This window comes from Sorghum bicolor, chromosome 2, assembly GCF_000003195.3.
Source record: "Sorghum bicolor cultivar BTx623 chromosome 2, Sorghum_bicolor_NCBIv3, whole genome shotgun sequence".
Classification (NCBI taxonomy): Eukaryota; Viridiplantae; Streptophyta; class Magnoliopsida; order Poales; family Poaceae; genus Sorghum; species Sorghum bicolor.
In genome coordinates this window covers 57,238,041-57,310,129 of record NC_012871.2, presented here as the reverse complement: position 1 = coordinate 57,310,129, position 72,089 = coordinate 57,238,041, and the positions used below count along the sequence as shown (strand labels likewise).

Here is a 72,089-nt window from a genome sequence, read left to right as displayed (position 1 = left end):
AAGTGGTAGAGCTTGAAGTGAGATCTTATAACATGTAGCAGTACCAATCTTAAGTGGATTTAATATTTACGCCTCATATGATTGATTGTTTACTCTAAAGAAATCTTAAAGGACAAGAAAATATAGCTAAGTCTGGCCTTCCCCACTTCTCAAGATGATTAAATTTTCTTAATAAGGAATTATTAGTGTAGTAATGATTGTACTCAACATTGACGTGTCAAATGTTTTTGCTAGAATGTATAAATATATCTAAAATAACAACCCATATAAGCTATATGACATGGTTACTAATAATATGGGTTTAAACAACTTATTAGTATCATTAGTAATATGAGTTGTTAAGGAAATATGGAACATAACGTTTCTATTTGTAGCTCATTAAAAAAATCTATGGATGGCTATAGAGGGGTGATTAGCCAATTAAAAAAAAATTACAAACACAAAGACACTAGACAAAGATGATGAGTAAACAAGTAGTCCTAATAGCCTCTACTTTGCCTAACCTAATCAAAGCAACACAAGCGCCCCCCCCCATTCTAGTTGTTGATTAAACTAGAAAGCACTCAAGCACAATAATAACTAGGGGCGCTACTACTACACTAGTGAGCTAACAGGATAGCAACTAAACTACTCACTAGAGAACTAGCAACTAAACAAATTAGAGAGCTTGAGTTTGTAGCCAACAACACAAGCACAATATATGAAATATAATTGTAGGTGTACGTTGAGAGAGCGAACCAACGAGGACAAGTGACGCAATAGGTTTATCTCAAGGGTCGGTTGCTTGCTGATAACCTACGATCCCATTGAGGTGGATCATAAGATCACTCCTTTACTTTGCTTAGCGAGCACACAAGCTCGATCCCTACGACAAAGGGCATTTAACAAAGGGCACCACTAGAAGTCGGTAGATCAACAAGACTTTCATCATAGTAGACTATCTAGGGTACTACATATGTCAAGTATGCAAGTATACTTAGAATATATTGTTATACTTATTTTATATGCTACTGACATAGTATTAAATTAAAAAATATGGACTCCTGGAATTTATCACATAGTAAAAGTCAAAGTATCTTAATATGAGTATATCAATATACTCAAATGGATAAATGAATAGTACATATACACAACATGATTTATTGATTGTGGGAGTAACTACCACAATTGAGGAACTCAACTTCAAATCATCCAAAACATCTACTACACCATTCTACCCTCCCCTCTCTCTATCCTGTTGTTCATTACATTGATCTCCTAAAGAGATTTCAGGGCGTCCTAGGTGGTCTTGCTGACCCTAGGACACCCTCTACGTGCTCCTCCTTGACGGGTCTTCCTAGGAGGTGTTTGGGAGTTTACCAGATGAATAACGGGCTTAACATCAGCCAAACTAGTCTCAAGCTCAGTTTTGTCAATTCGCTATATTTTTTATGCAATCAAGGTCATTTGTTGACCGCGGGCGTGCTAGCCCTTGCTGGTCTATGATCACGATACTATTCAGCATCAACACATATTGAATATTTAAGTACATAGAGGAAAAGCTATGAATCTAAAAAAGCCAAAAAAATCTTATAATGCGAAAAGGAGGGAATAGTTATTGTTTATCAATAGTAATTAGATTCTACCAACTGATGGTTACCTATTTACAATTTTATGAGAAATTTTTGGATCTTTCATAGTGAGGATTAACATAGAGGCTTTGTTAGGTACCTCTTGTTAGAATTTCTAGTATTTATCATTTTTTCTCTGTTGTGATGTATTTTTTCTTAAAAAACTTAGGCTTGAGATGTATAAACTCTTGTTCCATCATTTTATGTGGCATCATGAATCTATAGTTTAGATTTTAACTTCTAATCTTGTTGTTTTCAATTTTTTAATGCATGTTAAGTTGAAATTATAGTATATTATTAGCTTTTTATTGAAAATTTACTTCTTTATTTTATAAAGAAATTAGGTCCTAATAGTATTATTTTCCGTGTATTAAGTTGGAAGTCTTGTCGATGTTTTACCACGGATAGCCTACCGTGGGGGTACCAGGGACAGTTGTTTAGGTTTTGGCGTATGTTGGAACTCCATAGTTAACGCAAGAGACAGTCGATTTATCCCGGCTTGTCGAGCACGACGCACCTTGAGCAAGGTTAGAAGCTCGACTTATTGGTGTCTCCTCTCTAGTTGTATCTGCGGGATCAAAGTCTCCTAACCTAAGGCTTGGTTCTAGGATCATTCGGCAATTCAACTTCTAATACTAGTAAGTTTATTGTTCTTATTGTTCTTTGGTTTACGGGTTTACTTTATTCGCTTCACGTAGGGAATAGAGTAATCGTTCCTAGCATAAGTATGGTGCTTAGGCTAGGAATACTCGAAGATACTCCATATCTGGCCGGATTTGTGGTAACATTGGGGAGAAGTGACAGTCTCCTTGTGTCTCCGTAATCCATGTCCCGTCAGGAGGTAAGGTATGAATTATTATGCCGGGGTTAAGTATTCTCTGTGGTGTATCTTTTCCTTAGATACCCCCTTAGAACAATAACCACATAGCTTACCACAGGTTAGAAGAAGACTGACGAAGGAGTCCTCTCTATATCGTTTAATTCTCACTATCTTGTCTTGTAGCCCAGGGGTTAAGTATAGACTTAGGTTAGTCATATGCACGTTTTCTCCTAGCGGATAAATAAATAATAATACTCTAGAATATCTCTCAGATGAAGTGCTCATCGATATCCGTGCGCTTGAGGATTATTTTTCTATGTGTGTATCTAGTATCAACAAGCATTTTTGACACCATTGCCAGGGAGAAAAACGGTTTGCTAAGATAACTTTAAGTCATGCTTAACCTTGTATTATACTTTTATCTTTTTCTCTTATCTCATATTTTATTTTTTCTTTTCTTTTCTATCCTTATGAATAACCCAAATTCCACGCCTATCTATCAATGTCTTGCACCCATCAACGCAAGCTTAGAGCCACTAGAGCCCATGATTGTCACATCTAGCTATGAGCTACACCCATGTTTGGTTGTAATAGGTTGTTGACGCATGTTAACCCACAATATTTATTAGCAATTATCTCTCCACCATATATGAATATCTACTAGAATAGGGTTATAACTGACAATTTCCACGAGTTTTGGTGATTTGTGTATTCTTCAGGGAAATATCCAGAAAAAGCCTAAAAGAGGGATTTAAGTGCGAATCTACCATGAAACTTATCCACGATGAAAGGGCGTCACCAGAGGGATCAGGAAGGCTCCAGAAGACACCCAAAGCAGCGGGACCGGTAGAGGCCACCAGATGGGGCCGGCCGGCCCCACCCCTACGTCGGCTGGCCCCCTATGGCTAGGGTTTGCCTCTCCCTTCCAGAAGCTTCCTCCACCACCTCTCCTGATGCATCTCCGCCCTTGGTTAAGTCGATTTGATCCAATAGCACGTATCCATCCCACTGGGCTATAAATAGAGGGCTAGACCCCCTAGAAGAGGCCAGATCAAGAGATGAAGAGTCAGAGCATTAGATAGAGATCAACTAGATCTAGGCTAGCAATCAAAATAGACATTAGAGAGATAGAGTAGAGGAGTAGAGATTTGGAGGAGTCCCGGCCTATCAGAGCTTCCTCAGGAGCTGTATTCGTCTGTATTTGGCTCCCTCGCCTAGAGCTGCGTTCTAAGGTACTTTTATATTTACCATTCTGATTCAAGTAAACAACTTATTTTTATTCGTTCTTTGGTTTGCAACTCATATTATATTGAGTACTTCGATTTGGGTAGCTCCTAGGTCGGAGTAGTGATTCGTAGCATAGACGTGGTGTCTGAGCTATGGTTGCTTGTGAATGTTCCCTAATCAGGCAGACTGTGGTAGCTCGTGTAGGTGACTTTATAGCTACTTTGAATTCTCTATAGTCCACTTTCTGTTGATAGGACGGATAGGCTTATAGGTGCCTGGTAGAAAATTACTCTGTTTCTTCTCCTATTCGGGTTACTTGTCCGATAAGACGATATTATACAAAGTTTACCGGTTATTAGAACCAAAGTACATTAGCTATTTTCTCATTCTCAATAGTTTTCTAGATTGATTATATCTCTTAGATTAAGAGTTATAGGCTAGGTCATAGATCACCTACTGTTTCTTTGGGTTCCATATTAAAACCGGGTTGATCTTGGTGAAGTGTTGATCAGTATATATCTGTGCACTTGCGGATAATCTGATTATAACTATTATTTAGGGTGCAGTTAATTTATACCAACAAGCATTTCTGGCGCCGTTGCCGGGGAACGATTTGTTGATTTTGACATTAGTCTATCTTAGTCTATAGTTATCCTTTTATTTTAAAAAATAAAATAAATAAAATAATATGAAAATGTATAATATGAAAATTGAATCTCAACTTTTATATCAATATGGAGCACCATCGGGATCGTACCTCCAGCCAAAGAAATCTTCTAAACCTATCACATCATCTGGCTATGAGTGTAACACCCGGCCCAAGGCTTAATAGGATTAATAGGAGACTCATATCAACAAGTTGCAGCGTCTTTTTTAGAGCCCATCTCCAAAGAACTCTAAAGTTAAGCGTGCTTGGCCTTGAGAAATTTAGGGATGGGTGACCGACCGGAAAGTACTTCCCGGGTGCGCACGAGTGAGGACAAAGTGTGTAGAAAAGACTAGTGTTGATCTGTGGGGACTGATTATATCCTAGAAAAGCTGCCAGATGTAAGCGGGGCCGACCTCATGGAGGCGGGACGTTACAGAATGGTATCAGAGCCGACTCTCGCGGTTTCACGGGCGCGTGTGTCGCAGTTGTGCAGGCATGGTGTGCATGGCTGGTGTGGACCCAGAGTGGTCACACAGCATGGCACATGCGCTGGCACTGGATGCACGGACGTGGCCAAGAGGGAACGTTCCTGGCTTGGGGTGGATCGACGAGGACGTCGATCTCTTAAGGGGGTGAGGATGTAACACCCAGCCCAACGCTTAATAGGATTAATAGGAGACTCATATCAACAAGTTACAACTTCTTTTTCGGGAGCCCATCTCCAAAGAACTCTAAAGTTAAGCGTGCTTGGCCTTGAGAAATTTAGGAATGGGTGACCGACCGGAAAGTACTTCCCGGGTGCGCACGAGTGAGGACAAAGTGTGCAGAAAAGACTAGTGTTGATCTATGAGGACTGATTATATCCTAGAAAAGCTGCTAGATATAAGCGGGCCCGGCCTCGTGGAGACGGGACATTACAATGAGCTACACCCGGGATTAATCAAACTAGTTCAAGAAGATATTTTTCTGGTAATTCTAGTGAAAACCCCTATTCCCACTTAATCGATTTTGAGCAGGCATGTTCATGTCTGAATATTAAGGGCATGGCCCATGAGACTTTAAGATGGAAACTCTTTCCGTTTTCATTAAAGGGCCAAGCTAAGAAATGGTATAATCGCCATGTTAGGAATAGTCAAGGAGATTGGGATATATTATGAAAAGACTTTTGCCTTAAATTCTTCCCAGTACAAAAGGTTGTTAAACTTCGATTCGAAATTATAGGATTTAAACAATTAGATAATGAATCGTTAGGCAACGCTTGGGATCATTTTGATGGTTTTGTAAATTCTAGACCTAATCTTGCTTTATCAGAACCCATGCTTTTACAACATTTTTAGGCCTAAATGATAGAAATAAAGAATACCTTAATTTAGCCTTGGAGCATTTATGCATATTACCGTTGAGCATGCTAAAACTATTCTTACCAATATTTTAAATGATCTCCCCAAAGAAAAAGAAGAGTTGTTAGAAGAAGAATCTTTGTTAGCTAAAAATAAACTTTTACCTGATTCATCTCAATCTATAGTTGAATTAAACCCTGAACTAGCTAATGAGAAGGAGACAACTCCAATTTCTCAATGCATGTTTGAAATTGAGGATGATTTCTTTGATGATTATGGTAATACTACATTTTAGCGTAAGATTATTCAACCCCGATAATCTAGGGATTTTAATCCTAATTTGTCACATCCTGATAATTTAAAATTTCTTAGAGAAATTACAAGAGAATTAGTTTTTATTTTTGGTGATGATTTGTTAATAGAATCTGAGCAATCCCCTAAAGTAATTCGTTTTAATTCACCCTCTATTACTATAAAGTTGCAAATAGATTCATATCCTTTTGAAGTTTTATACAATCCAGTTTTAGGTGTCAACATTATGTTATATACTTTTACAAAAAAAATCTTGAGAGACATACCATTAATTCCTACAAATAAATTATTAAAGAATTGTTCAAGACACATTATTCCTAGCTTAGGAATTTTAAGTGCACTTCCTATTGTTATTAATGATTTCCGCATTTTGCTAAATTTCTATATATTTGATGTGTGGGATTTTGATGTAATGATTGGAGTACTCATAATAAAACTTCTTCAAGAAGGTCGTAATGGTAAATTAAATATTAAATTTGGGAAAAGATTTATTTTTCAGTACCTATAACTCATGGAGTAAAAGTTAAAGCAGAACCCCTTCCTGAATTAGATCCAATAGAAGAGGTTAAGACAACTGAATTCGATAATTTTATTTAGCCTGATTTAGAAGATGATACCCAATTCTTCATCGATGAAGAGGAAGAGGACCCTATTGATCCTGAACCTCTTGATGAATTATTAAAGCCACTTAAACCTCCTATTGAGCTTAAACCACTACCTTCTAGACTTAAATATGTTTTTCTAAATAATGATAAAAAATATCCTGTGATTATAAGTGATAAACTCTCAGACGAAGAGTCTTATAAACTAATAACTATTTTAGAAAAACATTGTGCTGCTTTTGGTTATTCACTCCAAGACCTAAAATGGATTAGCCCTATCCTTTGTACTCATCTTATACCAATCGATACAGAAATTACACCTTCAAGAGAGCCCCAGCGTAGACTCCAAAATATGATGAGAGAGGTAGTAAAGAAAGAGGTCTTAAAGTATTGCATGCAGGGATTATATATCCTTTACCGCATAGTGAGTGGGTAAGTCCTGTGCAAGTTGTACCTAAAAAGAGAAGAATGATAGTTGTCCAAAATGATAAAAATGAATTAATACCCCCAAAGAACTATCACTGGATGGCGAATGTGCATAGATTATAGAAACTCAACATGGCAACAAAGAAATATCATTTTCCTCTACCTTTCATTGATGAGATGCTAGAGCGTTTAGTCAATCATTCTTTCTTTTGTTTCCTTGATGGTTATTTAGGATATCACCAAATCCCTATCCTCCCTGATGGTCAAAGCAAAACCATATTTACATGTCCCTATGGAACTTATGCTTATCGTAGAGTGTCTTTTGGATTATGTAATGCACGTGCTTCTTTTCAAAGATGCATGATGTCTATATTTTCTGATATGATAGAAGAAATCATAGAAGCTTTTATAGATGATTTTTCAGTTTATGGAAAAACTTTTGATGATTGTTTAGAAAATTTAGATAAGATTTTGCAAAGATGTGAAGAAAACACTTAGTCCTCAATTAAGAAAAATGTTATTTTATGGTTAGAGAAGGAATAGTGTTAGGACTCAGAAAGAGGTATAGAGGTACATAAAGCTAAAATTGAAGTAAGACCTTGTTTAGATGTGAAAAAATTTCGGATTTCGCTACTGTAGCACTTTCGTTTGTTTGTGGTAAATATTGTCCAATCATAGACAGACTAGGGTCAAAAGATTTATCTCGCGATTTACAGTCAAACTATGTGATTAGTTTTTATTTTTGTCTATATTTAATGCTTTATATATATACGGCAAGATTCGATGTGACAGATAATCTTGAAAACTTTTTGGTTTTCATGTTGAACTAAAGCAGCCCTGATCCAAACGCCACGTGAGAGCGAGTCGGGCCGGTGTTAAACGGGTCGACCCAACTCCAGGTCTCCCGAGTCCCGAGGCCGAGCCCTAGCGGACGGGCAGTGGCGCCCATTAAAGGGCATGCATGGCTTCGAGTAGCTCGACCCCTCCCTCTCCAAGAAAGAAGAAAGAATCCAGACGAACGCAAGCCCTAGCCGCCGCTTACCGCCGTACGTCTCCTCTCCCACGCGCCCATTCCTCAGATCCAGACTGTCCGTTGGTGCTATGGCGTTGCGCGCTTTGGTCGGCAAGCTGAGGGTCCTCCCTGAGCGGGCGGCGGCCTCTCGCACCTTCGCCTCCAAGCTGGTTCGTTCGCCGCCTCCCTACCTCCCTATCGATTGTAGTCAGGACGCGTGATTATCTGGATGCAATTCTTTATTGATGTGTGGTAATTAGGTTTGTTTGGAGCAACTGCTTCTAGTTTTTTTTTTTCTTGCGGCCTATAATGATAATTGGGAATTCGGGCTTAATCATTCCTACGGGCTGGGGAAAAAATGACTAATTTCTTTTCCAATCCCTGTTCTATCCAGATCCTTTCTTTTTCCAACAGTTTAATCTTATTCTGTTACGAATTTGGCAATGAACCTGTCGAACCCTATAATTATTTGTTAAGTAGCACAAGCTAATTAAAGATGATGATTGTTATGTAAGCCCCCTTTCAGTGCTTATTTATTTGATATATTTTTGCGTATTTTTTCTGGTGGTATTTTGTCGCGTTCTTTATTATCTGTTTTCTTTTTTCTGTTAAACTCAAGCTGGTTTTTAATTCAAATTTATATTTAGAAGAGGCTACCACTTGAACGCACAGATGCAGAGAGTGCTTTCTCTGTTCTATTCATTTCTTTGGAATGTTATGCTACACCACTTAAAATGTGTCTTTTCCTGACAAAAATGTTGATTGACACTACAAATTTTTGTATATAGGCTTCTAAACCCGATTTTGTGTCTTGCAGCAATGGTAAGAAAAAAAAAGTTGAACCTTTGCTAAAAGATACTAAATGGTGTACTAGTGCATATACAAAATTTTCTAGTGTTGCATCAGAGATCAGGTTTTTGGGTATTTTTCAGCAAAAGCTGCTAATGTTCATATGACAAAGATTATCCTTTTTCACCACATTCTGGATGTGATATACATATTGTTTATACATAAACATTTAATTCCATCCAATTGCTTGCTTACATACCTCAAGGAACACAAGCCTGCAAATCTCTAAATACGATTCTTGCAACAAAAGCGGGCAAACCATTATGCCACGTCGCCCACTAAGCTGCAAGCCATCGGATAAGGCGAGCAAGCAATCTGGTCCGTCCGATTACGGCTCGGTCGGATCCCTCACCCGCTTTGTCGTTGACCCGAACCTTCGCGGGCTGATCTTTACCCATTCCCTACGCCCTCACCCCCTTGCATCAGGCTCGGGCATGTGTGCACCCGCTCTCAAACGACGCAGGGCGCGGGAGCGACCTATAGCCGGGCCCCAGTGACGGTCGGCTCCTCCTCTCCCTCACCAGCGGGTCGCGAAAGTGGGCACGGTGGCTGCTGCCCCTGACCGGTGCACCCCGACATGGCGCAGCCGCCGGCCACAGCGTGACACGGGCCGCAACCACCACTGGGTGCTGGCCCCCTCGCTGGCGAGCTGACCCACCAGCCAGATTTGGCGCTGCGAGCTTGTTCTCTCGTGCTTCTCTGTCCGTGAGATTACGGCCTTGTTTATTTCCATCACAAAACCTAAAATTTTTCAAGATTTTCCGTCACATCAAATCTTTAGACACATGCATAGAGTATTAAATATAAATAAAAATAAAAACTAATTGTACAGTTTGTTCGGAATTTAAGAGACGAACTTTTTGAGCCTAGTTAGTCCATTACCATAAACAAACGAAAGTGCTATAGTACGTGAAATTTTTTCCTACCAGTACGGCCTAGGAAGAGGGAGGAAAAGCTGTCAAGCACCTAGCAGCCAGGTCGCGGCAGGGAGGGGGCCCCGGAATTCCAGAATGAGGATGCGTTGTTGTCCCGGGTCGCAGCCCATCCCCTTCTCACGGCCTTTCCTTGCGTGTTACAGCGTCTGCCGTGCTCTGTTCGATGCGCTGCGTCTCCTGCAAGGCTGTAAGTAGCTGCTGTTGCTAAATGAGTAGTGTGAGCAATTGATCGGCGACGCTTGATAGGAGGTGAGATCCGTTGCCTTCCCTTGCTCCCGTATCTCCCGCTGCTATGAAGGCCCCTGCTCCCGTGTCTCCTGTTGGAAGAGTTTCATAAAAGTTTTCCCATGATTAAAGGTACAACAGCCTCAACTCCCCCAGATTTGTTTGCAATTAACTTCCTGCATCCACAATGAAAAATAGCTTGCTGCAATTTTGTGTGGTTGAGATCCGAGAGCACATAAATACTTTCTCCTGATTACTTCTTGAGAATAAATGGATGTGCAAATAGTTGGCTACACAGTGCACACAAGTGCTTGACAAAATGTCCTGCCAATATATGAATGTCAAAGCTCAGCACATGCAAAATTTTAAGGCTACATATACATGTATTTGACTGCATACCTGTGCAAGTGAGCTGTGAGCAAGAGTGCTCAAGTAGCCAGAGTCGACAAGTAGATGGTTGCTGGTGTTTTAAATTCTAACACGCTATTCAACACCTGTATCTTTTCACAGAGCCTGCAAAGGGCAAACCATGTGCTTGACCACACTATTGTGATTACCGACCAACACTCATCCACAATTGTTCCTAATTTATATAAAAAAAACAAACTACAAGAGAGAGGGAGAGAGAAAAACTGAGACTACTACCCTTGTATATATTAGTAGTTTTCACTTGAAAAATCCAAAGATGCCCATGAAGTTATTCTTAAGTAATGCATACCTGTTGTTTGGTATGAGTATGATGCTAAGCCATTTGCAGATTCAAACTCAGTTGTTTCATTAAAGTAAATAGATTAAATTTTAAGGAAAAAGTATAATAATCACCATGTTATCAAGCTGATAATGCAATTTAATTGAATCATTAATATAGAATTAAGATAGTTCGCCAATATTATTTCTCTCTACCATTGTTAAATATATCTTAGTATGTGATTCTGAACTTCCCCTTTTCCCCTTTCTGATGCTTACCCAAACATGTCAAGAAATTTTATGACCAATTAAAATTAGTTTATATAAAATTTACAAACACCTTTGAGACTTATATAAATTCTTAGTTAATGATGACGCTACCTTGAAAAGATGAATAAAGCATGTACCTTTGTCTCTAATTTACATATATGTTATTAAACAACATTGTTGCCTTACCTCTCTGTACTATAATGCAATTCTCACACAATATCACGTTTTAGTATCTTATAAGTTTGACCAATTATAGATAAAATAAGTATTAATATTTATGATACCAAATATATACCATTAGATTTATTATGAAATGTATTTTTATAATAAATTGATTTGGAGCCATAAATTCGAATATCATTCAATAGAAACTTGGTCAAACGTGAACCACTCTATGTGACACGTAACCCATAGTTGTATTCTTTTTGGGACATAGGTAGTACTATGCTGAGAATGTTCCTAGCCCTTCACCCACTCATCCTCTCCATCTTGGTGGCATTTGGATGGCCATTGTGAATGGTATCAGCATATGAGGTGCTACAATCATGCTACTTCTGTGGAAGTATCATCTAGAGATTTTAACAATTTAGATAGTAAAACATCTATTGACACTGAGAAATGCAGGAATTGTTAGGCAAGGAGCATAAACCAATTGTAGTTTAGGGAATAACATGTTAGCATCTGATTCTTAGAAAAGCATTCGTTAGAGGCCTGTTGTTCCTGAAGAAAAAAGATATGGACCTCATAAAACCAATTGCAAAATCCGTGATTCATGTGAATAGTGCTGCATAGTATACAGAGGCTGCGAGTTAATTATTTACAACACCAGGGCCTCCAGTGCAAAAAAAATAGTTTTTCCTTTTTTGTTTCCTTTTCTTTTATACATATGATATAATTAATTTTTTAAAAGGAAAATCCGGTTTTGTTAGACTTCTTATGACTACACCTATACAATAGATACTTATCTGAGATGTTTCACAGATCAGCAGTACCTCTATTTGCTATATTATATGATATTACCATGATAGAAAATCTTTCTCACACTAAATATATTGGTTTTCGCACCTTTGCAAAAACAGTATATTTTAAGGTACCTTATCGAGCCTTTCTTAATGTAAAATGAAAAACGAAAGTTCAAACAAAAATGTAATTTCATTTCTTACTAGATGTTGCTTTGATTCAACTTCACCTTCAGACCTATATACTTACATGTTTTCAATATTACAGCCCAACACTAATAAAACCGTGTAACAACTCAGAGAGGCATTAAAATTGGTTTCCCATACTTAACCCACAATCTTCATATCCTGGCATTGTATTAAAATCTTGTGGTGAGTTACTTGGATTATTTTCAGCATAATTTACTCACAGACACTGCATTATCCAAAATCCGTTCTTATGGAGAGTTGAAGATCACAAGAACTTAGGTGCTACTAAAGCTCTTGTAGCCACTACATTACATGTCCTTTCGCTACATGAGTTAAACTTCACTAGCTTCCATCGTAACATGAAGATGTGAACGTATGTTTGGTCACAACCCAACGAACACGTGGAGGCCAGCGCTCATGTGTTCTTTTGCGGCTCATGTTTTCTCTACATTAACTTTGCTTTCCAAATTTGTGAATCCAGAATTGCATACTGCATTATTTTGTAAACCCAAAATGGTATACATGTCTAGCACTTTAGGCTGACTCGATCTTATATAATTATAAAATATTCAATGCTTATAATCAAAACAAAAAAGCTTGATTGGTCTTCATATACAATCACGCATCGCATGATGGCCAAATACAGGCATGCGCCACTTCATAGAAAAATAGAAATAAAGCGTGCAGTGCACTTACTCCCTCCGTCTTGAAATGAATGCAATTCTAGCATAGTACCGAGTATGATAAGTTTGGCCGTGTTTGTACAAAAAATATTTATATTCCAAGTAAATGACATTATTTTTGTAATGGAAATATATTTTCATAGTGTAACAATTTGGTGTAATATATTGATACTCTTTTCATGTAAACTTAGTCAAACTTTAGATAGTTTGATTAAGGACAGAAATATAATCACATCATTTTCAGGTCGGGTGTAGTAGTTCAACTTGGGGATCATTTGGTCAAATGTAGGACAATGCTGGAACAACCTGGCATATGCATTGCATGTAGTTTTATCTACCACTCGTTCGATGTGGCATATGCATTGCATGTACACTTTCCTCTGTACTTAGTATTTTCAGTTGATCACATTGGGTATAATCAACACTGCAGCATGCTTTTTTTTCCCTGCTACAAACTTTCCTCTGTACTTAGTATTTTGGTTGATCACATTTGGGTATAATCAACACTGCAGCATCCTTCCTTCTTTTTCTGGTTTGCTTGTTTCAATGAAGGGGTTTGTTAAAACTGTTATTTGTTATGAAGCTAGATAACACCTGATGAATGTAATGGCTAAAATTGCACATGCAAGTTCAGTTGAGATTATAATGCATGTTTTTTCGTGCAATTGACTTAATTTCATAGTGAGAATGGAACCTGATAGTGATTTCAATTACCAATTTTTAGGAGAAGCAATGCCCCAAATGTTCTCGTGAAGCGCAGGCTGGATCTTTTGCTGAAATGATGGAAAAAGAAGAACGGTAGAAGTCCTAGCATTCTTCTGAACATATTATGATTCCCCGATTTGAGATAAAGCTAACTTGATCCATATCTTTTTGTTGCCCTTTTTGTCCTGAAGGCGTGAAATGGAGGAAATTGCAAGGATGAAAAGGAACAGCGCCGTGGGTATGGTGCTAGGCACTGTTGCCACCAGTGCTTTGGTATTCTATACAGTATGTGTTATTGAAGCCATATTTGATGATGACGTGTAGGGACGGGAAGCAAAGCAGCAAATACTCCATGCCTATGATGTGTTCTATGGTACGTGATGTGTTATATTTGAGAACCAGTGTGTTCTGTGGTGTGATGTGTATTTGAGAACCAGTGACAATTGTTTAGTGTGTTCTATGGTGTGATGTGGTATTATATTTGAGAACCAGTGAACTATTTATGATGTATTGTGTTGACCTTGTTAGCATGACTTGAACTTTGGAAACGTCTGTCACCATTTGGGTTCTAATTTTCCTGCTAAGTCCATGAAAGTACTGTTTGTGGCCGGTGACACAATGCCTATTTCCATGACAAATGTTACACTATCTTGATTAAGTGTTACACTATCAGGCTCGTGTGTCGTAATGGGGGAAAATAGTGCCATGATAATTGAAGCTTAACATATGGTGTACTATTAAAAAAATCTTCGAACATCGTTTGCTCTTATCAAGACCCTACTATTTAGGGGTGTTTCCTCTTTTTTCTCAATTTTTTTTAGAGTTTTGGTCCATTATTTTGAAAAATGAAACTAAACACCATATAAAATTTTTGACAAAAATGTAGTTATTCTTTATCTTTTATTTTGACTTCAAGAGAAAAAAAACCCAAAAAGAACCATGAGAGCAATAAATTCTATTCTATATTTCAAATGATAACTAAACATGTTGCTAAAAATTTTGACATTTTGCATTCCATTTTTTCAAAATAATTAGTATTTTACATTTTGCATTTTTTTAACTAAACACTTACTTAACAGCAGAGCGCACTCCGCCCTGGACACCAACCTGACAGGTTTGTCCAATTGTCTCGGCGAACATTCATACCTGTTACATGCATGAACTGTCCCATTAAGGCCTTGTTTAGTTTGGATGTCATATGAGATATGTTGACATAGGCCTTGTTTAGTTCCCCAAAAATTCAAAAGTTCTTAAGATTTCTGGTCACATCGAATCTTGCGACACATGTATAGAGCATTTATAGATAAAAAATAACTAATTGCACAACTTATCTGTAATTTGCGAGATGAATCTTTTGAGCCTAGTTAATTTATGATTGGACAATATTTGCCAAATAAAAACGAAAGTGCTACAATAGCGAAATCCAAAAAAAATTTGGATGTAAACAAGGCCATACATTTGAAATATTAAATGTAGACTAATTAAAAAATTAATAACATAGCTTGTCTAATTTATTAAGTCTAATTAATCTATCATTAGCACATGTTGGTTATGTAGCAAATATGACTAATCATGTATTAATTAGGCTTAAAAGATTCGTCTCACGATAAACAACCAAACTATATAATTATTTTTTCGTCTATATTTAATGCTTCATACACGTGTCGAAAGATTTTATGGGATGGGTGAAAAAAATGTAGGTGATGAACTAAACAAAGCCTAATTGACGTTATCATCAGGAATACTCCATCTGTCCTGTAATATAGTGCATTCTATAATTTTTAGGACAAATTAAGAGAGAACACAAAAAACGCATGTGCCCTTTGTTTCCAAATAAAACCCTATCATCAACAAGATTAGTGGTGATTAAAGTTTTAAATACAAAAATGGTTTGTGGCTTCTGGAATGACTTATATTTGAGAACATGTTAAAATGTCTTGTATTATAGGACCGATGGAGTAAATATTACTTTATGTCGTGTTGCATCTTGCATGCAAGACCATGGCCGCTCCTTGAAAGGACAACCTCATTACTTTTAATGGATGCGATACTTTTAGTGGTGGATGATGTCTCTGTCAACAGCGACATGCGTTGGGTGACTTCGGGCCTGTTTGGTTGCCCGCATGAGACCATACATGCATTTCAGGATGTAGCGTGGCTCTGTTTGGTTGCCAACATGCAGCTTTGGGTCAGGCTCTGGGCATGCAAAAAGGAGCTCTCAGCCAGGCTGAGGAGGAACACCCGAATCGACCGTTCGTGGCCAGCCAGGCTGGGCAGATGCAGCCGTTTACATGGCTAACGATGTATTAGTGCGTAATTAGTAAATATCAAGTGATATTAGTGTACTTTAAAGTTGATTAAGATATAATTAGATAAAATAAGACCTGTAAGAATGTATTCGTACACAAATAAAAATTATAATCATAATCTTATAATATTTTTTTATCTTATACAGCTTACCTTCATACACGCAACCAAACAACATCTAATCAGAGCCTGGCTTCACATATGCATACAACCAAACTAGGCTTCCTGCATGCATCCGGTTAGGCCAAAGACAGCCTGGCTCCCTAGAGCTGGCCTGGTTGGGATGAGAAGAGAACCAAACAGGCCCGTGAATCTCTTATGATCTGTCGGCTCAGTCCTTCAAATGTGCTTATAGAGATAGGGTTTGCGTACGTATATTTATAGATATAAGTGTGTGCGTCGTGAATGTCTAAGTTGTACTATGTAAGTCTAAAAAAAAGATGCAATTTCCATTTCCCAGGTGCATGATTAATATCCATACGTACTTTTTATTACTATAATTATCATCTTCTTCCCTAAATAATTTTGGTCCGGCCCGGGCGAATAATTGTGGTTACATGCATATTGATTCCGAAAGTTTTTATCCGGGGGTCCAGTGACTATTATAGAAAATTTTCCTATGCAATGTCTGAGGAATAGTTATTTATATGTACAAATGATACCATTAGTAATAAAAAATACCTTTTCTAAGGCCAGTCTCAATACATGTTTCATAGGAGTGTCATGCACATTAAATAGGGTGCCACATAAGCAAAATTGCTGACTTGATAGGGTCATTAAATCAAGGAGTTTATTTCATCCCCATGAAACTCATGTGGCTCGGTTACCTAGTTTATAATCTTGATAACTATGTCATAAAACTATGCATTGAGACTGATCCGGACTGTCTATGACAATTAATTTTACCGCTCACATGTCACGATGGAATCATTTAAAAAATAAAACGATATTTATAGTAATAAAAATTACGTCATCTGCATACCACACGACACATTTATTATCACATGCAAATTTATTGCTCATAGGTCTAATTGGAATTATTTATAAGCCAAAATGACAATATTAATAATAAAAAACAGCTTGAGCGAAGATAGAGCGCCATAATTGTACTGCTCACAAGTTAGGGTGGAATTATTTATAGACTAAAATGAAACACTTAATAATACAAAAAAGTTTGACCGTATATCGGACATGTCGGTAACTATTACATTAAATGTTACTACACACAGGTCTGGATGGAATTATTTATAGGCCCAACTGATACTATTAGTAATAAAAAAATACCTCATTAAGATACTAGATCTCGCTCCATTGATTATCACAAGTAAAGTTATTGCTCACAAGTCCTCAAGGAATTATTTATCGCCCAAATAATAATATTAGTAATAAAAAATAGACTTCGTGAAGACCAAACACGTCAATGACTATTACAAGCAATTTTACTACGCGTAGGTGTAACACCCAAAATTTGCTTTCTAATTAATAAGATTTAATTTGATTTATTTAAGTATTTTTGAGAGCATTTAAATTAGTAAATAAATATTTTTTGTTGAAATTAAAATCCAACATAAGGGATAGAAACATGTTTTGCATCCATGCTGGGGCATATTTAATTTTGTACTGTGCATTGTTTTATTTTTAACTGAATTCAAACTCTCTTTTGAAAACGGATTTGGAAAAGAAATTTTTTTAAAAAAGAAAAACTTACCTGCTTGGCGAAGGCCCTGATCCCTCCCCAGCCCAGTCTCCCTCGGCTCCCTCGCAGGCCTGCTTCCCTGGCCCAGCAACGGCCCAACCGCGCGCGCCTCCCCCTCTCTCTTGACTGGTGACCGGGTCCCGCACGTCAGCGTCCTTTCTCTTCTTCCACCTCCGTTCTTGAGCCGGACCCGACCCCGACGGCACCAAATCCCGGTTTGCACGGGATTCATTGCTCTCAACGTGCGTAGGGCGTGCTTATAAGAAGTTTGGGTGCTCGTCCGTGATTCCATTTCTATCTCAAGCTGCTTGGCGCCCTAAAACCCGTCCTGCAAGCCTGTCGAATCTTGCGGTCAAGCAGATCCTCTCTGCCGCCGTGGGGCTTGTGGTTCTCTACTGTTAGGCCGAAATTGAGTGGGGGTCGAGCTTCAAAACTAGGTAACGAGACTCCCGAGTCTTTCCCTTGTTCTTTACCGTGCGGCGTCGCGCGATGCCCATCTCCTTTGGGCTCTCTCGGTCCGCGCTGGGTGCCTAGGTGAGTTCGCTTGAGTCCCCGCTTCGCCCCCATGCGCTCGGTTCCGTTTTTGGTGGACCCCAGCGCCTAGTTCGCGAGCTCCGGCGAGGAGTTCGGCCTCACGGCCACGGCGCCGCCGTGGGAGCCCGCCGGCGGCTGACCCCTCTCTCCTAGACCGATCTCGGCCCTTCGTTCATGATCCAATGGTCGCTAGATCCCGATACCCCTTCGCCTGGAAATTTTCTAAAAGAGCCCCTGCTCTTTTTAAGTATCAACCTGCAGTCCAAAACGGGTTTAGGAAATATGTTTTCTCTTTTTCAAAAACGTAAAAACATCGGTTTGACTCCGAAATACGTCTTCCAGTATTTACAAGTTTGCCACTGATTTTAAAATGCTTATAAAATGCTCATTTTAACTCCGATTTGATCCATTCAAATTGCGTTAGATTCGTCTTCTTGAGATCTACATGTTAGTATCATTGTAGTTTCAGTTTCTATCTTTTTAATTTCGTGGTACTAATTAATTAATTATTTTTCTATAGGAAATCTTAGAAAAATCATATCTTCTCCGTTTTAGCTCCGATTTTTGTGATCTTTACGTTTGTGTGATCGTAGTGCTGTATAGAATATTTTTATAAACTTTTATATTTGTTTTACCATTGTTGGTGTATTGTTCTAATTATAGATTGTTTGCTTTGTGTATAATTGTCCCCATTGGAAAGCGTGTTGTTGATTGATGATCGGGGATAGACGGTGAGCAATACGTTGGTGATCAAGGCCAATCTTTTGACGATCAGTAGGAACAACAAGAAAGCTTTGATCAAGGCAAGTATAACTTGGGACTATCCTTGTTGCCTATGCACATTTAATACAATATATCATATGCATGTGTCCACCTTGATAACCTTAGCAAAATCATAGATGCTTGTTATCCTGAATTCCTTGATACCTATTTGGATATGCATTTTGGGTAGTTCTTGCTAGTGCTTGATATAATCCATGATCTTGTAACATGAATATTTGGATACACAATAAACAATAAAATAAGCATTCTAACAACTTGAATAAAAAGGGTGGAAAGAACTCTAGATTTTGCTAGATTGATCTTGACCCTCCATAAGGACTTATCCTTTGGCAAAAGCTGGGACAACTCGTACAACCATGAGGGCTATATGGCTCTGGTTTTATCTCAGTATGAGGATCTTTTTTAACGGTTACCTTAAATGGCGTAAGAATGGCTAGACACGTTGGGTATAGTGCGGCCTCTGTCTGTGTGTATAGGCTGCGTGTTATGTGCCATGGAAGGGGGCTCTATATCTGCCTGCCGAGAGAATCTAATGGCCCTAACTTGTTAGACGAAGCTTTGAAAGGCTTCATAGTGAACTCTGTCGGCTTTCCTTGGAAGTGAGCTAAGAGGTCGACGGGCCTCGGGCGAAAGGGTAAATCATGACTCATGGGTAAAGATGTACAACCTCTACAGAGTGTTAAATCTAGTATACTAGCCGTGCCCACGGATACGGGTGGCATAGAAAACTGACGGAATAGATGGACACTGATGAACATGATTAATGATGATAAATAATGGTTTATTATGTTGTTTATATGTGTTATTCTTAATTCTTGTATACATTGATTATGTGGTTATGAGATTTGATTATGCTACCTTGACATTTGCTATCCAATGATAAATATGCTATCTACATATAAAAGCTAAATGCAGTCAAACTAGTGTTAGCTAATTGAGCCTTATGAACCCCTGGTTATACTTGTTGAGTACGATATGTGCTCACTCTTGCTATTTCACAACACCTCGGGATATTCCAATGAAGATGACTGGAATGAGGACTACCCTTATGAGTACTAGGCTTGGAGTCTACCAGTCGACAATATCCCTGTGTGGTGCTTCCGTCGAGAGTATCTTTATTTGTTTAAGACTATGTAATAATTATTATTCCGCTATGTAATAAACATTGTGATGGTACTATTTGAGATTTGTTAACTTATGTGTGTGACTGATTCTGGGGCGGACATGAGTCTTTTATGCACTCTATTTCGTTCTTGAAATTTGAGTGTGACAGTAGGTCTGGATGTAATTATTATAGGGTAAATGATAATATTAGTAAGAAAAAATTCCGCATGGCCACCTGGAATTATTTATCAAACAAAATATTGCTAATAAGTATAATACACCGCCCCTCAAAAAAAAACATGATGACTTGTGGAAACACGGCCAGATGTATGCCACCCAGGCCGCACCGGGAGTAATAGAAAAGAGAATTCCTCATCTAAAGATCGGATGCATCAGTAAGTAGCACAAGCAAATTTATACGGACGGCCCATCCGAAATTATCGATCTAAGAAATGACCATAGTAGTAATAAAAAAAATCCTCATCTAATAGTAGTAATAAAAAAAATCCTCATCCATGCATCAGACACCTCGGTCAGTAGCATAGTAGCAATAAAATCCTCATTTCGAGATAAATAGCAAAACCAAATTTATTGTATATGGGTATGTTCAGAATTATTTAACATAGCAAATGACAATAGTAGTAATAAAAATATCATCATCCCTGCCTCGGTAACACTGCTACAGTTCAGGCATTTGCACCGGTCGGAACGGGCCAATTGCACCGGTTCTCAAGCCGGTGCTGCCCTTCCGGGACTAAAGGTCCACCTTTCGTCCTGGTCCAGGGCACCAGGGCTAAAGTCCCACCCTTTAACCCTGGTTGGTTATACCAACCGGTGTTAAAGAGTGCTGCCAGAGCTGCCACGCAACAGCACCCTTTAACACCGGTTGGTATAATCAACCGGTGTTAAAGGAGTCCTTTTTTTGTTTTTGGTTCATTTATTCGTTTCTGTTTATTGTTTATATATAATAATAATAATAATAGGTTTGTCAATACGTATTTTATGCTGATATATATATATATATATATATATATTACACGCATATTAAGCATAAATATTTGGATGTTCGATTGAAAAAAGTATTAGTTATCTAAGTTATTCAATATAATTCAGGAGATAATGAAAAGAGATCGACAATAATAAAGAGACATGTAACTTACTCTGAGGATCTCCTTGGGTGTTTGATTGACATATACCATCAAGAATTTGTAGACGTAGTATTCACATAGGTTGTTGTCCCCTTCTTGTCCTAAACACCACTATAGGATATATAAAAAAGATTCACGACCACGATAATAAGAAAGCTAAAAGTTAGCAAAAGTTTGCTAACTAGTACAACTTACTTGTGGATGGAGTATATCTAGTGGCGGTCTACAATCAATGAGATGTTTATGGTCAATAAATCTTTCCCAAACCCTACATACAACCATTGTGGATCGTCAATTTATAATTGCAGAGTCATATCATGATATTCTTGTAGGTGAGATCAACATTACTTACCTTTGAACAATGTTTACCATTTCTTGATAATTTTCTTGCGGTTTTCTCATTGAGTCATAGATTATCGACCGGTTCTTAACAATTTCAATGACCATGAGTATCCAGTGAAAGTTGTTTACACATATATATAGTCAGGCCTATAACTATATAAAACCCAGATCGAATAATAGTAAGTAAAATATAATGTATCGAATAATAATAAGTAAAATATAATGTGCATGCACTTAATAACTATATAACTCACTCAAAGTTGTAGGGGAAGAGTATTTTTGTTTTTTTCCTTTTAGTTCATGAAGAACCTCATAAGATTGGTGCAGACTTCTGTCTCCAAGATGGTGTCCATACTACCTTCGGAGCCTTGAAAATAATATAGGAGTCAACGAACCCAATACTATTGTCATTTTTGCTTCTGAAATCTCTCATTTGGTGCCTGCACATATACATACAAATTATAAGTGTGTAAGGATTATATACATGTAATTAAAGAAGGTAGAGAGTTTAATAAAACAGACAGATTTACTTACAGACAAAAACAGCCGACTAGAGATTTGTTAAGAGCGTCGAGGTGACATAATTGGTGCAATTCGTCGAACTGGACGTATATGAGGTCATCTCCACGGAAGTAGTGATGTTGTCGAATACGAACAGAAATCGGATTATCTCCCTATCAGACGCCTCTATGCACCACTTATTTATTGCATACATTTGTGTGCCGAGCACATGCAAGTGCTAAGGGTTCATTAGACTCCTGCTCGGTTTATATCTTGCCCTCCATTGGTCAACTGTCTAGGCCTTTTCAAACGTGTAACATCCAACAATAGCGGCAATGTCTTCGATATTTAGACCGCTTTGTCCGAAGTAATGCTCAAGCGAATCTAGCTCAGACAAGTTTAAATATTGCTTTGGCATTACGTCCTCATTTGAGCCGTATTAATTTGTCACAATCAACGGGGGCACCGGTTTTGATACTTTCCCGAGCTGTGGGACCCCTTTTCCTACTCTCTTCCTCGGCCGTTGTGCAGACTTGACCAGAGAGCGCTCATAGTCCAATGTGCTGGCTTCTTCTGAGCTTTCCGCTGCTTTTTTTGGTGGTCCGCCACCTTCTTCCTCTGTTCCTCTAGCTTTACATACAAGTACAACTTTTCTGGGTTCCGCCACTCTTTCGCTTCCTGGTCCAGTTTAGCAAACCATTGTTTCACATGTGCTCTGGAAGAAGCATGTACCTCCTCTTCACTTTTTTTATAATTTAATTATTCTGGTATCTTAGCTTTTTTTTGCTGAGGCAACCTTCTTTGGAGGTGGGATCGACGACTTCGGTCATTCTGGGGTGGACCACTTCTGACTGCCTCGCTTTGGAGGCGATGGGACCGACCGTGTACTCTTTGGAGAGGGTGGTGCAGGCGGTGGGGCCGATCTTTTTGGCGTTGGAGAATGTGGTGCAGGCGTTTGAGACCTAGGTGGAGGAGGTGGAGACCGCGGTGGAGGCGGTGGCGGGGTCGGTGCGGCTGTCGTAGGAATTGGAGGAGATGGGCTTGCAGCCGTGTCATCGAATCCAGCATCGTCACCGCCCGCAACACTATGATGCGCTAGGGAATGAAGAACTGGACTTAGGTTGGAGGAGTCCCTGCCGAGAAAACAACGAGTTCTGTGAGCAAACTTTTTTTAAATGCAATACATATATAATATAAGAGTAAAATCACGCACGCACCTATGGTGAAGAAGAGGCAACAGTGACACTCCTGGAATAATTATGAAGCGCTTGCACCAATAAATAAATGTCTTCTCAGCTTCACCTAAGGTCTCCCTGTCTCCCCCTTATATTTCTAGAGGCACGCTGCCACAACCTCTCTCAACCCTATCCACCGAGACGCTAGCATATCCAGCTGGTACTGGTTGACTATGGATTCTTGGCGTTCATGTTCGGTCAATAGGGTTTACAACACTGATAACCACCTTTTTATGGCATTCCCGTCTGTTACGTGCAGCTCATAGGTAGCAAAAGCCTCTGTGATATCATCCACGGAGAAGTATAGCTTCGTGTCATTCTGAATGGTTGGTACTTCCGTGGATGCGCAACTGCTTTTCAACTGGCCTGGGGGGCTAATGTTGACCTCAGGTTGTGATGTACCTTGCCCTTTCACCAATTGACTAAGTGCTTCTTGTACTTGCCTTTTAATCTCCACCTGCATCCATTCTTCACGAGATTTCTTGCGCTCTTGTGATTGCATAACAATAGCTTCCAGCCAGCGGATCTGCTCTGCCTCCTCATCCTTCTTTCTCTGGCTGCTTCTGTAGGTTTCTTAATCAGCTTTGAATGAATGCAGCCACGAAACTGTCCCATAGCCTCTCGTACGCCCACCATGCTCAGGATTTTCAAGCGCGTACGTGAGTTCATACTTCTCCCTGTTGGGCCCGAACTCACCAAACTGAACTGCCTCTTGTGCACGGACTAGTCTCTCTGCTGCTCTAGAGATCTCTTGGCCCCAAACTAGCACCTCGGTGTCTGGGTCCCGCTTCTCCCATGACCGTAGAACCAATGCTTCGAGCGCTCACTCTAATTCTATGCTATTGTCTCAGGTGTGACCCCCCTAGTAAGCATCTCATGTTCCATTTGGTCCCACTTGGGAACGACACTCTTATAACCACCTGATCCCATATGATGGTGGTATGTCTTTTTACTTGCATTCTCTTGGTTTCTAATGGCTCGTTCCTCGCCCTCTTATGATGTTTTTGTACTGTGCGAAGTCATCTCAAAAAGGCCCTCAGCTTGACATATTTCTTGAGGTTGAAATTTGGGGTCTCGTTTTTCTTTACAAATTTGTTGTACAAAGTCTTCTTCCAATTCTGGAACAGTACCACCATCTTCTTCATAGTCTAGTCATAAGTTCGCGCCTTCAACTCTTCATCGTTGGTGTCAAAGGAGAAAACCGCCGTAACGGCTTTGCAAAGTAACTCCTTGTCACGATCAGAGATAAAACTGATTTCAGGAGCACCTCCCTTCTCTCTCCATTCACGAGCACTGATCGGTATTTGGTCTCTTACAAGATAACCACAGTGACCGACATATTTAGTTGCATGTACACCAAGTGGTCTGCCTGTAGCCGTCTCGAACTTGGAGATTACGTAGCGGTCCTCCAACGACTTCTTTGGCCCTCATGGAGGTACGCTTCTCCCTGTAGAGGTCGATCCAGAGGGCTACGTATATATAAAAATAAAAATACTAAATTAATAATCAAGTAAGTCTAAAACCTAATGTAAGAGATGCATTATATATGTTTATATACCTCGTCGGTATTCCCTTCTTGTTGTACAACGAGTTGTTGCTCAGGCGCATTGCCTTCTTGTTGCTCAAGCGCATTGCCCTCTTGTTGCTTGTCCTGCACGAGCTCGTTGTAATCAGCAAAGTACTGACTACCATCGTCGATCATATTCCTCAAGGCATCTTCTATATAATTAGAATCATCGTGAGGACGGTCGGCCATTTCTATGTCTGCAACCATAAATATATATTTCTATATAAGACTATATAAATTAACACTATAAGGTAAAAGAACAATAATATATACAAAACACTAGAAAATAAAATATATATTAGAGACGTACTGGAGTGCACAGCCACAGCAGCCACAGCAGCCACAGCAACAAGCGGCTCAAGCTCTGTTAATCCATAGACAAAACTGCCTGACATTTTAGCTTCGTGCTAAGTCAAACTATGTTTAAATTTTGATTGTAAACTTCATCTATCATCTCACAAAATTTGAACTAAAACTCAACACAAAGAAAAAAATTACAAATTCTGCTAAGGCGTAAACTGGATCAACTAAAATAGTTTGGGGAGTAAATCCTAAATGCTTGTCGTTTTCGCTTCCCAAGAAACAACTTTGACTAAATATATTAAAAATATTAATATTTATGACACGTAATTAGTATCATTGGATAAATATTTAAATCTAATTTTTAACAAATTTATTTACACATACAAAATATTACACGTATTATCTATAAATCAAATCAAACTTATCGATACATATGAATAGAGCACCAATCGATACGAATAGAGCACCAACACATGACACATGACACATGACACATCTTTATATACCAATACGTCACTGATCTACATATCTACACATTTGTACCATATAAACAAATCACTGTTACAGATCTAAAAATCTACACATATTTATAACTTTGTTTACACAATGCCTAAGAGAATACATCGCCACATGACACTCATGGTAAACAATCCACCACCATCAACGCTACGTCAACAATAGCAAGAACAAAGTAGCTAGAGCAACGACCGGACCTGGAGACGCCCGGCGGCGAGGGCAGCAACGACGTCGACTAGGGCTTGACGAAGACGGGAGGACAGTTCGGATCTAGAGCTGTCTGTGCGCTTATATAGGGGCGGACCCTTTAGCACCGGTTCGTAGCTGGAACAGGTGCTAAAGACCCTTTAACACCAGCACGTGCCACCGGCTGGTGTTAAAGGGTGACCCTTTAACACCGGCGCGTGCCACCAGCCGGGGCTAAAGGGTCCTCAGGGTGGGCTCCTAAAATTTTCGGACCCCTTTAGCACCGATTCCAGCCACGGACCGGTGCTAAAGGGCCCAAAAACAGAGCTTCCCGCCTGTTTTTTAGGTTTAGCTTTTTAATTTGTTTTCCTTTTTATATATACACTAAACTTTATTAATTCTAATATTTTGCATAATCTTTTTTAAAAAGTGACATGTATTTTATTTTTCTTTAATTTAACCTAAAATATCTTAGTGCCTTTTTTAAATTTTCAATAAGTTTGTAACTAATGTTTAGTATTTTGTTAATGCAAAAATATATTATTCCAATAAATTTAAAAAAACTGTCTCCAATCAAGAGAAAATCTATTTTCACATCATGTTGACGTTAAACTTTTTATTTTTGTCATTTATTACTCAAAATGCGAGTAGGGTACAATTTTCATCAAATAAAAAAAATCTATTTATCACATAAAAATAAAAAAATAGTATTTAGCTTTTTGTTTATATACATATATATGTTTGCTAGGTCATATAAAATTTATATTTTCTTCATTTGTTTGTATATATATATTTAAGGTGAATGTATTTATATACTAAATCTTATTAATTGTATAGTAAATTGAATACTTGACATGAAAATTTAATAAACTAAATGCATCACTCTTAACAAGAATCAGCGAAAATACACCACCCTCGACAACTGAAAACATAAATAAAAATTTGAGTTAATACATAATATTTTTTTACAACACATACTATTAAATATGACTTTATATTAAGCGGGCACAACAGTGAACTTCTTCTTGACGTAAGACCCTTGGTTATGATCATACCGTAACCATGGAGTATCCTCATTGTTTAACAAAATGTTTGGGTCTTTGTTGACTATGAAGGGTGGAATTCGGTCATCCCTTACGTAATCGCGTGACATGTCTGACTTGTCTTTAATTCCGACAATGTTTCTTTTCCCAGAAAGGACAGTGTGGTGCTTTGACTCATTGACGATCGAGTGGTCATCATTTTTCCCTCTCTTTGGTTTCGTAGACATATCTTTCACATAGAACACCTCACTCATGTCCGCAGCAAGGACAAATGGTTTGTATTTGGACCCACTATTGTTAAGGTCCACGGTTGTCATCCCATACTCCTTGTCAACTGTTACCCCACCTCCGGTCGTCTTTACCCATTGGCATCGGAACAAAGGAACTTTAAAATTAGTTGCATAGTCTAGTTCCTATATGTCCTCTATGCGTCTATAATATGTTTGTCTGTTCCCATTTGGATCAGTGGCATCCACGCATACACCACTATTTTGGTTGGTGCTCCTTTTATCTTAGCCTACTATGTAAAATGTGTTACCATTTATCTCATACCCTTTGTACGTGAGGACATGCCACGATGGTTGTCTGTCCAATAAATAAAGCTGCTCATCAATATTTTCATCACCCTGACATTTTTTGCGCAACCAATCGCTGAAAGTTTACATGTGCAGACGCATTATCCAAGCTTCATCCTTCCCGGGCCACTGGGATCGTAGGAAATCCTTGTGTACATCGACATATGGTTCCACCAATGAGGAGTTCTAGAGAACTGTGTAGTGTACTTTATTGAAGTAATCATCTCTCGTACCAATATATGTTTTCTTTCTAAGTGTTCCCTTTCCACTAAGTCTGCCCTAGTGTTGAGATTCAGGAACGCCAATTAGGTCAAGGTCTAGAATAAAGTCAACACAGAACTCTATGACCTCCTCTGTACCGTAGCCCTTGGCGATGCTTCCTTCTGGCTGAAAACGGATGTGGACATATTCTTCAGGACACCCATGAATCTCTCGAACAGGAACATGTTGTGTAGAAACACAGAACTGAGAATACGAATCTCCTTGATCAGGTGAACTAGGAGGTGTGTCATGATATCGAAGAAGGACAGAGGGAAAACCAACTCAAAGCTGACGAGACATTGAACGACATCATTCTGTAGAGTAGCTAGTTGCTCTGGATTGATTGCCTTTTGAAAAATTGCATTGAGGAATGCACATAGCTTCACAGTGGCTAGACGTACGTGTGGAGGTAAAATTTCTCTTAAAACCACCAAAAGCAATTGCGTCATAAGCATATGACAATCATGGGACTTTAAGTTCAGGAATTTCTTCTCTGGTACATTAATTATTTCTTTGATATTGGAGGAGAATCCAGATGGGACCTTGATGCTGCTAAGACATTCAAACTTGCTTTCCTTCTCTTCTTTGCTTAGAGTGTAGCTAGTAAGGCTTAAGTAATGACATCCATCGTCTGTCTTTTCTGGATGCAGGTTGTCTTGTTCTTTCATGCGCTGCAAGTCTTGTCGTGCTTCAAGTGAATCCTTAGACTTCCCGTAGACACTCATGAATCTAAGCAAGTTCACACAAAGATTCTTTATCAGATGTATCATGTCGATCACGTTGCGGACCTCTAGGATATTCTAGTTAGGTACCTTCCAAAATATGGATTTCTTCTTCCACATGGGTGTGTGTCCCTTAGCGTCCTTGGGAATAGGTTCACTACCCCGTCCCTTTCCAAATACCACTTTTATATCATTGACCATTTCGAGTACATCATCCCCGGTTCGGTTGAGAGGCTTGGTCCGATGGTCGCCTTGTCTTTGAAATGCTTGTCTTTCTTTCGTACTGGGTGGTTCACAGAAAGAAACCAACGGTGGCCAAGGTACACAACCTTTCAACATTTTTTCAAATATACATTGTCAATGTATTCATAATAGTGTGTGCATACATTACATCCCTTGTTTGACTGGCCTAAAAGATTATTAGAGCTCGCCAATCATTGATTGTAACAAACAGCAATGCTCGCAGGTCAAAGTACTCCTATTTGTACTTGTCCCACACGCGAAACTCTGGTTTGCTCCATAAAAGTTGAAGTTCCTCAACTAATGGCCTTAGGTAAACATCGATGTCGTTGCCAGGTTGCTTCGGTCCTTGGATGAGTACCGGCATCATAATAAACTTTCGCTTCATGCATAGCTATGGAAGAAGGTTATAGATACATAGAGTAACTGGCCAAGTGCTGTGACTACTGCTCTGCTCCTTGAAAGGATTCATACCATCTGTACTTAAGGCGAACCACAAGTTTCTAGCATCATCTGCAAAATCTAGGAATTCTCTATCTATCGCTCTCTACTAGGATCCATCGGTAGGGTGTCTCAGCATATTATCTATCTTACAGTTTTTTTTATGCCACCGCAACAACTTTGCATTGTCCTTGTTTCTAAATAGACGTTTTAAGCGTGGTATTATAGGAGCATACCACATAACCTTGGCAGGAATTTTCTTCCTATGACGTTCTTCACCCTCAACATCGCCAGGATCATCTCGCCTGATCTTATACCGTGATGCCTTACATACCGGACATGCATCCAAATTCTCGTATTCCTCCCCACGGTAGAGGATGCAGTCATTAGGACATGCGTGTATCTTCTGGATTTCTAATCCCAAAGGGTAGATAGCCCGTTTTGCTTCATACATAGTGGTGGGCAATTCGTTACCTTTCGGAAGCATCTTTTTTGTGATCTTCAATAACTGCTTAAATGCCTTGTCGGATGTACCATTCTTTGCCTTCCATTGCAGCAATTCCAGTGTGGTACCCAACTATTTTTGCCCCTCTTCAGCGGTGGGATATAGCGATTTTCTGTGGTCCTCTAGCAAGCGCTCAAACTTGGCCTTCTCTTTCTCACTTTCACATTCTCTTTGTGCATCATGCATGGCATTACCAAAAGCATCATCGCCCCGATCATCTTCTGCCGCTACATCTTCTTCATCATCTCCCCCTATTGCAGCATCATCGAAGCCACCGTACTGAGCAATAATGTCGGCGTGGTCCAATTCTTCTTCTTTATCATCATCTTCATCCATTATAATTCTACTTTCTCCAGGCTTGGTCCAACAAATATAGTTTGGTACGAAACCAGATTTTAATAAGTGCGAATGAAGAGTCCTCGAGTTAGAATATTCTGTCAAATTCTTGCACACGACACATGGATAGCACATGAAACCATCCCTCTTGTTTGCCTCGGCCACACTTAATAAATAGTACACACCATTAATGAACTCTTCGGAGCACCGATCGGCATTATACATCAAATTGTGCGTTACCATCTGCATTAAATATAATATATATATATATATATATTATGAAAACCATGCATATATAGTTTCTCATCTTATTACACAACATGTCTAACACGCATAGTTGATTAATTCAAGCAAGCCTGGCTACAACAAAGACAATCACAACTAGTACTAAAAAAAACTAAAACTAAAATGTACTTAATATAATTAGTTCGCGTCCGATCCCAACTATAATAGACAGATCATTCGCTTCATCAACATCAATGGGCTCCTTCCACCGGCTCACTGCCTCATCTCCTTCAGCCTCAACCGCCTGTGCAAAAGATTTCTTGATGTGTTGAATGTATTCTTCCTCCCAGTACCAACCTGTACATCCGCTGGTACTGTCCCACTAAAATTAGAAGAGAGAATCAAAAGTTTAAGTAACATCATTAAAAAATAGGCACATATATAAGCAAATGTCTAAAATAATTCACATTACCATCCGGACACTTGTAGAATATACGACCCTTATTTACTCCCTCTTTCGACACTTTATACTCCATCACAATCTTCTTCTCACACTTGCCGCAAGTAATGAGAGGGAGTTCCGGCCGGTATTGCTTTAGAACCCATTGAGAGACCGAGGACCCGGTCACGGTTGCCATCTACTATCCATACTCAATTTTTAAACAATTACAAATTCCACATTTTCTAATAAACAAGTATGATTAAAGAAGAACCTAATAATATCCTTTATTTGTCTAGCTACTTCAACAAATTTTCTAAATTATACAATGGATATTATGTAGTAATGAAAACCTATCAAGTGATATTAACAAACTAATTAATTTGAACTATCCAACTATCTAAGATCATTATTGCAAACTATATACTACATTAACTAAATTTCAATCCACTTATGTTCTAAAGAAAAAAAGATTTAAAAAGATACTATAATTCATTCTTGCAAACTACATTAATACTAGGTAAACCATAAAATATGATATATATGGATACTAATTCAAACGATGAATTCAAATTCAAGTGAAGGATTCAAAATAACAAGTGGATTTGAGCTAAAAATGATGGGAAAATCACAAGCCAAAAACGACATAAAAAAGACAACAAAGGATGAAGATAGTCACCTCCAAGCACGAAGAGACGATGACGGAGTCGAAGAAGATCAACAATGGACGCCGAAGATAGAGAACAAGCAAGAAGAACAAATGCAAGCTCTAGCAAAAATAATGGTGCTCTCTGGTTTCAAATGACCTAGGCAGAGAGGAGGAGGTAGCCGCGGCCTATAAACCAGACCCTTTAGCATCGATTTAAGGCACAAACCCGGTCTAAAGGTGACCCTTTAGACTAGATTTGTGCCTTGAACCGGTGCTAAAGGGTTTGACCCGACCTGTGGCACAAACCGAGGTTAAAGGGAACCCTTTAGCACTGGTTGGTAACATGAACCGGTGCTAAAGGGTCCCTACTCCGACAGTACTGGTCAGTAGCCGTTAGGCAGACCCCTTTAGCAGCGGTTCGTGTTACAAACCGATGTTAAAGGGGTCTTTAGCCCCAGGCCGCAAAAGAGCCGAGGCTTTTGATGATTTTTGGTATCGACCAATGCCTCGTTCTATAGTAGTGTAAATATAGATGTGTACGAAATTACTTATAGCGCAAATAATAATTGGAATTATTTATTGTTTAACTAATAATACTAGTAATAAATTATATAGTTATTTAGAGGTCAGGCTCCTCAGCAGTGCCAAAGCATGGGCTTACTTGGAATTATTTATCTAAGAAAATAATAATAATAATAATAATAATAATAATAATAATAATAATAATAATAATAATAATAATAATAATAATAATAATAATAATAATAATAATAATAATAATAATAATAATAATAATAATAAAAATAAAATTCTTCATCAAGAGATGATACGAGGAAATGATAATACTACTAATAATGGCGAAGAGATGGTCGTCGACCATCATGCTTAGCCTAGACGTTTAATAACTGTACGGCATATTTGCTTTCCTGATGTGCTGAGATGATACGAGAAAATGATAATACTAGCCTAGACGTTTAATAACTGTACGGCATATTTGCTTTCCTGATGTGCTGAGATGATACGAGAAAATGATAATACTACTAATAATGGCGAAGAGATGGTCGTTGACCATCATGCTTAGCCTAGACGTTCAATAACTGTACGGCATATTGGCTTTCCTGATGTGCTATTTTTGATGCCATTACAAAACTTTAAAGCTGCTTCGTCGGGAAGGTGGCCGGCTTCAGGGCATCTCCTCTGGTCGCCGGCGATGAGAATGGTCGGGAGTTTCTTACAAGGACTTGATTGTAATTCTCTTTCTTTTTATGGGTGTCTTTGTGTGGCAGAACCTCCTGAATTAAGTGGCCCACATGCACACATCATTGTCCCAAAGACTTCTGATCGACGTGCACGAGTTCCAAATGACTCAAGAAGTCTGTCGGGTGTCCTCGGGAAACCCGAATCATCCACGTAACTTTCTTTTCAGGAATTCCCTCATCAAGCATCACAGTATTACACATTTCATAGATAAGAGAAATCAGAGTAAAAGCGGAAAGGTTACATAACATAGATTGAAACTTAAGTTCAAAGTTTACAAACCATAAGTATTTAATACATAAAAGCTTCGGAACTTTATATTACATAAACCATAGATCACACAACAAGTTTTTACTTGCCCAAGGTCACACATCAGGTTCATCATCATCACTCTCCTCCACAAGAGTAAAATACCCATGACCATCAAAAGGATAATCAAGAGATTCACCTGCAACATGGGTTAATAAAACCCTGAGTACAAAAGTACTCAACAAGACTTAACCGACTATAAAAGAGGTGAAGACTCAGTTATGCAGGCTATGGGGATTCAAGGTAAAGCTTTAACAAGATTAAGTATTTCTTTTGCATAAAAGCTTACTACGAGTAAAGCCTAATTTCAAGTTTTAACTCAAGATTATCACTTATAACTAGCCAGTATCATTATCCAACTTTCATAAGCAAAACACCTCTTTCTTATACCAAAGATTCACTTATTACTACGATGATGGTGTGAGGATTGAGGCTCCATATCCGAGGAAACACGGCGATTCGAATCGATTAAACCCAGCTGGGGATTCAGTACCACACGACATATGTAGAACTTAATCTTGCATATGTCAACCTTTTCTATAGATCCTCCCATACAAGAACGGGTCCAGCGTCACCCGAGAGTACAGTACACCACCATCCTACAGCCAATCTAGATGTTTCCCGGTCATCTCAGATCCGTAAGGTGGGTACACGCTACTCTCGCCATCTCTCCACTCCCAGTACGCGGTTAGCCGTTCTCAAGTATCGGAATAGCTATAGGTAAGGCTTACCGCCGCATGTGGGCTGTACTCAAAGGTCTCAATCACAACAGGCCAATCAACGGTACGGTCCTTAATCGACACAGTTGGAGACACTACTTTAAGACTCCATTCTCAAAGCAAGTCCACCGACCGGTCTCAAGTTTAAACATTATTAACCATAAAAGTATTCCACAACAACCCTTCAAACTTTCTCATTTGAAAACCTATCTAATAAGCAGGGCTAAGCATACTAAGCATTTTCATAAAGCAGGTATCAAGGTTAATATGGAAATCATCAAGGTAGATAATGCAGCAAATAGGATTCACTCAACTCCTATTCACCTAATGCATCATATTAACTCAAGTGATATAAATAACTTTATGAAAATACAAGGATAGGGTTTAATGTCCGGGGCTTGCCTTGGTCGGAGGGGACGTTCGGCAACTCAACAACACTCGAAGGATCCACAAACTCGGAAGAAACCCACTGGGGATCAGATTCTTCCGGAGCGTACTCTATACGTAAAAGTGCATATGCATGATTATGATATACTCATGGCATGATAAAGACAGGTTACATGTTCTTGGATGATAACAACAAAATATGATTATCTCGAGTACACTTTACCTTCATGGTAAAGAAACAAATTAATCTAGCTATCAAAGCATAGAGTATTACTAAACCAATTTTATCATCTTTATTAAACAAGATTGTGAAGTTATCATACAACAAAGATCATTTATATGAAATAAACCATAACCAGGGAGCATGTTATGCCAAGTGACCTCTGGTTATCAAACAATCTAAAATATCACCCAAATCCTAAAGGGATTAATTATTTCTATTTCTTTTATAAGCATTTAAATAGCTTTATTAAGAAGCATAGCATACTTTATCAAACAGAGCTGAAATTAATCATGAAGCTAGATATCAGTTACACAAAATCACATATTAAATTTCATGATTTTTGGATATACCCATAATTGATTAAAAATCATGGAAGATTTATTTATTATTAAACAGAGGCAATTTTTACATACATGCAAACTATCAGAAAATAGAATCTAATATTTTTCATGTGTTCTACTCATTTTAAGGAAGCCATACAAAAATTCTCATAATTTTTTGGATTAGCACAAAATTTATTACACAAATTCAAATATAAAACTAAAACTGCACAGTGGACAAAAATCGGCCCGCAGGCCGGCCCACTCCACTCGGCCCGCGCGGACGCTGCGCGCGCCTCCCGTTCTCTCAGCGAGGTCACTGACAGGTGGACCTCACCTGTCAGTTCTATCCCCTACACGCGCGGCGACTCGGCCGCGACTCCGGCGGCCGATAGCGAGGTCCTCGGCCTCCGCGCGCGCGCGCATCGGCTCCGCCTCAACTCCGCGACTCCATAGGTACCATTCGCGGACGCTCTACCTCACTGCTACCACCTCGGCCACGATAGGAGCGGGCGGTCGCCATGGCCGACTGTCGGCCGGCCACTAGGGCCCGGTAGAGAGCAAACGAAAGGCGTAGGGAGGTTCAAGGTGGTTTAGGGAACACGATGCTCACTTCACCACGGCGGGAGAAGCAGCTGAAGTTGCTGGCGACGGAGACAGTGCAATCGGGCGGGCGCTCCGGCTCCGGCGAGCTCGTCCCGGCGATTCTGTTCGTGCCCAAAGCAAAAGAGAGAGCGCATGAGCTACTAGAACACAAGTAGAACTTGAAACAGCGGCCGGATAAGCATGATACCGAGCAGAATACCGTGGCCACGGAAAAAGACTCACGGCGGCGGTCTCGGTCGGAGTTGGAGAGGATAGAGGTGTCCCGGCGATTGAGAGGGTTATGGGGCGAGCTTGGTGGTGTTCTGGATTCGCAAGGAGGTGGCGAACATCGTGGACGGCTCAATTTGATGCGAGGAGGATCGAGCACGGCCAATTTGGATGGGGACGGGGTACTGCTCCTCGGTGCTCCGGTGGCGGAAAAGCAGTCGGTGCTCGCAGAAGAGAAGGGCACGTCGCGCCTCTGGTTGCCAGCAGCTGCTCCACATCGTCACGGACGTGAACACGCGCGTGGACGAGGTAAAATGGTGGCCATGCGCTGGCATTCACCGATCCAGACTCGGGTGTCCACCGCCATGAACAGGAGCCAAAGCTTAACCCCCCCCCTTTTTGTCTGGTTTTGCAAAAATCGACCAAAAGATGAACTGAAGCCAAATTTTCACCAAAAATAAACTTGTGCAAAATTTTGTGAGCTACAAAACATCTTTTGGTGGCCAGAGCTAATTCTGGGTGGAAAATAGCTAAATTTTCTCAACAGTTTTGAAATTCAAGCTCAATTCCAAATTTTTGAATTGGGGCAAAACAGAGTTTCCAAAATTACTTTTGATTTTGCATAACAACTTGAAAAACTCCCAACATGAAAGTTGTTCAACTTTTCAAGCTCTACAACTTTCATGTTGACCACTTTTCAAAATTCCAAACAGATTTTGAATTGGAGATTTAAGTTTGAAAAGGGGACACTTTTCGGAAATCTGTATTTTCAAAATTACTTTGAATTTTGTACTGAAACTTCAAAAACTCAAAACACCAAAGTTGTACATCTTGACAAGATCTACAACTTTGCTTTTGAACTCAACTTCAAATTTTGCTTAGTTTTTAAATTACACAAAAGGGGACAAATCTAGGGTTTTGAAAACTAGGGTTTCCCCCCTAAGCCTTTCGGAAAAACTTTCACCCAAGGTTTTTAAACTCCAAAACAAACATCCATACATAAAATAAACACACTTTACTTCCTAAACACATTCATCCAATTTAAACTTATTTTAAGTTAATGCATTAGTGTGTGCTTAACGAATTTACGATGCAATGCTCATGATGACATGTCATGTTTTAGTTCGCTTAACACGAGAGTGTTACACTTTGTAAGTTGTATGATGTAAACTATCAGAAATTTCTGTGAAATATAAACCCCAGTTTCTAAAAAAAAACTAAAAAAAGGTTTTAAGTAAATTCATTGGAAAACACACACACACAAGGTTGTGCTATGAGGAGCAATAAAAACTATGGATACACGGATGCAGAGATATTCCAAGTATCTATATATATATTGTGTTAGAAAATGGAAAGAGAGTAAATATAGGTAACCTTTTAAATTGTAGTACTCCTAAACATGAACTTGTGATGCTTATTGTCAGCGGATCAACTTCACCAACAGCTAGCTGACCGCGTATTCAGGATCTACTGCCCCGCTCGCCACGCCCGCAGTGCGTGCTCCATCCTCGCATGCAGGGACGAAGCCAAAAAAAAAATTTAGAGGGCTAAACAAAAATTCTACATCGACTTAGCTCTACTATTATCTCTCGTAATAAAAAAAATATATTAGTTTAAAGTAGTCTTAGATTAAAAATATAGACCAATAATAAAATTCACAAAATATATCAAAAAATAAAGTTCTTAGCCCACCCTACTTTATAAATTTATGTTTAAAATTAGAAGAAAAACACTAGAAATTTCACTAGGCCAGCAGCGGTAGGGGGGCTGGAGCCCCGCTAGCCCCACCGCTGGCTTCGTGCCTGGTCGCATGCGCGCCCGGTCGCCGCGCTCCCGCTTAGGCCGCTCGCCCGCTCGCCTCGCTCGCGCATGCGCTGCCGTGGCCAATGGCCACTCAATTGTAATACTATATATGTATTCGTACATGATCAATGAAAGGTGTCTAGTTGATCACTCTTATTCTACATGGTATCAGCCTTTTCTTCTTCTTCTTCTTCTTCTTCGGTCCTAGAAAATCCCTTCGCCTCCACTTCCGCTCCAGCGCCCATGGCTCCCCCCTCCGTCCACTCTGATTCCTCCGATGACGGATATGACGCCGTGCGCCGCATCGCAGATCCAGAGCCTCTCCATCCGCCATCACGTCCAGGTCATCCTCGACCTCGACAAAGGCAACTTCGGCTAGTGGCAGCACTTCTTTGACTCAACTCTCGGCAAGTTCAGCCTCAAGAGCCATGTCCGTTCGACTACTCCCGACGACGAGCGCGATGGCGAGTGGTGCATGGTGGACTCATGCGTCGTCAACTGGATACTCGCCACCGTATCCAAAGGAGTCTTCGACATTGTCCGCCGCGACCGCCACGACGCATTCGCCCCCTGGCACGCCGTCGAGGGGCTCTTCCAAGACAATGAAATGCAGCGCGCCGTCTACCTCGAGGCCGACCTGCGTTCCATGGTGCAAGGCGACCTGTCCATCAACGACTACTGCACTAAACTCAAACGGATCGCCGACCAACTGCGCGACATCGACCACGCCGTCTCCGAGCCGAGCCAAGTGCTCAATCTTCTTCGCGGCCTCAACCCCAAGTTTTGCTACGTCAAGCTGGTGATCACGTCGAAGTCGCCGCCTCATACATTCTAGAGTGCCCGCTCCTTTCTCATCCTAGAGGAACTGAGCTTCCAGCATGACGCAACAGTCGAGGCGGGTCAGGCTCTGACCGCGTCTCACGGCGCCACCAACGGCGGCTCCTCATCCACCACTTCCGGCTCCAAGGACAACCCCTCCGGCTCGTCTGCTTCGCGCTCCAGCAACCAAGGCACTGGGAACGCCGTTGGGAACCGCAACCGCAACGATCGACGTCGCGGCAACAACGGCGGCCGCAACAACAACAACGGCGGCGACGGCGCACGATCCTCCAACACCGCGAACAACTCCAACGCTGCGTCGGCGCCGTGGGCCGCGGGTTACAACCCCTGACAAGTGGCAAGGCATGGTGCAGGCATGGTCTATGCCCTTCCGTGCCCCCGGTGCCGGCGTTCTAGGTCCTCGGCCTCCATTCCAGCCGCAGCAAGCCAAGACGGCCGCCTCCAACCCCAACGCCTTCGACACCAGTGCACTCTATTCGGCACTCCAGTCCTCCGCCGCCCCACAGCCACCGCCAAGCGCCTCCGAGTGGTACTTCGACACCGAGGCAACGTCTCACATGTCTTCCTCACCTGGAAATTTCCCACTCCACACTCTTCGTCCCTCTTCCTCCGTTATCACAGTCGGGAATGGTGCTCGCATGCCGGCCACCCATCGAGCACAAACAATCATCCCCACTGCCACATCTCCCCTACGTCTCGACGACGTTCTTATTTCCCCTTCTCTTATCAAAAATTTAATTTCTGTTCCGCGATTAACTCGTGATAATGACGTATCTATTGAGTTTGACCCTATGGTTTTTCAATCAAGGATCTTCACACACGGGCGGAGAGGCTCCGATGTGACAGCAGCGGTGATCTCTACCCCCTTCGTCTTCCACACCATCAAGCTCTTCACAGTTCATCAGCAGCGTCCCTGTGGCATCAGCGGCTTGGGCATCCCGGGCTTGCAGCTACTACTCAAGTCTTACAGATTTTTTCTTTTAGTTGTAATAAGACTGATGCACACTCATGTTCCTCCTGTCAGCTAGGAAAGCATTCCCGCTTGCCGTTTCAGGATTCCACTTCACAAACATATTTTCCTTTCCAATTAGTTCATTCAGATGTGTGGGCTTCACCCGTTTACAGTCATTCAGGTTACAAATATTATGTTGTTTTCCATCATGATTACACACATTACCTTTGGACTATCCCCTTACGCAATAAGTCTGATGTTCTGCCTACTATACGCTCTTTTATAGCCTATGTTCATACTCAGTTTCGCTTGCCAATTCTAGCCTTCTAGACAGACAATGGCCGTGAATACGACAACACTGCCATGCGTCTTCTCCTTTCTTCACTCGGCACTCAGCTTCGTCTATCGTTTCCCTACACGTCTCAGCAAAACGGGAAAGCTGAATGTGTTCTTCGGACCATTCAAGATTGTGTCCGTACTCTACTAATCCATAGTGCAGCTCCACTGGCGTTCTGGGCTGAGGCGCTCGCCACAGCGACGTATTTGATCAATCGACGCCCATGTCGCGCCACAGGTTCAACGACGCCGTTCCAGCTGCTCTTCGGCACGCCGCCAACCTACACTGAACTTTGCGTCTTCGGCTGCCGATGCTTCCCCAACATGATCGCCACAGCAAGTCACAAACTTGCCGCGCGGTCGCTCGCCTGCATCTTCATTGGCTACCCTGCTGACCATCGTGGCTATCGATGCTATGACCCTGCATCAGGCCGTGTGATCACCTCCAGGCACGTGCTCTTCGATGAGGTTGTGTTCCCCTTCCGCGACATCGCCTCACCGGCAGCACCGTACCACGACGTCGACTCCGAGCCACCGCTGCCAGTTCCCAGGGCTGGGCGTGACGCCCGTCGCAACGCCCAACAGCGATCGGCGTCACCACCTTCACCGCCGCATCCGATGCAGCCTCAACCACGACAGTCGCAACCTGTCGTCCATGCCACGCCGCCCCTCAACTCCATCTACTACCAATCCAGTCGTCTCTGGCACCTCGACGTCGTCTTCCTCAAGCACTGCGTCGTCCACGCCAAGCACTGCATCCCGCGGATCCTCGGCACCAGCACCGTCGCCACCACCATCACCACCCCATGCGCCGCTGCCTACCGCTGCACCAGCTGCGCAGCCCCAGTACACCCGATGGTCACTCGTGCTTGTGCCGGCATCCACAAGCCGAACCCCAAGTATGCAATTACGGCCACTGAGGTGATCTCCCCGATCCCTTGAAGTGTCCGCTCCGCCGTCAAAGATCCACACTCGTACGACGCCATGAAAAAGGAGTACGACACACTGCTGGCCAACAAGACATGGACACTCGTTCCGCGACCACCAGGAGCTCGGATCATCACCGAGAAGTGGGTCTTCAAGCACAAATTGAATCCCGATGGCACTCTCGAGCGTTACAAAGCTCGGTCGGTTGTCCGTGGCTTCAACCAATGACTCGGGATAGACTTTGGCGAGACATTCTCGCCGGTCGTCAAGCCGGCGACCATCCGCACCGTCCTGACGCTGGTAGCGACTCACAATTGGTCGGCGCACCAACTTGATGTTTCCAATGCTTTTCTTCATGGCAACCTACAGGAGCATGTGTACAGCCAGGAGCCCACGGGCTTCGTCGATCCGCGCCGGCCGAACAACGTCTGCCTCCTCTCGCGTTCTCTCTATGGGCTTCGCCAAGCACCACGCGCGTGGTTTGATCGATTCGTCGGTCACGCCACGAGTCTCGGCTTCGTCCAATCCAAGGTGGACACATCCTTGTTTGTCTACAGAAGGAATGGTGCCACGGCATACCTCCTCCTCTACGTCGACGACATGATCCTGTCGGCGTCCTCCGCACCACTCCTTCGGCACATCATCAAACGCCTCCACGACGCCTTCGCTGTCCTGGACATGGGACCCGTGTGGCACTTCCTCGGCATCAATGTATAGCGCAATGCGGCCGGCTTCTTCCTCTCGCTAGCTTCATATGCTGAAGACCTTCTCGAACGCGCCGGCATGGCCAATTGCAAGCCGGTCGACACGCCAGCCGATGCCAAGCCCAAAGCTTCAAGATCCGATGGCAAGCCCATTGACGACGTCACCGCCTACCGCAGCATCGCCGGAGCACTCCAGTACTTGACGATTACCCGCCCCGACATCGCATACGCCGTCCAACAGGTCTGCCTCCACATGGACGCGTCGCGCGATGTTCATCAGACGATGCTGAAACGGATTCTGCGCTACATCAAGGGCACGCCAACGCTCGGAGTTCAGCTTGGCACTGCATCGACACCAACGATCACAGCGTACTCTGACGCCGATTGGGCAGGGTGCCCAGATACACGGCGTTCAACGTCAGGGTTCTGCATCTTCTTCGGCAACTCACTCGTCTTGTGGTCCTCGAAGCGGCAAAACACGGTGTCTCGGTCGAGCGCAGAAGCGGAGTACCGCGCCATCGCCAACTCGGTTTCCGAATGTTCCTCGTTACGGCACTTGCTCGGAGAACTACTCTGCCCAGTCTCCACGGCAACGGTGGCGTACTGCGACAACATCTCGTCCGTGTACATGGCGCGCAACCCCGTCCACCATCGCCGCACCAAGCATATCGAGCTAGACATCCACTTCGTTTGGGAGAAGGTCACCATTGGAGAGCTCCGAGTCACCCACATCCCAAGTGCGCGGCAGCTGGCCGACGGCACTGTTCTACGACTTCTGGGACAGCCTCTCCGTCGTGCAATCACTGACGTCGAGACTGGGGGGGTGTGTGTGTGTGTGTGTTAGCGGATCAACTTCACCAACAGCTAGCTGACCGTGTATTCAGGATCTCAACTGCCTGTGCACTACGCACGCTCGCCACGCCTGCAGAGCGCGCTCCATCGTCGCATGCGCGCCCGGTCACCGCGCTCCCACTTAGGCCGTTTGCTCGCTCGCCTCGCTCGCGCATGCGCTGCCGTGGCCAATGGCCACTCAATTGTAATACTATATATATATGTATACATACATGATCAATGAAAGGTGTCCAGTTGATCACTCTTATTCTACACTTATGCCTCCTAAAATTCTGACCCACAGCGGGGGCTGATGGAGTAATATACAGAGAGGAAACCGGATAATTTGGCTATCTATCTGACTGCTGAAGCATGAAATCCATCCCGTCCTAACAACTACAGTACCGGCTCGGCGGCAGGCAGGTACCGATAACGACCGCAAAAAAGCAATGCAAACTTGGATGCAATGAAAAGGCAGGGCAGAGTTTCTTGCAGATGGAGCTATCTGCCGAGCTTTGCTGAGGTCGACGCATCGACCCCTCCAAATGCGACAGAAAGCCACTGTCCCATGGTCTCCATGCAATTTTTTCTCCTGCTTAGTGCTTACTCTATCCACAGATCCGTCCAAAGGGCAGTTTGTTGAGCTAGAATTATGGATTGGATCCTTTCGGTCACCTGCATTGCATGAGCAAGAGCCGTTGCGATGGAGCCATGCTACCTATCCTGTCCTGCCTCACTGAAAACAAGTCCGAGAGTGTCGAGTTTCTGACAAGCTGCAGGGTCAGGCCATGTGATGAATCTCGCTAAGAGAGGCAGAGGACATTAGATCTGACTGTCAGGCTAATCTAATGACCCTCTAAACACATTAAGTACCTACAGTTTCTGCTACCACTGCCCCGTTGATACTAGTTTATCCTGATCTCAAGTCTAATAGTGAGATTCTTCATCGTTTTGTGCAGAGTCACACGTGCTCTTGGAAGTCAGGATTCATGAAGAGCTTGGCCATGCCGTTTACCTCGAAACACCTAAACAAACGGCTGCGTGCATTTCCTGTCTCCCTGACCAGCAGATTAATCAACACTATAATCCCTGCCAGGTCAAAGTCAAACTAAACCGGCCTAGTAACTAGCAGAAAGGAATCTCGAATCATCACCATTTCAAGGGTAATACAAGATCGATCAATATACAATTTCTTTCGTTTCAGTTGTCCCATGTACTTGCCTAGAAGACAAATATTAAGGAAGTTCTTATTGATAGATAAACTAACTACTGTAGAGCCTAACTACAGTATGAGGCCTTGTTTAATTTCTATCCAAAAACTTTTCACTCCATCCCTTCGAATGTTTTGAATACATGCATAAACGATTAATATAGATAAAAAAATAACTAATTGTATAGTGTACGTATATTTTGCTTTGAGCCTAGTTAGTCTATAATTTAACACTAATTATTATAGTTATAAATGTGCTACAATATCCAAATTTTTTTCTTTTCACGAAAACAAGACTTGTGGTGCACCTTGCGAGTTGCTGAGGTAGGTGCAAGCAGCCCCCACTTGGATACTCCCAGTATTCATCATGCATCTTCTGTCTTCCTCCAAAGGTTGGTGTGGTCCAGTTAAGTGACAGTATACTGTGCAACTAACTCCTACGGCACAGAGCATGGAGCTCAGTCATCTGCAAAATGGCCAGCAGTTGCCAGAGTTTTATTGGTAGTAGATGGGTTAGCTGGGCATCTACTATTCAGCAATCATTAAGAGGTTACTCCTACTAACCATGTTCTCCCCACCTTCCCTAGTTACTGAGGCCTTGTTTAGTTGGCAAAAAATTTCAAGATTTTCCGTCACATCGAATCTTTGATCACATACATGAAGCATTAAATATAGATAAAAATAAAAACTAATTGAACAGTTACCTGTAATTTGTGAGATGAATCTTTTGAGCCTAGTTACTTCGTGATTGAACAATGTTTGTCAAATAAAAACGAAAGTGCTAAGGTAGCCAAAAACCACAAATTTTGCAAACTAAACAAGGCTTGAGCATCAACGGGACAGGTTAATTACTTGAAGGGGCATATGAACATGACAGGTGAGAGGACACCTGTCTCGCAGTGGGGACGGGTGCCACACACAGTAATCTGACTGGAACTCAAACTGCCATCTTTTTGCTGCACAGCACAGTACAAACAAGCACGAGATGAGTAAACACGAGAATATTCCGGTGCAAGTACAAAGTTATGGGCTTTATGTGTGTGTGTTCTGCACTGCCAGCCAGCCTGCTGGGATTAACGTCAGTCATGAAATTGAAATACAGTAATATGGCACAAAATGATCCAGATGAAGATCACCCAAAAATATTTTTTTTTGTATTTTTGCATGACTGGTCGTTCGTAGAATGATTTCACCAGCAAAATTCTACCAAGCCGCTAGCTAGTCAACAAGGTGAAGCTAGGCATACATGTGTGTATGCGCGTGTGTCGGTTGCCTGTCTACTACTGTATGATCAAGTGTCGCTGTGTTGCCTCGTGTTCGCGCTGGCATGATCGTCCTTGGCCGCCGGCGCCCACGGCAGGCCGTCGTCGGCGCAGAGGCCGCCGGGCAGCCGCTTGCTGCCGCGCCACTGCCAGATCTTGGACACGGAGAAGCTGTCGCCGCGCGCGAACACCTTCTTGCCCTGGTGCTGCTCGTCGCTACTGCTCGCCGCGGTTACTGCGGCGCTGCTGCTAGTGCCGCACGCGGTGCCGGCGCCGCCGCCCGCATTGCCGTGCCGCAGGTGCACGGAGACCAGCAGGTGCTCGTCGGCTAGCACGTACTGGTACGAACCCATGGAGTAGCACCTCCGCCGGTCGATTCGGCTGGTGGCGCCGGTGCTGGAGCTGGACTCGGCGTCGTCGTCGACGTTCTTGAACCGGCCGAGCCTGACCGGGAGCACGACGCTGCTGCTGGCGGCCTCGACGGCGTCTGGCGGCGCCTGGTCCTGCTGCGGCTTCTGCTCCTCGACGTCCGTGGCGACGGACGATGGCGCGTCCGTGGCTGCGGCGAGGTGTCGCGCGGAGACCTTGGTGCGGCAGAGCGGGCAGGTGGCGCTGGAGCGGAGCCAGACGTCGATGCAGGCGACGTGGAAGGCGTGGCCGCACAGCGGCAGCAGGCGGAGCCGGTCGTGGTCCGCGAACTCGCAGAGGCAGACGGCGCAGTCGAACGGCCGGGCCGCCTTCTCCTTCCCCTTCCTGCTAGCGGCGGCGGCGGCGGTCCCGGACAGCTCGGCGTAGGCGAACTCCGGGAGCGCGTCGATGGCAGCCTGGCCGAGGCCGCCGCCGCCGGTTCCGGAGCCGCTGGCGCCGCCGTCGTCGTGCGCGGGGAAGAAGAGGTGCTGCAGCTGGCGCTCCCCGGCGCCGGCGCTGGCGTGGTGGCTCTTGAGGAAGACGCGGCGCAGGACGTGGAGCAGGCCGGAGACGAGCAGCACCACGGCCAGGACCACCGTGACGAACAGCACCGCCGGCGTGATCCTCGACGCCGCGGCGGAGACGGAGGCGGACGGCGGCGACCCCCTCCCGGTCGTCGTGGCGGTGGCGTCCATCGCCGGCGCGGGCGCTGGATCCTCCAGCAACGCGCGCGGCATTGTAACGCCGCCTCTGGCACCGAAGAAGTGCACATTGGCGCCAGCGCCACTGCTCCTGATTTCCCGCGCAAGAAGAAACCTGCCGCCGGCTCTCCTCAGTCCCGCCGCCATCTTGGCCTTCCTGCTGGTGCCCCTCTCGCCGCCGGTCTCGGTCCCTGGCTCGGCACCAGTGCAGCCGCACTCATCCGCTGTCCGGCCGGTGTAGGCAGCAGCTATATAGACGGCGGAGCGATGTATCAGGTGAGGTCGAGCAATCAGGCACCAAACCGGGACAAGGAAGCCATGGCCAATGGACAAGGAAGGAAGCAGCAAGCAAGTCAACCAGGGACCGAAGCTTTGGATGGATATATGATATATGGCGCTCGCAGTCGCTGGTACCAACTCGCTCGTCGCGCGCAGCCGGGTATTTGGTTGTAGGCTAGGTGACCGTGGCCGTGCTGCGGTTGGAGAGGCGTTGTCTATTGCGCGAGGGCGAGGCCCCCGGCCCGCCCCGGGCTTTGGAAATGCGGTGCCGGCCGCCGCGGCATGTGAGCTGAAGCGCTGTCTCGTGCCTGTGCTGGTGGTGGTGCGCAGCGGCAGCCGGCGCTCGGCAGGTCGGGGTTGGGGTTGGGCTGCTGTCCTCGCTTGGGATGCACGGAAAGCGCGAGGGAAATTAAGAGGGAACAGCACGTCAGCGTTGGAGGTGGTTGGGCCGATGGATCATGGACGCCTGATGGGCGCCCCTGCCCTGCCTTCTTCTTCTTCCCCTGTACTGTACACCACCGCGCCAATGCATCATCGCCGTGGCTGGAATTTCGGGGCGATACCACAACCATAAATGGCCGCGACAACGACACGGGTAGTTTCGGCTCACTGGCGCCACGCCGCCGCTACTCGCCCATCGCCCACGGGACGACTAGGCGTGGCCACCGTCGAATCGGCGTTGCCCGACCGCCCGTCGCATCCAACGGCTCTCTCCAATTTCAACAGCTCGTTCCAGACGGGAAAACCGAACGGGCTTTCGCTACAATCCTGCCGCCGGGACCCCTGCCCTAAACCTGCACGGACGGATGATGGACCACCATTGACAAATGACAAACCTCCATTCCGTTCCTCTCCACCTCTGGAGTTTTCCCACGGCGGGCGGATTGGGTGCCCGGTTCATTCCGCGGCGGGTGCGTGCGTGCGTGCCGCCACCCCGGCGGCTGGCCGGCCGCCCGGCGTCGTGTGCCGCGCCGGGTCAGCATCGCCAACGCCGTACTACGTGTCAGCACGGCTGGGGTCGATCGTGCATTCGGTGACGAACGTCGAACCGAACGTCGTCGTCTCGACCTGTCGCCGCCGCCGCCGCACTGCTGGATCTCGAGCCACGCCGCACGCCAGGCCATCAGCAACGCTCGATTCGCGAGGCACACCGCCGGATTGGGACAGCGGAGTGAGAGATTCATCAGGGCTAGGGGTGGTTTGTTAGAAGTGTAACACTTGGCATCACGTTCAGGAGTATTGAATGGGTGCCATCAATCTTGTTGATCATGCACACATGCAAGGTTTAGAGTGGTTGTAGTTGAGTCAAGTCTATGATGCAGGCATCACGTTCAGGAGTGTTCAATGGGTGTCATCAATCTTGTTGACCATGCACACATGCAATGGTTTGGAGTGGTTGTAGTTGAGTCAAGTCTATGATGTAAACTATCTCTATGTACAGCCACGAAGGGGGCTCTTCCCTTCAATATATAAACACGTAACCGGGAACCAGGAAGGTAACCCGTTCACCCTATTCATTTTACATGGTATCATCCGCCTGATCATTCCATACGGAACTCTCGATCCATGGCGCAACCCGCTGCATTTTCCTTCAGTTTCCTTCCTCCTCCCACCGTCCTCCTCACTAGGGGCAACTACTACATGTGGTATGCCTAAGTATCCTCAACCCTGAAGGAGCCGAGTGTTGGGGCTATATTTCCCCATCTGCTAAACCACCTTCTGAATTTCTTGCCCAAACCGATCCCAACGCCGATCCCACCCCTAATCCCGCGTATGGCAAGTGGACTGCCAAGGATCAACAGGTCCTTAGCTATTTGTTTTCTTCTCTCTCGCCAGAAATCTTTACCCAACTCTCCACAAATACCACCGCAGCCACACTTTGGGCCGCAATTCAGGGGCAACACGCCTCCCAATCTCGCGCCCGTGTCATATCGACGTGCATGGCGCTCGCCACTGCAACGAAGGGATCCTCGTCGGTGGCTGAGTACTACACCAAGATGAAGGGGCTCGCTGATGAGATGGCATCGGCGGGTCGCAAGTTGGATGACGAGGAACTCGTCTCGTACATCCTCACCGGCCTCGACATCGACTACGAGTCCGTCGTCACCGTTGTTGCAGCCCGCGTCGAGACGATCACCGTCCCCGAGCTCTACGCGCAGCTTGCTGCTCATGAACAGTGGGTGGCCCTCCACGACGCGACCTCTCAGTCCTCCGCCAACATGGCTGACCGTGGTGGCCGAGGGGGTGGATCTCACACCAACTCGCGCGGCCGTGGCGGCCGTGGTGGATCCGAACGCGGCCCCAAGGTTGGCCGTGGCAACGGAACCAAAGGACGCGGCCGCAATTTTGAAGCCGGCGTCTTCTGTCAAGTATGCGGCCTTGAAGGACATCCAGCCTACCGCTGCTGGAATCGCTATGACTCCAACTACAACGGCCCTCCTCAGAAGACCGCGGCTGCTGCAACTTCTTCCTCCTACGGTGTAGTTACCAATTGGTATATGGACACTGGGGCAACGGACCACATCACCGGGGACCTTGAGAAGCTGACGATCCGTGATAGGTACAACGGCAATGAGCAGGTGCATGCTGCAAGTATGGGCATTTGTCATGTTGGTCATAGCTTTTTGCAATCCCCATATAGTCAAATTCATCTTAAAAATATCTTGCATGTTCCTCAAACCAACAAAAGTCTAGTATCTGTTCATCGATTAGCTCGTGATAATAATGCTTTCCTTGAGTTTCACCCAAACCATTTTTTCCTTAAGGAACAAGGGACCAAGAGAACTCTTCTTCAAGGCAGGTCTGAAGGGGGCCCCTATCCTCTCAAGGTTCCAACCAATAAACAAGCGCTTGGCGCCATCAAGCCATCATCATCATTGTGGCATGCTAGACTAGGGCACCATCGCCTGCTGTTGTTCAACAAATTTTATCCCACTACAATCTTCCTTTTATTTCCAATCCAAATAATAGTGCAATTTGTGATGCGTGTCAACGGGGCAAGAGTTATCAGCTACCGTACCCTAAGTCAACTAGCATTTCTGCCAAACTTTTTGAGTTGATTTTTTCTGATGTTTGGGGACCCGCACCCACTTCGGTCGGGAAGCATAATTATTATGTAAGCTTTATTGATGATTATTCCAAATTTACATGGATTTACCTCTTGCGTCACAAATCTGAAGTCTTCTCATGTTTCAAAGACTTCCAAAATCTCGTCGAAAGACAATTTAATTGTAAAATATTAAAAGTACAATCTGATTGGGGTGGAGAGTATCAAACTCTAAATTCTTTTTTCCGACGCATAGGCATCGAACACTATGTTTCATGTCCCCATGCACATAAGCAAAATGGAGCGGCCGAGCGCAAACATAGACACATCATTGAAATAGGATTGTCACTTCTTGCTCATGCCAGCATGCCTCTAAAATTTTGGGATGAAGCATTCCTCACAGTAGTGTTTCTTATTAATCGCCTTCCGTCCAAAGTCACACAAAATACCACACCTCATGAACGCCTTCTTTGCAAGACACCTGATTATTCTTTTCTCCGAACCTTCGGATGTGCCTGTTGGCCAAATCTTCGACCATATAACACCAAAAAACTCCAATTCCGCTCCAAACAATGTGTCTTTCTTGGTTATAGTAATTCTCACAAAGGTTTTAAGTGCTTAGATCCCTCTGAAGGCCGTGTCTATATTTCTAGGGATATTGTTTTTTATGAGCATGTATTCCCCTTCTCTCATCTCAATCCAAATGCAGGAGCACGTCTTAGAGCCGAAATTCTTCTCCTTCCGGAATCTCTCCAAAACACCACCTCTTTCGGGGATGCAAAATTGCATGATCAACATTGTACTAACCCTGCATCTAATGCTTCTCCAAGCTCTTCTCGTTGCTATGGTGATACATGAACAAACCAGGAATTATTTGGTGAAGAAACGACATCAAACAATGTAACACCGGCGTCATTTCATGCACTTCCCCGGCGGGAACAGCACTAGCAGATCCGATGCAGCTCCCGATGTTGATTTGCCTGGACCAGATCAGCAGCCGGTACAGGAATCTGGCTCGGGATCGCCGCCTGCCACACAGGCAGCAGGTGTCGCGGTGGACCGGTCGCCGCATCCCACACATGCAACGGCTGATGCGGTTCCCCCTGCGGTCGAGGAACGAGTCCTGCGGGATCCGGTTGAGCCTGCGCCTGCTCCTGTAGAGATCCCCACCTCCGGATCTTCTGTGCCAATGGCTCCTGCTGCCCCTTCTGTGTCAAGTCGACCAACAACTCGTCTATCTCAAGGGATCACCTGTCCTAAACTTCGTACCGATGGAACAGTACGATGGGGCATGTCAACTAGAGTCTCTGAAGAACCAGCATCTGTCCATGAAGCTCTACATGACTCTAACTGGCTCACGGCCATGAATCAAGAGATACAAGCTCTTCATCGCAACAAAACTTGGCATCTTGTTCCTCCACCGAAAGGCAAAAATATCATAGATTGCAAGTGGGTCTACAAGGTAAAAAGAAAATCTGATGGTTCCATTGACAGACATAAAGCTAGACTTGTTGCTAAGGGATTCAAGCAACGTTACGGCATTGATTATGAAGACACTTTTAGTCCAGTTGTCAAGGCAGCCACAATTCGACTCATTGTATCTATTGCAGTATCAAGAGGGTGGTCTCTTCGACAGTTAGATGTTCAAAATGCATTCCTTCATGGCATTCTTGAAGAAGAAGTATACATGCGTCAACCTCCAGGTTATATTGACAAAAGCAAGCCATTGTGGGTGTGCAAACTTGATAAAGCTCTATATGGACTTAAGCAAGCACCCCGTGCTTGGTATGCTAGACTCTGTGGCAAGCTTGAATCTTTGGGTTTCATTCCATCAAAAGGCGACACATCACTCTTCTTCTACCACAAAGGTAGACACACTATTTTTGTCTTGGTATATGTTGATGACATTATTGTAGCAAGTTCATCCACAGAAGCTACAGATGCTCTCCTCAAAGATCTCCAACATGACTTTGCACTCAAAGATTTGGGTGATCTCCATTACTTCTTGGGTATAGAAGTCAAGAGATCAAGGGAGGGTCTAGTCCTGTCACAAGAGCGGTATGCCACTGACATTGTACAAAGAACCGGGATGGCAAAATGCAAGGCTGTAACTACACCACTTTCTAGTTCCGAAAAACTCAGTATCACAGATGGTGACAAACTAAACTCTGATGATGCAACACGGTATAGAAGTGTGGTAGGGGCTCTACAATATTTAACCTTGAAAAGGCTAGATATTTCCTTCTCGGTAAACAAGGTGTGTCAATTCCTCCATGCACCAACTACAACTCACTGGAGTGCAGTTAAACGAATTCTGCGATATGTGCAAGGATCTCTAAAGATGGGACTCAAATTTCGACCCTCTCACTCCATGATGGTCAGTGCATTTAGTGATGCTGATTGGGCAGGATGTCCTGATGATCGAAGATCCACAGGTGGCTTTGCAGTCTTCCTAGGGCCCAACCTTATTTCATGGTGTGCCAAGAAACAAGCCACGGTTTCACGATCAAGCACTGAAGCAGAATATAAAGCATTGGCTAATGCCACGGCAGAGGTAATGTGGATTCAAAAATTACTTGATGAACTTGGGATTCTACATCCACGTGCAGCTCGGCTCTGGTGTGACAATATTGGTGCCAAGTACCTATCTGCAAATCCAGTGTTTCATGCTCGCACCAAACATATTGAAATAGACTTTCATTTTGTTCGAGAAAGAGTTGCACAGAAACTCTTGGATATTCGATTCATAAATACTGCTGATCAAGTAGCGGATGGGTTTACAAAACCATTGATTGCAACTAAAGTAAATTCGTTTAGAAACAATCTCAACCTAGTGGCCGGTTGAGATTGAGTAGGGGTGTTAGAAGTGTAACACTTGGCATCACGTTCAGGAGTGTTGAATGGGTGCCATCAATCTTGTTGACCATGCACACATGCAATGGTTTAGAGTGGTTGTAGTTGAGCCAAGTCTATGATGCAGGCGTTACATTCAGGAGTGTTGAATGGGTGCCATCAATCTTGTTGACCATGCACACATGCAATGGTTTAGAGTGGTTGTAGTTGAATCAAGTCTATGATGTAAACTATCTCTATGTACAGCCACGAAAGGGGCTCTTCCCTTCAATATATAAACACGTAACCGGGAACCAGGAAGGTAAGCCGTTCACCCTATTCATTTTACATGGTTGGCTTGGCTGCTGGCGCCATGCATGGCTAGCAAGCTTCCGGTTCCAGTGGCTGTGGCTGTGGCCCGGGCCCTCGTCGTGTACTGTTACTGTGCGTGTATCCGGGCCGGCCGCCTGGCTGGTGTGTTTTAGGTTTGTATTATGTGAATAAGTCAAACCCCAGTCTGGTGTATCGGTTAATCCCCCTGCGCCGCGCAGCTTGTTGTTGCGTGCATCTTGGCTGCGCCGTGGTGCCTGCATAATTGGCCGGTAGGCACGCAGGCAGCCAATCAGCCATGCATGCATGATTACGTTTTGGTGCATATGGAAACATGCGTGTGGACACACAAGGGAGGGATGGATAATAGAGATTAGAGAGAGACCAAGTGTCGATCGCAAGTCAACTGTAATCCCCCACCCCTACTAGTATCTTTTTTTTTATTTGTCTTCGAATTATCCGGTAGGCACAAGCAGATAGAATGAAGTAGTAACATGCTATTGCTAACGCGTCGGACATATACATGGGTTGACATGCTACCCGGCAGGTCGTGTAGTGTAATGTGTCAAGATGACTCGGTCTGTAGTGTGCGCCATGCATAATTGGATAAGGTTAAAGATGATCAACGGGCCAGCCCGGCCCAGCATGCACGGGGCCCGTGCTAGGCACGACCTGATAGGGCACGGGCCCGTATGGCCCGCGTGCCACCGGGCTGTGTCTCCATAGGCCATCGTGCCTGTCTGACGGTCCAGGCACAACCCGTGGGTTGATTTTCGTGCCGAGCCGGCCCGAAAAGCACGAGGTCCAATAGTGCTTCGGGCCGACCCATGGCCCGTTATATGAAAAATACCAAATTTAATATAGAATTTAACAAAGCATAAGTAAATCACATTTAATTCGTAGACATTAATATTTCACAATAAAAATACCAAATTTATTTGTCTTTGAAATTTTGAGAGTTCATCATATTTTATATCTATCAAACAGGAGTACTCCCCCATCAAGTTTTAGAATAACCATTAATTCATACTATCTTAAGATTGAACAACTTTGCATAAAAGTATAAAAACATTTATGACGCCAAATAAATATATTATAAAGTTATATTTATAATATATCTAGTGATATTAATTTGGTGTCGTAACTATCATTGTTTTTTTCTATATTTTTTGAGGGCTACTTTTTTTATAAATTTAGTCAAATTTGAGGACTTTGAACAACTCTAGTAGAGGAAGAACTTACACAAAATGCTCTTAGAACTAAGAATACCTCAGATACCAATCTGGTTGTCTTCTTTCTTCTTTCATCTACTTGTCATTGGAACTTGAAAATTGTATTGAAAAGACATTAGGGGAAATGGGCACTTGTCAACACCCTTGCCATACAAGATTTTAGAGACAGAGAAACCACTTGTTGCTAGCAACAAGATATAGGTCTTGTTTACTTCCACTCCAAAACCCAAAAAATTTCAAGATTCTCCGTCACATCGAATCTTTAGACGCATGCACGGAGTATTAAATATAGACAAAAATAAAAACTAATTGCACAGTTTGGTCGGAATTTATGAGACGAATCTTTTGAGCCTAGTTAATCCATGGTTGAACAATAATTACCACAAACAAACGAAAGTGCTACAGTGTCACGAAATGTTTTCCTTCTGAAACTAAACACGGCCATAGTACCAGTTGAAATAATATTGGCTAAAGGAGAGACTAAACACATGCTTACAATCCTTTACCATTAGAACAGAGTATTGGAGAAACCAAACCTTCGTTGTAGAACTGACTAGAGAGGAGGTCAAAATTACCGCATCAAAAGCTAACTAACTGTTTTCCTTAATAAATAAAAACTATTACAGTGCAAACTAGCAATCAGAGTCATCTTTCACCTTTCAGATTACTCGTTTATCAATGGTAGCAAGGCAATCGCATAGACGCAAAACAAGTCAGATGTCAAGTAAAGCGTGACAAATATTTCGTATTGATCATCATCTCGATCTCGTTTCGCTGTTTGCGTACGTCCATGAAAGGAACAATACGCACCTAATTACACCAGAAGACATACATTTAAGGAACACCCATCATATAGGTAGAGTATGGTTCAAGACATGATATACTTCCTAGCTACCCTTGTCCATCATGTACATCTGTACACATTATTGGCTTTTGTATTGTGCTGTTTAATGAAAAAAATTTGGACCAGCAACCAAATATTATGAGATGGCTTTGTTTCATCGGCGGAATCAATACAATAATCCCCTGCGTGGAGCAAACAGTACGTACGTATAGTTACATACAAAGTGTCTATGTTCAAATGCACCATCATAGTGAATTTCCAACTAATTCAACGGCCATCTTTGTGAACAACTAAAGATGTTTACGTGTAATAATACCATCATCAGAGATTTTTAAGACTAGTAGCACCGCTGTGGTCGATCGAGTCGAGTTATGCGATCCGTGCTCGGCGCGCGTTCAATGGGCATCCATCATGCCGCCTCCAAGGAGAAGGACCTGTCGTCCTCGTCGCGGATGGAGTTGATCATGCTGGCGACCTCCCGCATGGTCGGCGGCGGGGCAGAGCCAGGGGAAGGGGAGGCGTCGACGCACCGCATGGCGACCTGCAGCAGCCGCACCATGCGCTGCTCGGTGGACCCGGAGCCGCTCCCGGCGAGCAGCGCGCGGTCGAACACCTCGGCGGTCCACTCCTCCCGGATCACCGAGGTCACCCACCGCGCCAGCTCCGCGCCGTCGCCCTGAGCGGACGTCGCCTTCCCCGTCAGCAGCTCCAGCAGCAGCACCCCGAACGCGTACACGTCGGCGCGGAACGCCGCGGCGCCGCCGCCGTCTCTGCCGGCCGCGGGCGGGGGCGGCGCGGTGGTGATGCCGTACTCGCTGATGCACGGGTCCATGCCGGCCGTGAAGAGGACGTTGGAGGCCTTGAGGTTGCCGTGCGCGATTGGGCCGTCGGCTGCCGCCTTCTCACCTGACGGGGAATTGGAGGTCGCGCCGCCGCCACGAAGGGTGGTGTGCATGAACGCCATGCCGTCGGCGACCTTGGCGGCGATGTGGAGGCGCGCCGGCCAATCCAGGGGGCCCTGGCTGCTCTCTATGGAGCCTGCAGATTTGCATTTTTATGAGAAATGAAATACTGAAACTTGAAAACTTCATACCTCAAAATGAAAGGAAACAGATAATAATACTCCGAATGTGATTGACGTTTCATGCAGAGAAAATACTATTTACTCTCTTTATTTTAAATATATTAAGGCTCTGTTTGGTTCCACTTGTTAAATTTTAGCTAGCTAAACTTTAGTCATTTTAGTAGCTAAAGTTCCAAACACATTGACTAAAAGGAGCTAAAATAGTTTAGTTCCATTAATCACCTAAAAGTAGCTAAAATAATTTTAGCTATTAAAATTTAGCAACGGGAACCAAACAGGCCCTAAGTTTAATGAACTTCATATATCGAAACTACTAAATTTGCATAATTGTTTCTAGTGTTGTACTTATTCAGTCCTTAACTTTTACTAGTCTACCTATTTTACCACTATTGTCACCACTAATCTTCATGTGAAGCTTAGCTCTGCCACTATTCGAAGCAGAGGCATATCCCACTTCGTATGTGACAACTGACAAGTCTACATTTACTAGTAGAACTTTTACAGGTTCGTTATCCATTGGTCAACCGTAGGCAAATTGTACTGAAAATGGGTTGGGTATTGCAAAGTGAAATGGACTAGGCTAAGGTTATGGGCTCGAACAATTTCAGCTCAGAAAGAACGGATGCACGAGTCGTCAGCTGAATACGGCCCAGAATTTGAGAAGGAATGGGCTAGTTTGCCTAGCTGAATTATGATGTGTTGCTCACAGCAGTTCAGCGTTTCTTTTTTTTTTTCTAAAAATAAAAACAGTTCGGCGTTTGGGTTGAACAGATCATATTGACCAAAAGAAAATTAGTAATCCTCGACTAATGAGAACTTTTTACTCCTATCATAAAATAAATTGAAAGGGCTTTTTTATATGCATCCCAATCGAAACATATAATAAGCAAAGATAAATGGTTTGCACCTAAATATACCGTGATATATAATATCTGAAACTCGTATCCACTAATAATAAGCCAAGCAAAGATAAATGGTGGAGAGGGTTACCGTGCAGGAGCTTGGCGAGGCTGCCGTTGCTCTGGAACTCGTACACCACCAGCTTCTCCTGCATGGCGCAATAGAACGCCAGCGGCGGCAGCACGGCGGGGTGCTTGGCGAGCCCGACCCGCTCCATCCTCCGCCGGAACTCCTCCTCGTCCACCGCCGCGTCCTTCACCCGCTTCACCGCCAGCGCCGCGCCGCCCGGCACGACGACCTTGTACGAGCTCCCGAACCGGCCCCGGCCCAGCAGCTCCGCGGGGGACTTGAGCAGGTCCTCGAACCGCAGCTCCTTGGCCGCCGCCGCCGCGGCGTTGGACGTGATCGAGGTCGTGCCCGACCGGCGCAGCACCACCAGCGAGGCCGCCGGCGCGCCGCCCGCCTCGGCGACCGCGCTGTGCTCGCCCGACGTCGGCAGTGAGTAGGCCGGCGTCTTGCTCGGGGTCGTCGCTGCCGTCGTGGTCGTGGTCGTGGTCGTGGTCGTCGTCAGCCTGCTGCTGTCGTACACGCTCCTCCTGCCTCCGCCGGACTTGGACTTCAGCCCCAGGTCGCTCCGCTTCTTCTTGAAGCAGATCCTGTACAGGACGAAGGCCAGTATGGCGACGCCCAGGAGGACGTACCCGAGGTACATGACGATCTTACGCACTGTTCTTTTCTTGTCCTTGCGCTTGTCATCGTCATCCCCCTTCCCGTCGTCGTCGTCGTCGTCGTCGGCCGTAGGGGGCGGCGGGCAAGGAGCGAATAAGGTCTCGCCGCATATGCCGGCGGCGTTAGGCCAGAATCTCTCTTTGCCGAATCTGGTAGCGTTCTTGGGGATTGCTCCGGTGAGGTTGTTGTTGGACACGTCGAAGCTGAGGCCTTGAATGTTGTTGAGGTTGAAGTCCGGGATCGTGCCGGTGAAATGGTTGTCGTTCGCCAGGAACCTCACCAGCCCAAGCTTGCTGAGGTCGCCGGGAAGTTGGCCGGAGAAGTTGTTTCTGGAAACGTCGATCACCTGTAAGCTCTTCAACTGGGCGACGGAAGGCGGCAGGTTACCTGAGAGCTTGTTGCTGCTGACGATCAGGTGGGTGAGGCCCGAGCAGGCCGAGATGCCCTCGGGGAGGCCGCCGCGGAGGCTGTTGTTGTGAAGGTTCACCACGCGGATAGCCGGCGCGGCGCACAGCAGCGCGGCGTCGATGGTGCCGCCGTTCAGGCCCTGTGCATCAAGATCTATCCTCTTGATGTGGCCATTGTTTCCACCTGCGTCGAAGCACTGGACGGTTTTGCCCCACGGCGAGATTTTGCTGCCGGGAACGCACGGGTCGATGGACGCGTTCCACCCCAGCCTGATCGCCGTCTGCCCGCCGTCGTCGTCCCCGGCGAGCACGGTCAAGAAGCTGACGAGCGACGCCGTGACACTAGGCGATTCGTCACCTCGCACCCGACAAGGGCAACATGCAAGCAGCACTACGAGTGCTGCTGCAAGTGCTGTGAGAGCCTTCGCCATAGACGACACGGCTCAGGAGTCAGGACGGAGCAGCAACAAAGCAATGGCAGGCGCTCGGTGCCGGATTGTCTAAAGGCTACGAGCTGGACATGGCGTGCGCGGGGTGTCAAAAGCTCGCGCCAAAGCTGGCTGGTTCGAAGCGGACGACGGGGCGGATGCTACGAAGCAGGGGAAGGGCCGGGCCGCCGCCTTGTGCGCACGCGGAGGCGGAACAGCAGGGGACAGGCAGGTGCGGCCAAACGGCAGTGTTGGAAGGGCGCCAGGTGCCGGGCAGGCGCCTCCGTCCGCGTACGCCGGCCGGCAGCCCTGGGCGACGGGATGAACAGGTCCGGCGCTCTGGTTAACGGGCGTGTCGCCGTCGTCGTTGCTGAAAATATGTATCCCGAAGTCGACAGCAATAATTCGGCTTGACGTAGCTGAACTCGACATATGTCTGAAGCTGTTGTTACTTGTGATTATATATAATCTTCATTTTGAGATGACTGGTTGTGCTAGTTATTAGTAGTTGGCTGGCACTGATGAGAAGAGTATGATCTGGTCAGGGGTCGGGGTTTGCCGTATTATCTTTGTATATTTGTATATCACCACTCAGATTTGGTACTGATCCAACAGTGACAGCTCCGTATCCCATGGTGCCGGCGCCTCAATGCACCAATGCGCCTTCATCGGGCCTATCCGTCCACATCCGCAGCCATAATAAGCAGGGATCACTGGAGAAAAGAAAAGAAAACAACACTCAAAATTAACTGTTCACACACAGGTAGACCAAAGAAACCGAGTCTTTTACTTCTAGACCATTATAAAAGATCACAATTCCTTCCATACCGTTTAAAATGTTTGGAAGATTTCTGAAATATAGCTTCAAACTTTTTCCATCAATACCGCTGTCATTGCTTTATATCTCATTTTAGATCAGATGGTTGGGTTTCTTGTGGTGAAACCTACCCATCTAGGTCTATGTCCTCTATTTTGATATGGATGCTCGTATTTTTCTAGATTTATTTTAGGATTTAACGGCGCTATGCTTTCAGTGATAGGCGACGCTCCTGTCGACAGCGAGGTGCCTATAGTAACTTCGAGAATCGCTCGTGATCTGCTGGCTCAGTCCTTGAGAGGTCCTTAGGCCTTCTCTAGTGTGTTGGCTGAGTGATGCTACAAACAAGAGAGAGAGTATGTGTTTGGGCATCACTCTTCACACTGTAGCAGGTGGTGCTAATTTAGAGTGATGCCAAGATAATTGGGAGCAGTGCATGTATAAGCAGTGGTGCCAAGTTTATAAATTAATATTACTTTACCTGTGCAGCAACACGTGACAGTTAAAGTCATCATGCAGCATGAGTCATGGTGCTGGCTCTTTGACTATTATATTTGATGTGGGCCTTACTACAGTAGAAGATAGCATCGGTGCCAATTGCTTATACACTATAGCCTTTGAAGAATCGATGCCACTTGCTGACCAACGAGCCCACATTTTTCCAGGCACCACTGCCACACTGCGGAGGGCCTTATATAGGGGTAGGGTTTACGTACATGTGTCTATAGGAGCGAGTGTGTGCGTGTTGTGAGTGTCTGTGTAATTCTAAAAAAAATAGGCTCGAGCACTAAAAATGTCCATGGTACCACCCTGCTCTCTTGTCTCTCACTCACCTCCCGTTGACTCGGGCGAAGCTACGCCGCCTGAACTCTCTCGAACTCTCTCCCCACCTACAGTTGAGAAGGGCGAAGAGGGGGCGATTCATGCTCCCAGCGGCGAGGTCACCGTTTCCCTCCGCCTCCGGTGGCCTTTGGGTCTTCGGATGTGTGAGGGAATGGTTGTTCTTCGACTAGCAGTGTAGATTAGGTTCCCTTCTTAGGGGTAGGTCTCCCGGCGACGGTCATGTGGTAGAGACGGCGCTGTCATGGTGGAATAAGGTACTCCTGGCCCTCTCTCACCTCATCGTCACTTCCTCCGATGCCGTCGGCGGGCCTGTGAGGTCGGAGATCACCGGATCTAGAGACCGAGTTGGAGCTCCAAATCCTGTCGGCTCCTGTTTAGGAGTCTTGCAGCTGACGTCTCGTCGTCTCGGTAGAACGTCGAGGTCGCTGGTCTTTTGTTGCTTGGATACCGTGGCTGCCATTGGTGTGTTGGTCAGGTGGCTGGATCGGGTTCGGGTTTCCCACGGTGGCTGATGTCACCGTCGGTGAGCTCCGACCCAAGATCTGAAGAGCTCGGGGTGCGTCCTTGGCCGATGTTCTTTCCATGACGGTTTAATTTCGGCTCGCATCGGGTGGCTTCTACGGATCTCTTCAAAGCCTCGTACAATGGAGCTCCTCTAGATCTGGGGTAGCCATGACGTCTTCTTTGACGACGGCACCTAGCGACAAATTGACGGCGACGAGCGAAGAAGGTTTCTGGCGGTTTCCGGAAGCACAAGGTCCAGACTGTTTAGTGTACTTTTTAGTTTTTTAGGGGACTTTGTGTAAGATGGCTGATATAGCTGTCCATGTATCCTCCTTATCTGTATCTGTATGTGTACGTGTTTGTATGTGTTTTCCTTAGCCTTTAATACAGATATGGATTATCAATAAAACCCTCCCATTGACTGGAGCTCTCCCTCACTCACCTCCTGTTGACTCGGGCTCTCTCTCTCTCACACTAAAACCCTTGCGGTAGCGGTGGTTGAAGGGAACAAACTAAGAAAATCCCCTCTTTTTGTTGGATCGGGATGGATTGGACTGGGTGAGAAGGAATGACAAACAAATGAGTGGGCGGCCCTCTGGATTGGCTCAGCTCCCAAACGGGTGAGTTCTTCTCCTATTCGAGTTGATTCTCATTTCGCTCAGTGCTCCTCTGTAGCTCCTGATGCATTGATCTTATTGGATGTACACAAACTCGTTGTTGTTCATCTGTAGGATGAACCTGGAGACTTACAACCTAGATATCAGGATAATTTTTTTGAGGAAATAGGAGGAGTTTGATCCCCTACTAAAATTTATTAAAAAAAGAAACAAGTTTACAAAGGATTTACAAGCTCCAGAGAGAGGAGCAAAATGAATCAATAAAAAAGCAAAACTAAATTACAAAGGTTTGTAGCTATGAAGAAAGATGTGGTTGAAGGGTCTTCTTTGCTCTCAGGATAACCTGGGCAAACTCTTTACAAAAAATTGTCTTGCACCTGGGGACAAAATTATCAATGCCCCTGAAGATCTTGTCATTGCGCCAAGTCCAAATGTCCCAACACATTGTGATTATGACATCCATGAAGAAAGGCAGCTGAAGCTGGTCTTTAAAGCTCTCAAAGACTTGAAATGTATCTGACATATTTGGCACCACAATATGAAGAATACCCCAACAAGTGATGGAGAAAGGACAATGAAAGAAGAGATGAGCAAGGTTCTCTTCGACAGCAAGAAAGCAAAGAACACAGTGGTAGGAGGGGAGATGTAAATGTTTACGGCAAAGAAGAGCTCTAGTGCTCAATCTATCATTAAGTAAGAGCCAACAGAAAAATTTTCTTTTATTTTGGGAGACCGAGCGCCAAAGCCATTGGGAAGAAGGATGGACTTGACGATGACATATTAAGCAACAATAAGTTTTACTAGTGGAGAAGACATCATTGCCCCAAATGTAGGACCATTTGTATGTCTGATGAGAGGATGAGGTACTTTGTAGGACCATTTGTCCGGTTGGTCAAGGAGTTGAAGGCTTTGTATGTATGTTTTACTGATCATATGCTTCTGGAGATGAGATATCAGGATAATTGCTTCCAATTCGTGTGCACGCCGTTTTTTCATTAACAAAGTTATAGATTCTGACATCACAAATTTCAAAGACTTTGTGGAGGATATTCTCGAGAAGTAGTGCGGTTATGGTGCTGTAGGTCTTCTACTCCCTCCGTCCCTGAAAGCTGCAATTTCTTGAGTTGTCTTAAGTCAATTTTTTAAAACTTTCACCAAATTTATAGAAAAAACACTAAGATTTATAGTACCAAATTAATATCATTAGATTTATCATTGAATATATTTTCATAAGATACTCATTTTATGTTATACATATTGATGTTCTTTCTATAAAGTTGGTCAAAGTTAAACAAGTTTGACTGGCACGGATTCTAGGAATTGAAGTTTTCAGGGACGGAGGGAGTACTTCTGTGCTGACATTAAGGCCAACATTGAAATCAGTGTTGTTTGTTGGTTGTTGGTTACTTTGGTTGTTGGTTCAGGGACGGAGGGAGTACTTCTGTGCTGCCATTGGTTGTTGGTTCCTAGACTCGGTTAACTGAAAGAACCGAATTCACAAAACAATCCCAAAAACCTTAAAACATAGGTCTAATACCACCTTAACTCTAGATATAAAAGGTGAATGACAACCCCCACATAGACTCACATCCTCATATTTTTAAAAATAACGGCATCTTGCTTTTTTAAAAAAAATATTTTTCCTATTTTTATAATCTTTTTTTATGTTTGTGTAAATTTTCGGTTAGTTCGCTCGGAATCGGAACCGAACCAAACTAACTGAAACCGATTTTGCTCGGTTCCAAGATTTGCGAAGAACCGATCGGTTCCTATTTGTAGATAATCGAATTTGTGTCAAAAATCGAAGAACCGAACGGAACCGAATCAAAGAACCGAATGCCTAGACTGATGTGTTGGCACGGCAAGATATGTCACGTCATATGGTGTTTTCGCTGTGGAAAACCTTGTCGCGCCACTCCCGTTGGCATGACAGTATTGTCGTGCTACCGGAAGTGACGTGACAAGATAAAATATTTAAAAAATTATAACTCTTTAATATGTCATTAGATATTAGATGATTTTTATATAAAAATTTAAATCTCAATGAGATCTACAACTTTTTAGTTTTATGTTTTTTCATTTGAAGATGTTAAGATGCACAAAAGAATTGTATAAAATTTTAACCGCATAACAATCGTGTACTAACGCTTGTTCTATTAGAGCTGTAAGTTGTCAAATGAAGATACCTTTTATATCAAATTGTAGCTCTTAATATGATCTACAACTTTATAGTTTTAAGTTTTTACATTTAATTTGTTAAGATGCTTGAAAAAATAATATAAAGTTTTAGCAGTATATTGGTCGTGCACTAGAGTTTGTCACCTCACGAAAATTATATTTTCTTGAAAGGTGTCAAATAAAGATAACTTTTATATTAAAGTTGTAGCTATTGATGGGATCTACGAGTTTTTAGTTTTGAAGTGTTTCTTTTGAGACTGTTAAGATGCTAAAAAATAATACATAATTTAAGGTATTAATCGCTACAAAATATAAGTATTTTTTTGAGCTCCTTAAATTTGGTATAAACCACACATAAGCTTTGATAGTGATGATATAATACATAAGCTTTGCTATAAACAACACATAAGATTATTATAAATTAAACAACACATAAGATTGCTACAAATATAATTTTTATGAGGTGATAAACTTGGGTACATGACAAATGTTGCTGAAAATTTATATAACTTTTCAAGCATCTTAACAACATCAAATATAAAAACTCAAAACTATAAAGTTGTAGATCGCATTGAGAGTTATAACTTTGATATAAAAATTATCTTCATTTGACGCCTTATAAAAAATGTATTATTTCTCTAATGCAACAAGCGTTAATACACGATTATTATGCTGTTGAAAACTTATATAATTTTTTTCAATATCTTAACATCCTCAATGAAAAATGTAAAACTAGAAAGTTATAGATTTCATCAAAATTTATAATTTTTATATAGAAATCATCTTTATCTGATGTCATATTAAAGAGTTATGATTTTTTTTGAAAATTCTGTCTTGCCATGCATCTCCCGGTGGCGTGACAAAACTGCACTGTCACACCAGCGGGAGTGGTGCGATAAGGTTTTTCGTGTCGAAAACGCCATCTGACGTGGCATATCTTGTCGTGCCAACATATGTGGCGCGACATCGTTATTTGGTGACGCCAGCAGTACTGACGCGACCAAAAAGGATAGATCTGCAAAAACTTTTTATACACGACTGTTATTGGAATATTGAATAAAAAAGATTAAAATACAAAAATTCTCTGAAAAATAGCAGCCGCTTTCTTTTTAGCATGAAGACTGTAAATGAATTGTGCACAAAATGTGATTTGGTGAATTGCACTTATTATCTTTCGCATGGTGTGTCACACACTTTTACTATAGAAAAACAACACGATCAACTTGTTCAATGCCTAAATCACTAATAAAATCATGCGACAAACAGCCACCTCCTGCTGGCATATGATATAGACATGTATAAACTCACCTTATCTATAGACAGAGCAACCCTATACCATAAGGCATACAGTTGAATCACACATAACTGAAGAGAGAGTGCTCTTCAAGATCCTAATGAAGTCAGAATAAGAACAACTTATCACGGATTTCCTGGTCTTTGATGAAAATTAACATATTTGCGGCTTGTATCTCGAGGATAGCTAAGCATCCATTGTGTACTGCCTTCTAATGTTCTTAGCATGGTGTTGGTGCCTTATATGCACACAATTGTTGATCCACAAGATTTCTTTTTTTCACTCTCGGTGTCTGGCTCACGAGATTTATATTAAATCCAGGAGAAACAAGTGCATTGCTAGCTATTTCCTACCTTTACTAAAGAAACCTAAACATGTGTACTAACTAAAATAAATGTGTGGATTAAAGAACTAGAAATAAATGGAGAGATTGCCGCACTAGGTCGTGAACAAGGTAGATTAAAGTGTTCTTCATATATTAAATTGTTTCCTCCTCAAAAACGGTAATGCCCTACCACTACCACAATCTCGAATTGCCTTGAGTGCTAGAATTCGCCAAAAAATAGGGCTAAACAGCCAAGAAAATGATCCTTGACCACAAACCGTCAAGCAAACACACTCAAGAATAAAAGCTAAGTGAAATTAGTTTCCTTGGCGGTTCCGGCACTCAAGGATGATTTCCTTGAAGGCTGACCGCCAACGAAACTACGGTCAGACTTAATTTAGCAAAGAGCTAAGGAAATATTACGACCGCCAAGGAAAGTAGTTTGCTTGAGGGCCAACAACCTCCAAGTAAAGTAGTTTCCTTGACTATTTATAATTACCTTAAGGAAATGAGTCATTTCCTTGGAGGTGATTGAAAACCGCCAAAGAAACACCCATATTCCTTGGCAGTTTACTTAAACTTCCAAAGAATATATGTTTTCTTGAGTGTAGAGTAGCACCACCAAGAAAACTGTCATTTCCTTGGCGGTTGATTTTGGTCCCCAAGAAAATTCGGGGCCGCCAAGATAATTCTAGTTTCTTGTAGTGTACATGTTACTACAAAATGCTAGCCATGACAGAAAGTACCGTTGGCTGATTTATTGTAAGAGAAAAATACTGTTGAATGGCTGGCAGATTCGACTGATAAGCTCAAGCGAACAAGGCGTTTTCAATTATCCATGATGTCTCATCCATGTTCGCTTTGTCATCACGTATGGGATATCGATTCTATCCATTGACCATATATATCCGCTGCCCTCTAGGGCACTGCCGCTGACATTGGCCTCATTGAGGCCGCCATTGGCAGTAGTTGCATTGTGGTAGGCTGATCAAGTTATTTTTGTGCACGTATGTACTCATGTTGGTGTCTTGGATCTAGATCTCCTTATTTCATAGTGACCTCCAAAACACACTACTCTCTACAACAAAAGGGCGACTATTATATACTTAAGTGAAACGTACTATTGGCTAGCTCTCACTCCATGTTTCATGTTACTCACACAATAACTTGAGAATGTTAGAGTATATGGCAAGGATTTAATTATTTGGTAAGATAAGATTAGTTTAGACCCAATATCTTTTTAGTATTACATGAGATCAAAGTCAACGTATTCTCTGCATAAATAGTCTAGGAGGGCAAGTACAAACAGGCCATTACAACATATTTACATTCTCACACTTAGCTAAGAGCATCTTCAGTAAGACTATCTAAAATAGGCTCCTTTACTATTTAGATTAGCCCCACCTTTTTTTGAGGGGTCATTTCTCAGCAGTATTATCTAAATCGGGGCCCCCTCAAATTTAACCCAACACACAATGACCCCTCTCCATGCTCTCCTCTTCTCTCGTCCCAACTGAGGTATATGTAGATCTAGTGGAACTGTGAGCAAATGAGTCGCCAGGTCGCTTAGAGGAGGCAACCAGGAACGCTTGGTTCACTAGGATGAGTGTCGAGCGCATGGCAGGAAAAGAAACAAAAGTAACTGAAGTTTTAGGACCTCCTACTTGTCCTATGGCTTGGAGATGGGTGGTGGGAGGGATGATTTGGATAGCCCTCAAATCTAGGAAGCCGAATAGGTAGTTTGAAGGCGGGTCTTTTTCTCTACTAGAGTAGAAGATCTATTTTACATAGTTTGTTGTAGATGCTCTAACTACTACGTACTTTCATTATTCCAAATTGTAAGTCGTTTCGATCTTATTTTTCAAATATATAGCTTTTACTATATAAATATATCTAGCTAGACATAATGTATATCTATAGATCTTGTAATTTTTTAAAAAAAAACATAACGACTTATTTAGAACTTAGAACGCAGCAAGCTAGATTGTTGGCTCCATGTGAGAGTCCACGATGCGTGGCCACAATACACGAGCTATAGATGTCCATGCAGTCTGTGGCTTGTTGCCTAGCCCAAAGCACGACATTTTAGCCCAACACAAGCATGGGCCAGTCCAATGAGGAGCAGGCCTTGGCTAGCATGGCCCAGTGGATAGGACTTTGCCTGGGTCGCTCCCTAGGAATGTCGGGCGACACGGCACGACTCAAAAAATAACGCAGGCCCAGTAAAAGCTCAATACCGCAATCAAATAAATATATACATACTTCTATCCATCCTTAACCCTAACTCTGATTTCCATCCCAGAAGTCGTAGCCGCAACCATCCCCATCTCGGCATCTCTAAATCTGACTCGCACCCTTCGCCTCATATACACGAACGAGCGAGAGCAACTCGCTTCCTCCTCCTCTCTACTTCTTCCCCTCCTATACACGAACGAGCGAGAGCGACTCACCTCCTCTTCCTCTCTACTCGCCTCCCCTAGACCCAGAATCTCGGACGCGGCCGAAGCGGTGCGACTCGCCTCCTTCTCTTCCTCTCCGCTCGCAGCCCTACAGCCACCACCTCTTCCCTATGTCCTGGGTGGGTGGCTTGACCGCTCGAGTGCTCGATAGCCGCCTCTCCGTTCATCGTACTACAACCTCCATAGCCTCCCACTCGCCGTCCTAGCTTGACAGCGGCTGAGCGCTCTGGTGCTCCCCTTCTCCTCCTGACCTTTCCCTACCGCGGATAGCACAACACGGACTGCAAGCCGGCCTGCACAGACATATATATGTGACAGGGCTTTCCGGGTCAATCCGACCTAAAAATCGGCTCGAGGGGCCATGCCTAGGCTGATGGTCAAGCGTACGACCTCAACATGGTCTGGCGCCCTAACGTGTCATGCCAGCCCGACCCCCTTCGGGCCGTGCCTAGCACGGGCCCGTGGCAGGTCAGCCCGTTGGCCATCTATAACACGGGCACATGCGCACGATCTCTGGCGCATCAATGGCCGGCGTAATAATGGACGCACGGAGCAACGATTGTTGTCGTGCCCTGTGCAGTCTGTGCTAACGTAGACGTGTGCCCCCAGCTTGTGGAGTGCAGCTGGAGTTCGTTGTATGAGCACAGCGTCGCTGCATCAATCAGTGTCCTGGACAGATCAGACCAAAGGACAATTCGAGGGCCACCACTGTATTTGTAGAAATCAAACAATCATAGTAGACTTTCTTCTTGTGCAAAAAATATTACAAAATATTTATTGACTGGCATCGCTGTTATGCATACATTTGTATATAGTAACAAATCTGCATTGTCCAGCTGGTCAACATCTAATCAAACAATACAACGCAGAAGCAAGCAAGTCAACAGTCTTTGGTGGACCCCTTATTTGGCCATAAAATAGTTCTGACTTATTACGCTTGAAAAAGGCTCAGGCGACACAAAGATGGGTTATTCGCAATTTAATACCTATATAAATACTAGCGATAGCACTAAGCTGATCCTATCACAGTACATGCCGCTACTACATCAGTCGCGCTAAATGTCACTATAAACTTTTTAAGGCACTTTTGAACGCGGGATTATTGAAAAAAAATCAGGCCAGGACGAGCATATATACAATCACATGCATGAAAAAGGAGAAATAATGCGTCTCCTGCTCTTTTTCATAGATAAGGTAATCCTTTGTTTCAGAAATGCACATCATTTTATTTCTATTTTTTTGGAAACTTCCCCACACCCATTCTTTTTATTCGTGAACACTAAGGTTCTCAGATGACTCGTGAACCACCAGAATCTCTTAACAACTAGAGAGGAGGTCAAGCCAAATATATGGTTGACCCGGGTCCTAACCAAGACCCAATCAAGCTAACTCATGAGCACACCTACAACATGATCTAGTAACGTGTAACAAACTGCACAACATCAAAGAACTACTCGACCAACTCACGTGCTTCTCTAGATTACAAAGGCAGGGCATAGGTCCAGCTCATCTGGAGGGCTTTCACTGTATTCATTGAGTCAGGCCTTGTTTAGTTCGTAAAAAAAATTTCCTTCACTATTGTAACATTTTTGGCTTTATTTGGCAAATATTATTCAATTATAGATTAACTAGGCTCAAAAGATTTATCTCGTAAATTATAGGTAAACTGTGCAATTAGTTATCTTTTTAATCTATACTTAATACTTCATGCGTGTGTCATAAAATTTGATGTGACGAAGAATGTTAAAAAAATTTTAGAAACTAAACAAGGCCTCAGTCTCCAATATAATCTTGGAAATGCCTTGGTTCGACGCCGCCTGTAGGGCCACAACGCACGCTTGGTGGGCTTCAGCACAATCAGCATCACCAACTGCCGCTAGAAGAGATCCAGATCCTGCACTGACCGTTATTCCATCATGCATGGTCCCTGATTACGAAGCCCCAGCCACCCCTTTTTGATTTCGGGAAGAAATAGAACCGTCGCAATTCACCCCTTTTAATTTCGAAGCCCGGCCAGCCACCCCAGAGCCACTTCTAAACATTCTGCAAACGAGTGTTCATTTTCTTCTTTGCTGGCCTGGACTCGGTCACTAGCGTAGCTCGCTGCTCGATAGATGACCTGGCGACCTGCCTTGCTTGCCACATTCCTGCTATCTAAATGATCATTTGGAAAGCTATTTAAGTAAAAATCATTATATCTTGTGCGCGCTCTCTAAAGTGATCCTTACTCTTCATCTTTGACTAACGACAAATCCAAAATAGAAACTGCCTACATTTAGAGATTCAATTAAAGAAATTGTTGGAGAGTATATTTTTTAAAATATATATATATATTTATTTTTACAAATTAAGAAGGATATAAAAAGTCTCGTTTGCTAGCTAATTTTCATTTCAACAAGTCCAAATAGACCCTAGCTAAACTGCATTATAAACTGAACCAGAGGGAAACACACGTGCGAGCGAGCGTGCACAAACACAAGCACGCACGCACATGATCTCTCGTGCGGATGATGATGGTGCAACGGTCGACACGACGGGTCGCCGATGGATCAAGCGGCAATGCATGTGCACTTGCTCATTGTGCTGCATGCGTGATGCTGGAAACTAACATGCATGCCAACTGTGTGTTGGTTACACGTCAAGACAAGTCGTCGTGTCTGGTACAGACGACTAATAGTAACACACAGCAGCAAGCGTGGAGTGCAGCTGGAGTCTGTTGTGTGCAATTCTGCGCATATATGTGGTTGTAGCAGTACACAGCGGCATGCAAATGATGATCAAACACTACTAGTAGCGCTTCAAGTGTTTTGTGAACATCGCCAAGCTAGCAGGGATTCCGGTATATATACGTAATCCTGTTTCGGTTTGCACATTTTACCGCTCATAGATGCATGCAGCTGCCAAAATTTGTGAAATTCCGGTAGTTCTGTCTTTTGTCAAACAAAAATGAATCAATACATATTTTACGGTGCAAACTTCACTAAAGTCGTTTTTCATTATTTGTTGGTTTATCAGGTCAACTGCTTCTTAGCAGACTTTGTTTGGATTTCATGGTCGAAAGTTTAGCTACCAAACAATCAATTTAGCTCTTGAGACTCCAAATAAGATGTCTAAATGTCTGAAGTTTATAGCCATTTGATACAGTTGAAATAGTAAAAATTGGGCCTTGCTAAGGTACACCCATTACCTCATAGGAGGTAAGATCTCAAACAAATCTTAGCCCTTGATTTTTGAAGTGCATTCAATAATTAAGTAATTATTAATTAATTAAAATGGCTAGAAAACAGAAAATAGGAAAGGCAACAAACTAAGAAATGTACACAAGATATTTGGTAATCAAGAACAGCTTGTTTCTTGCCATAAACAGGTGCCCATGTACAACATGCAACAACACATATATGGGGTTCATGCAACAGCGGCATACTCCTATATACTGGTGTACCGGCCTTGTGCCTGTGCCAGACGTGGCACCATAGAGGTGCATCACATACGGGAACATGTCACGTAGTGAACACATGTAAAGGTATAAATCGAATAAATCAATGTCAAAAGCTAATGATTGATAGTTGAATTTTTCATTACCAACATACATTCGCAAAATGCTAAGTCATAATAAAAATACTAAATTGGGATTATGAAAATAAATAAATAAATAAATAAATAAATAAATCATTCAAAACAAATACCAATATGTTCAAGACTTATGTTGTCATTACTAAAACTTTCATGTTCTAATTTAAATAAATAACTAAAATGCACCTCACTAAAATATAACTAACCTTGACATAAATTACATATGCAAATAAATCAATTAATTAAAAAAGATCATAAGTCACGTTAGGAATCAACCATACATACTAAAAAAAGAAACCGACCATACAAACACGGCCTCATTGGTTGCATGCATGTTAGATCTAATTGATAGATATTTTACCTAAAATTTCACTTACTTTCCTGTTTTTCAAAATAATACAATATATTTATTCTATTACCTGTTAAGAGATAATATGTGATTATAGCCAGCCAAATCAACAGTCCATAGTTACTTGAGAGTACCATAGCAAAACCCATAAAAATTTGATGGTGGGATCATCATTATACCTGGGAAACTATGCTAGGGTAGAGTATTTTTTTATCCTTTGTCACCGTGTTTAAGATGAGATGCAAATGTCATGTATTATTGGAGCTGCACTTAGGGAGAAGGTGTTTTAGTATTAATTTTACATCATGCCATGCAACACAAAGACATGTATGCGGGGGTCACGGATGCAGGTGTGTGTTGGGGTGGGGGTGGGGGTATTTGGTTTGCAATGCAAAATTCTATAAAATGAAGTTTTATGAAAAAAAATATATTGTACTATTCATGGTCAAAACAACTTGAATAGTGAATTATTTTGGACAATTTTAAACCCCGCTGCCAAGTGCCAAAGGAAGCATTTAAAGTAATTTGTGCACGAACTTCTTGTGTTTGAAATCAGGGTCAACCACTAACCAACATTAGGGGGTACCCTCATCCGCTTGGTATTATGACCTCGCACGCCTCCGAGAGTTCCTGAAATTCAACCTTCAATTCTGCATGAGAACTTGGACGAGAGAACTCGGGGAACTCAAGTTGTGGGGTCCTCTAGTCAATGAAGGTAGACATCTATCACCCCCAACCCCACCCCGAATTCCCCGACTAGGGAACTTGGGCTCTCATGTACTTAGGGGCCCTACTTTTGGATCCGCTCGAGTACCACATGGAAAACTCGACTAGCCTATCCTTCCACTCAAAGGTGCAAAGGTCCATCGTACAAAATAGGTAGCCCAGCGCGATGTGCAGAGTCATGGGTGTGCTGCCCATGCATGCCATAGAAGGAGACATGCCTAAACTGTGTTCACCCTAAAATAGGAGACATGGACAAGCCTTACATAACACCATTGGGACTGTTGGGGCAATGGCTCCGTGAATCTATAATATATGTTTAACGTGGGAAGCCATGGTTCTCACATCTTCGCCCCAAGTACGAGTGTGGTAGACAAGATGGCGCCTGTAGTGGATAAGGATGGCCCTCCAGTCGGACTAGCTAACATGATGCATCCACTCTATTTTTTAACCCTACCCCCCCCCCCCAAAGCATTATAAGGGAGGCAGGGGACCTTTCTCTCTCGGTCTCAAGCAGTACTAGGCTTTCTAGACACCTTTCACAACCCTCAATTGCTCGAACTTCTCTATTTTGTAAACCCTACTGCAAACTTCAAGCCCTCGAGCTCAGGAACATGATCAGACACCACACACTAGATGTAGAGCATGTTGTCTGAACCGGTACAATCCCTGAGTCCTTGAGAGCCAAGCCATCCAAGATATAAGCATAACTACAAATTCACTAGTTGATGTGCAAAACATCTGACAAGTACCAACTTATCTTACTATTATTAATTAATTGCTCTATCAACACGCGCTCATTCACCGACTAGAATCTAGAGAAACATCAGGACTAGAAGTTAGTGTCTATTATGTATATACAAATAGTCTTGATCTTTGTTCTCTCTACATTCATTTTTTAACCTATTACACAGGGACTCCATAATATCTATCAGCTGTAATGAACCTATGAATTACTCTATAATTTTTTGTCATCTATAATTATAGTCTCTCTTTCTCGCTCTCTTTGAATTGTACCTTGTGTATTCAATATGCATTTCCTTGAAATCCTAGCTTAAATTTTGGTGGTTCTTATTGCAACTCAGGTCAAACGACATTAAGACTCAAGATTTTGACTTTAGAACTTTTATCTTTGG

At 43.3% G+C, this 72,089-nt stretch overlaps 3 protein-coding genes and 1 pseudogene across 5 annotated transcripts; 2 read left to right on the top strand and 2 right to left on the bottom strand.

Moving 5' to 3' along the window:
- Positions 7,919-14,052, top strand: LOC110432435. 2 transcript variants are annotated; one of them, XM_021452850.1, is made up of 4 exons: positions 7,919-8,168; positions 13,520-13,593; positions 13,692-13,738; positions 13,825-14,052. In XM_021452850.1, the coding sequence occupies exons 1-4, from the start codon at positions 8,088-8,090 to the stop codon at positions 13,860-13,862; spliced, it is 240 nt and encodes a 79-aa protein (XP_021308525.1). In that variant the 5' UTR covers positions 7,919-8,087; the 3' UTR covers positions 13,863-14,052. The 2 variants fall into 2 exon arrangements, with proteins under 2 accessions (XP_021308525.1, XP_021308524.1); XM_021452849.1 differs by having other exon boundaries at positions 13,692-14,052.
- LOC110432737 (uncharacterized mitochondrial protein AtMg00810-like) lies at positions 40,828-41,592 on the top strand. The gene has a single exon (XM_021453528.1). The coding sequence runs from the start codon at positions 40,828-40,830 to the stop codon at positions 41,590-41,592; it is 765 nt and encodes a 254-aa protein (XP_021309203.1).
- LOC8055768 lies at positions 43,723-46,272 on the bottom strand (annotated as a pseudogene). Its single transcript, XR_002449895.1, has one exon. The product of XR_002449895.1 is annotated as an RING-H2 finger protein ATL46 (transcript).
- LOC8065388 (probable inactive receptor kinase At2g26730) lies at positions 53,852-57,956 on the bottom strand. Its single transcript, XM_002460112.2, has 2 exons — positions 55,798-57,956; positions 53,852-54,761 (listed from the first exon to the last, which is right to left on the bottom strand). The coding sequence occupies exons 1-2, from the start codon at positions 57,272-57,274 to the stop codon at positions 54,133-54,135; spliced, it is 2,106 nt and encodes a 701-aa protein (XP_002460157.1). The 5' UTR covers positions 57,275-57,956; the 3' UTR covers positions 53,852-54,132.

Excerpts from the sequence above, each read along its gene's own strand:
- LOC110432435 (XM_021452849.1), top strand. The coding sequence starts at position 8,088 with ATGGCGTTGCGCGCTTTGGTCGGCAAGCTGAGGGTCCTCCCTGAGCGG. Across the intron at positions 8,169-13,519 it reads GCACCTTCGCCTCCAAGCTG|GAGAAGCAATGCCCCAAATG; the intron begins GTTCGTTCGCCG and ends ACCAATTTTTAG. Across the intron at positions 13,594-13,691 it reads ATGATGGAAAAAGAAGAACG|GCGTGAAATGGAGGAAATTG; the intron begins GTAGAAGTCCTA and ends TTTGTCCTGAAG.
- LOC110432737 (XM_021453528.1), top strand. The coding sequence starts at position 40,828 with ATGGCCAATTGCAAGCCGGTCGACACGCCAGCCGATGCCAAGCCCAAA.
- LOC8065388 (XM_002460112.2), bottom strand. The coding sequence starts at position 57,274 with ATGGCGAAGGCTCTCACAGCACTTGCAGCAGCACTCGTAGTGCTGCTT. Across the intron at positions 54,762-55,797 it reads CCTCGCCAAGCTCCTGCACG|GCTCCATAGAGAGCAGCCAG; the intron begins GTAACCCTCTCC and ends GCAAATCTGCAG.